Source organism: Rhinopithecus bieti, unplaced genomic scaffold, assembly GCF_001698545.2.
Source record: "Rhinopithecus bieti isolate Rb0 unplaced genomic scaffold, ASM169854v2 scaffold_42532, whole genome shotgun sequence".
Lineage (NCBI taxonomy): Eukaryota > Metazoa > Chordata > Mammalia > Primates > Cercopithecidae > Rhinopithecus > Rhinopithecus bieti.
Window position 1 is genome coordinate 2,999,582 of NW_016818301.1, and position 69,351 is coordinate 3,068,932.

Consider the following 69,351-nt stretch of genomic DNA (forward strand, 5'->3'; position numbering starts at 1 on the left):
AAAAAAAAAAAAAAAATATATATATATATATATATTATTCACCCACCACATAAGAGAATCAAGGAGCAAAACTATATGATCATCTCAACAGATGTGGGAAAATAATTTGATACAATTCAAGACCTATTCATGAATTTAAATTAAACACACGTGCACATACCCACACACCTCTTAGTATACTGGGAATAAAAGTGATGTCTTTCATTTAATAAAGGCTGTCTTCAAGAAAACCTGCAGCAAACATCATTCTAACATTTAGTAGGAGCACATTCGAATACAGCAGCAGTTCCTTTACATGGTAGAAAGGTAAGAATGTCCATCATCACTCATCTATGGACATTGGAGGCCCCAGCCACCCAGCATGGCATTAAGAAGAAATAAAAGCATAAGAATTGGAAGGCAAAAGCATATCCGTCATTATTCACATTTGCTATAATTGTCTACATTGAAAACCCAATAGAATGGATAGGCAAATCATTCACTGTGATAATAGAGCTTCACTATGTGGCTGATTATGCTAATACTGAAGATTGATTGTCTTTCTATACAACAACAATAAATAATTTGAAAAGAATTCTTGAAAGAGATGCCATTTACGACATCAATACAACCTTAAGGTACTTGGAAATAAATCTAACTAAAGGTATGCAACACCTGTATGTATAAAATGTTAAAACTTAACTGAAATATTCAAGAAAACTGAAATAAATGGAGAGACTACCCATGTTCATGAATAGGAGGCTAATATTGTACAGCTGCCAGTTCTCCCAACAGATCTGTAGCTATCCATAGGTTTGATGCAAATAGAAAAACATCCCAACAATTTATTTCTTCTTTTTGTTTTACTTTGTTTTTGTATATAATTTCATAAACTTATTCTAACCTTTATATAGAAGAGCAAAGGACTTGAAATAGCCAAGTTACTCCTGGAGATGTATAAAGTGATGGGAGATGACCTCTAGAATAGTAAGAATTATTATAAAGCAACGGAAATGAAAACAATGTAATATTGTCCCAGGGACTGATAATTCAACAATGGAACAGAATAGAGAGCCCAGAAATACTTGATATGTAATAGAAGTAGATTTGGCTGGGCACAGTGGTTCACCCCTGTAAACCCAGAACTTTGGCAGGCTGAGGCGGGCAGATCATAAGGTCAAGAGTTTGAGACCAGCCTGACCAACATGGTGAAACCCAGTGTCTATTAAAAATATAAAAATTAGTCAGGTGTGGTGGCATGCACCTGTAATCCCAGCTACTCAAGAGGCTGAGGCAGGAGAATCGCTTGAATCCAGAAGGTAGAGGTTGCAGTGAACCCAAATCATGCCACTGCACTCAAACCTGGGTGACAGAGCGAGACTCTGTCTCAAAAAAAAAAAAAAAAAAAAAAGATAGATTTGCAGATTAGTGGGGGGAAGAGAAGTAAAATCAAATAATGGTGCTTGGGCAATTGCTAGACCATATGGAACACAAAACAAATGAGATTGGATCCCTAACTTAAACCATTCCGAAAGGCAATGTTATGCATTAAACTGTAAGAGGGAAAAGTAATACTTTGAAAAGATATATATGATGCTATCTACCAAATATTGGGGTAGAGAAGAACTTCATAAATAAAACAAACAAAAAAAGAAATATTAATAAATTTGACTACATTAAGATGTTCTCATCAAAAGACACAAGAGAAGAGGCATTGTGGCTCAGCCTATAATCCCAGCACTTGAGAAGGCCCAGGTAGGAGGATTGCTTGAAGCCAGAAGTTTGCAACCAACCTGGGGAACAAAGCTAGACCTTGTCTCTATAAAAGAAATTTAAAAATTAGCTGATGTGCCTGTAGTCCCAGCTACTCATGAAGCTGAGCCAGAGGAATCACTTGAGCCCAGGAGCTCGAGGTGGCAGTGAGCTACGACTGCACCACGGCTTTCTAGCCTGGGCAACAGAGATCCTGTTAAAAAAAAAAAAAAAAAAAACAAAGAAAACAAACAAAACAAAAGAAAACACAAGGAAGAGAAAAGATAAGCCAAAAACTAGAAGATATTTGCAAGACGTGTAACTGACAAAAGACTAGTATCTAGAATATATCAGGAATTCCCACATATTAATAAGAAAATACAGACAATAATATAAAAGTGGGCAAAGTCATGATTAGATATTCCACTAAAGAGGAAAAAAAAATGGTCAATAACTATACAAAAAGATATTCAGTAGTCATAAGGGGAGTGCAAATTGGTTCAATCTCTGGAAGACAGTTTGCAATTATTTTGTAAAGTTGAACATTCCCATATCTTATGACTCAGCAACGAACCTTGCACGGGACCCTGGGACATAAGCAAGAACATTCATGACAGCTCTCTTCCTAATAGCTCCCAACAAATGTAAGCAACCCAAACATCTGTCCAGAGAAGAGTAGGTTCTGACAGTGATTATAGCACAATGACAACATGAATGATTCTTAGAAATGTAATTGAAGGAAAAATCAACTATCAGAAGATAGGTTTCTATTTTTTAAAGCTCAAGAACTATAAACAGAAATAGCAGACACAAAACTCAAGATAGTGGTTGTTTCTGGGAGGGAGGTAGCAAAGGCATAGGAGAGGAAGATATAGGTAGGTATCAGTAACAGTTACTGAAATTTGTCGAAATACTTGGGGTTGAGTGGGTGGGGGAGTGGGTTCATAGCTGTTTATTATATTTATGGCTTACAAATATGTTACACATAATCTTTTGTATGTATCAAATATGACATTAAAGGTAACATATAGTTTACAAGTTTAAAAATCGGTTTCCATAAAAGATTCTTATTCTCCACTTTTCAGAGCCTTGACTTCATTTTGTATAAATTAATTATTTTGATCTGTTATGCCAGGAGAGCACTGCTGGTCACGTGGTAGGAGCGGGGTTTTCCTGAAAGACAGGGTGGGATGAGGCTGTGGTGAGCCTCCCCTTGGAGAGGAAAGGGTGAGGCAGGAGTCCAAGCCTAGCATCGCCGGCTGGAGGGACCTGGAGCTCTCTTCCCGAGCTGAAAACTTTGGGACTTTCCACTTTTGAAGTTCTGGTTAATATTCTGTTTCCCTGCAAACAAGTGCAGGGAATAACCTTACAATAACCATGGGCTGGAGGTTTGTCTTTAGGGGGAATGAGGAATGGGACGAAGGAGAGGAAGGACAGGTTCAGTTGAGCATGGGAGTGGGGGTGGAGAGGGGGCAGTTCATGCTAAAAAAGAAAGGCAGACAGCCACCCACTTAGAGGCTGCTAGGAAGATGCTGCAAGAAAGCAGGGGAGACCATGAGGCCCTAGAGGTAAAAACATGGGTTCTGGCTCCACTACTTCCTAGCTGGATAACTTGGGTAAGAGACTGTCTTCCCATCTGTAAAATGGTCTAATAATAATGACAGCACTCCTCGTAATAGGTCTCAACAAATGTAAACAACCCAAACACCTGCCCAGAGAACAGTAGGTTTATACAGTGATTATAGCACAATGATGACATAGATGATTCTTAGAAACATAATTGGATGAAAAAGTCAAGTATCAGGAGATAAGATTCCTTATCTTTATACCTCCCTTTGTTGCACGCTTTTTGTGACAATAGGAAATATATTTTGTATATTGCCTGCCACACAGCACCCATCAATAATACAGACTAAAATGAAAATAAGACCGCCTAAAAAGATGCTTTAACAAGAAACTAAGCAATTTGAAATGGCAGCCATGGCATAGTAAAGGCCAGCTGGAATCTGGAGGAAACATGGAAACCTCCAGCATACTCTCTTGTTTCTGCTGTGCCACTATAACAATGTTTTCAAGGAATATAACTGCCCCTAGAAACAGTAAACCATCCAGCAACTGTGTATGAGACAGGCTTATGGCTGTTAAGTAGACTTTTACAAGTTGTATTCTCTTCCTGTAGTGCGATGAAAATTCATCAACAGGTTTCCTGTAGAGTAGGATGGACTTGTTCACACATTTGATATTTCAATAATGTACACTTGGGCCCAAATAACTCAAGCTGGGATGGTTGGTGATTTGGGCCTAGGGCTTGTGCACTTCCTGCTTGAAAAGCAGAACCCTTGAGCAGCAACATTAACTCTTGCTGATTCTAACGTTTTACAACTTTCAAAACAGGGTAATTAGAATCTTAGAATGCCCGTGACTGAATCACAGAACCTCTAAAGATCAGTGTGTGTGTGTGTGTGTGTGTACGTGTGTGTGTGTGTGTGTGTGTGTTGGAAGAAGGGGTTGGGGCAAAGAATACCAAAGCAACAAAAGTAATATGGGATGAATGAGTTCAAAGTCTTGCAAAAGGGACAAGATGTTTCTGAAGCCTCAAGCACGGAGACGCAGAGATGGCTCATCAGTGATGCTACACGCCTGTTTGATTAAACTTTTTTTTTAACGCGTATTGGCCCTTTGCATTTCTTCCTTTGTGAATTATTGTTAATTAGTATGTTCATACTTTTCTTATTTAGTTATAATATCTCTGTTGCTATGGTGGTTGGTCTATCTTTGCATTGCATGACTATACAGTTTAGCTCCTGGAGTGAGGGCCTGTCTTCTAAATTCTGGGAGGATGTCACTCAGTGGCTGTCAAAGTGCTCATAAACAGAGAAAACTAGGGAATTTCCTGATAAATGTGGCCACAAGAACTCATCATTTTGTTAGATAACCCAATCCCTTCCCAACCCACTCTCAGCCCATTTCCTTATTTTATGCCCATATAAAAAACCCTGCCTATGCCAGTTATTAAGTTATTGTCTCTCAGCTCCAAACTCATCCCTCTGTACTTTGCTTTGTTGTGATGCTGGAATTGGTACTTCCCAACCACAGTGATGTCAGCTGGTTCCTGGTACCCTCTGTCAACTTCAGTGCTAGATGGAAGCTGTGAGCTGTGAGGTTGGAGGGAGAGAGGACTTGCACCTTCCTGTCTGCTTGCTGCTCCAGTGAGCCTCCCTGCAGGAATACTTCTTCACCCTTCACCCTAGCAGCAGCAATTACTTCCTGTGGCAGTAGTTGAATCCATTTTGCAGCTTCTCCAACCCTGGCAGAACCAGTTTTGATGAGAAACTCCCCTTTTCCCCTGGTCCCCGCACAAAACACCAGCATCAGCTGATATTGTGTGGGTGTTCCTCCCCTCCAAATCTCATGTGGAAATGTGATTCTCAGTGTTGGAGGTGGGGTCTGGTGGGAAGTGAGTGGATCATGGGGCCAGATCCCTCATGAGTGGCCTAGCACCATCTCCTTGGTGATAAGCGAGTTCTCATTCAGTTCACACAAGAGCAGGTTGTTTAAGAGTCTGGGACCTCCCCCTTCTCTCTCTCTCTCACTCCTTCTCTCCCCATGTAATGCTTCTCCTTTGCCTTCTGCCATGAGCAAAAGGTCCCTGAGGACTCACCAGAAGCTAAGCAGATTCTGGCACCACACTTCCTGTGCAGCCTGCAGAACCATGAGCCAATGAAACCTCTTTTCTTCATAAATTACCCAGTTTAAGGTATTTCTTTATAGAAACACAAGAATGGACTAACATAAAAAAAATTGGTACCAAAGAGTAGGGCATTGCTATAAAGATATCTGCAGATGTGGAAGTGGTTTCAGAACTGGGTAATGGGCAGAGGGTGAAAGAATCTAGAGGGCTCAGAAGAAAACAGGAATATGAGGGAAAGTTTGGAATTTCTTGGAGACTGGTTAAATGTTTGTGACCAAAATGCTGATAGAGATATGAATAGTGAAGTCCATGCTGACGGAATTTTCAGATGAAAATGAGGAAGTTATTGAGAACTGGAGTAAGGTTCACCTCTGCTTCTCCCTAGCACAAAACTTGGCTGCATTGGTGCATGACCTAGGGATCTGTGGAAGTTTGAATTTAAGAGTGATGACCCAGGGTACCTAGCAGAAGAAATTTCTAAGTGGCAAAGCATTCAAGACATGACCTGGCTGCTTCTGATAGTCTACACTCAGATACAGGAGCAAAGAAATGACCTAAAGTTGGAATTATATTTAAAAGAGAAGCAGAGTGTAAAAGTTTGAAAAGTTTGTAACCTAGCTATGTGACAGAGAAAGAAATAGCATTTTCAGGAGAGAAATATGTTTAAAAGAGTCTTGTGGAGTAGCCACTTGCTGAAGAGATTAGCATGACTAAAAGGGAATGAGTACTACTGTCCAAGACAATGGGGAAAATGTCTGGAAGGCATGGAAGACCTTGAAGTCATTTTCAAGATTTTCCTTGAATGCAAATCTTCACAGCTGCTCCCATCACAGACCCAAAGGCCTAAGAAGAACCAATGCTTTCAGGGGCCAGGCTGGGGTACCACTGCATTGTGTAGTCTCAGGATGCTGTTCCCTGCATCCCTGCTTCTCTGGTTCCAGTCTCAGGTTAAAGAGCTCCTGATACAGTCAGGCTGCCACTCCAGAGGGTGTAAGCAGTGAGCCTTGGCAGTTTTCATGTGGTATTAAGCCTGCAGGTGCACAGAATGCAAGAATGAAGGAGGCTTGGCATCTCACACATAGATTCCAGAGGATGTATGGGAAAGCCTGAGTGTCCAGGCAGAAGCCTGCTGCAGGAGTGGAGCCCCCACAGAGAAACTCTACTAGGGCAGTGACAAGGGGAAATGTGGGGTTGGAACCCCCACACAGAGTCACCACCAGGGCACTGCCTAGTGGGGCTGTGGAAAGGGAGCTGCTGCCCTCCAGAATCAAGAATGGTAGAATCGGCCAGGTGCGGTGGCTCATACCTGTAATCCCAGCGCTTTGAGAGGCTGAGGAGGACAAATCACGAGGTCAGGAGATGCAGACCATCCTAGCCAACATGGTGAAACCCTATCTCTACTAAAAATACAAAAATTAGCTAGGTGTGGTGGCACGTGCCTGTAATCCCAGCTACTTGGGAGGCTGAGGAATGAGAATCGCTTGAACCCAGGAGGCAGAGGTTGCAGTGAGCCAAGATTGTGCCACTACACTCCAGCCTGGCAACAGAGTGAGACTCCGTCTCAAAAAAAAAAAAAAAAAAAAAAAAAAAAAGAATGGTAGAATCACTGACTGGCAGCTTGCAACCTCAATGTAGAAAAGCTGCAGGCACTCAACTCCAACCCATGAGAGCAGCCACAGGGCTGCACCCTTCAAAGCTACAGGAGTGGAACTGCCCAAGGCCTTGGGATGCAGGGCATGCATCTCCTCACCCCAGGATGCAGGGCATGGAGTCAAAGAGATTGTTTTGGAGCTTTAAGATTTAGTGACTTCCCTGTCGGGTTTCAAACTTGTGTGGGGCTGATTGCTCCTTTCTTTTGGCTGATTTCTCTTTTTTGGAATGGGAATATTTACCCAGTGGAGGTACCACCATTGTGTCTTAGGAGTAAATAACTTGTTTTTGATGTCACAGGCTTACAGGCAGAAGGACCTCATCTCCAGATGAGACTTTGGACTTGGGATTTGGAGCTTGGGACTTTTGCATTAAGGATGGAATGAGTTAAGACTTCGGGGGACTATTGCAAAGGTATTTTAAAATGTAAGAGAGACACGAGATTCGGAGTGCCAGGAGAGGAGTGATAGAGTTTGAATGCTTATCTCCTTCAAATCTCATATTGAAATGTGATTCCCAGTGTTGAAGGTGGGGCCTAATGGAAAGCATTGGATCGTGGGGGTGTGGAGGGAACCTCATGGTTTAGTTCCATCCCCGTGGTGATGAGCGAGTTCTCATTCAGTTAGTTCAACAACCACATGAGAGCTGGTTGTTTAAAAGAGCCTAGGACCTCCCCCTTCTCTCTCTCTTGCTCTATCTCTTGCCATGTGACATGCCTGCTCCCACTTTACCTTCCTCCATGAGTAAAAGCTCCCTGAGGCCTCCCCAGAAACTGAGTGGACATGGCACCTTCCTTCCTGTGCAGCCTGCAGAACCATGAGAAAATTAAACATCTTTTCTTTATAAAGTGCTCAGTTTCAGATATTTATTTATAGCAGCACAAGAACACACTGACACACCAGCTGAAGAGTGGCCCTTCCTCCGAGAGCTCAGGTTCATCTTCCTCCTCTTTGTTTCTCAGTTTTTATAATTTTAACCTCTTCCCTTTTGCGAGGGGTGAAAGCTGCTTCCTGCAGTTGTTACCACCATGATACTTTACAGTTCTCTCTCTTTTTCTGTCTCTCTCTCTCTCTCTCTCTGGCTTGCTCTCTTAATCTTTTAGTTACCTAGTTAACAACTCTATACTTAATTAGCAAATCTTTATGTTAAGTTCTCCCTGATCAGATAACTGGTATGATTTCTGTCTATGGACTGGACCCTGACTGACACAATAAATATAAATTAATCATATTTATTTTATGTCATTGTCTGGGACTTAGAAAGTCTGTATTTCAGACCTCATTTTGCCACTTTAAAGTAATCAAGGAAACAGTCCCCTGGACTGCCCTCTCTCTAACTCTACTCCCATCCTCTTGTGTTACAAAGTTTCACCTGCTAGAATGCTCTTATTTCCAGGAAATAATAACAGCATTTTTTATTTGTATATGCTATTTATAATAGCATTTTCAGAGTTTATGTGCCACATAGATCCTTATTTGGATTTTCTTATTTAGTCCTCATAACAACACCATGAAGTAAATACTATTGTTAGTATTATTCCTATTTCATGGACAAAGACATTAATACCCAAAGAGATGAAAAGACTTGCCCAGGGACACACAGCCATAGCTGGCAGGGCCGGAAATCAACCCCAAGTAGGCTAACACCAGGGCCAGTGTTCTTCACCTATTGGTTGCTGCCGGTGCGGAAAGAAACTAGCTCTGAATTCCAGTTCTGCCACTAATGAGGTGAATGACCAAGAGGTCGAGGTATTGGCTGGTTGGCTCTCGGGAGATGGCAACCTGAGGAAGTGGAGGGAAGGAGACCAAGAGCTGGTTGCTGACGTCATCAGGATTGGTGGGCGCTGACCAGATCATTGGTAGATGCCAGCAACACAGAATGAGCTGCAAATGAGCTGGGATTTCTAGAAGACAGGAATGAGGGAGAAAATCAGCCTCCAATGGAGAGGGCTGCAAGGATGCAGTGTGCTCAGGGAGGACGGGTTTGAGTTGGCACAAGAGGGTTGCATGAGTGTCCTAGGGCTGCCAGAACAAAGTACCATATGGGTGGCTTCAACAACAGATATATGTTGTCTTCATCCTGGAGGCTGGAAGTCTGAAATCAAGGTGGCTCCAGAATGGTTCTTTCCAAGGGCTGTGAGGGAAGGACCTGTTCCAGGTCCCTCTTCTTGCTTGCACATGGCATGTTCATGTTGACATGGTGCTCTCTCTGAATGTGTACCTGTCTCAACATTTCTTTTTACAAGGACACCAGCCATATTGGATCTGGGATCATTCTAATGACCCCATTTCAGTTTGATTATCTCTGTAAAGACCCTGTCTTCAAATCAGTTCATATTCTGAGGTATTGGGGTTAGGACTTCAACATATGGATTTTTGGGTAACACAATCCAGCCCATAACAGGAATAAAGAGAACAGTCAGAGAAAAGGAGCAGGGGATGTTGCTAGACCATGAGTTCCCACAGGTACAAGGAAGGGCTTGGAAAGGCTGAGTGGTCAGACAGGAGATGCTATTAGGAGGACTTATGTATGGAGGACTTGGGAATGAAGTCTTGGGTCTTGAAGGATGTCCTGGGAGCCTGGGTTTCTGGCAGTGACTAGGGAGAGCCAGAGAGTTGATGTGCTGGACCTGACCATGATGGTCACCTTGGGGAAGGTGGTGACCAGTTCCAACTGGCCTGGGGCCACTGGACAGCTGGCCTTTCTTCCACTCTTGGTAATTTGGTGCCAAGTGGGGAGTAAAGGCCTCCTCGAGGCCCACACCCTTAGGCAGCATTGAGAGTGGGGGTTCATCCTCCTGGAAATAAAGGGACAGGAGGTCTCCTCCAGGGCCATGAAAACACAGTTGGTATCACTGAGTGTCACTGACCCCTCTGTGCACGGTAAGGGCAGGGGATACAGTTTTGGAACCTTTTTGACTCATATCAATCAATCAGATTTTCTACCTCTGTCAAGTTTCCTCTTGTAGTCAGTAAGAAAATAAAGATCCTAAGAATATGGAAGGCCCTCCTGGCTGGTGTGAGGAGCCCTGCTGCAGGGGAGCAGGAACCCTTCAGGCTACAGGGGCTGGGGCCTTTGAGAAGAGGCACGGCCTAGAAGCTCAAGGTGGAGACTGCCTTGCCCTTCTCCATCCCAGTTCCCCTCCTACCCTTGCACCTGGAGCCCAGCTCCCTGTTGACAGCTGGCCCCTCAGAACAACCCTGCTTTTCCCATCGCTGTAATCAGCCTGCTGTGGGGACACCCCTCTCTTTGGGCAGCTTCTACCTGCCAGTAGTAATGGCCTGAAGTCCCTCAGCCCTGAAGCTCCTACCTGGAGACCTTGAAAAAAAGCCCCATATCTAAGAAGGAAGCACTGCTTCTTATGAAAGGGTTTTCCTGCAACTTCTCACTTGAGAGCAGTTGTTGTATCTGCCTCTGCAGTAGATCAGACGCTGATGGCTCTTATCTTTCTCATGACTCTAAACCACACAGTTCGGTTCCTGGTATCTCCTTTACCATCTTGGCCTGCCCCTGAAGACCAGAACGTGGTTTCGGGACATGGAGGTTTGGGTTCCCTGTCTTCGGCTCAGGATGGTCCTGCTGATGAGATGTGTGTTGGGCACTTCTCTGGCCTTGGAAGAGCTAAAGGTCCAGGGCAAAGTCACTGAGATGGTGCAGGGATGACGGGGAGGTGGAGAAGACAAAGAAGGCCTTCACGAAGGGGAACAGAATATACAGCATATTAGTGGGTACAGCAGAGTGCTGTCAACTGCAAGCAACTGAAAAACCACTGAAAGTAGCCAAGGAACAAGGGGTTTGTCATTGCTCAGATACAGAATCTGGAGACACAACAGTACCATGCAGGGCCATGTAGGGTCTCAACCTCTTCAAGAACCCAGGTGCTTGCCCTCTTTCCGCTCTGACAGTTCAGAATGGGAGTGATGACGGCTGAGGGGACTCCAGGTACCACATGCAAAGGGCGATGCCCAGAGGTAGAAACAACATCTTCCCTTGTCTCACTGGCCAGGTTGAGATCACATGACCCTTCCTAAGCCAATCACAGGAAAGAAGAGAATTACTGTAACTTCAACTAATCAAGTTCTACCTTCTTGGGACAGGGGACAGGAAGGTATTTTATATCCAAGATCTGATTTTTCCAAGCTCTTTGGTTCTTGAAAGTCTATATGCTTGTATTTTATATCCAAGATGTGATTTTTCCCAAGATCTTTGTTTCTTGGAGGTCTATGTGTATTGTTGGTTGTTTCTGCTGACTCTCACCCATGGTGGCTTGGTGATTGTTAATATGGGCTCCTACATGGGAGCATGTGACTATGTGGAAAGTCAGCGTGGTTCAGTGAAAAGAAATGGTGTCTTCTACTATCAACCAGAACCTTGTGCCTGAGTGACATCCGGGATCCAGCTGTTTCATTGCTCCTCCATTGACTGGCCAAGTTGGTGTTTGTACTAAGTCACGTGGTTGCACATCCATATTGTCATGCCTGTTCCCTGTCATCACGGCCACCTGGAGGGGAACTATGGGAAGCAGGAGCCAGGAGCAGGCAGACGAGTTTATTCTCTCTCCTACGCCCTGCCTTTTACCCTCCACTGCCTTCTACCTGCTCTCACAGGACCCCCACTCCTTCCCAGTTCCTGAGATTTCGTTACATAGAGGATGTCAGTGGCAGGAGGGCAAGGTCTTTTCCTTTCATAAACAGAAAGGAGACCTTTGATGTATCCAGGGGTTACAGCGAGAAACGGAGATGTGAGTTTCACAGTGAGTGTGTGGATGAAATTCTCTACGGGAAACGCAGCTTGAGATGAGCTGAGAGCACTTATGAGGCCTTGGAAACACCGTTAGCTGAGGAATGGGCAAAGAAAGAGGAAATGACAACAGGGAGTGCCAAAGATCCAACAGAATGAGCTTGTCCAACCCGTGGCCTGCAGGCCACATGCAGCACAGGATGGCTTTAAATGCAGCCCAACACAAATTCATAAAAATATTATGAGACATTTTCTGCAATTTTTTTAGTTCATTGGCTATCATTAGTGTTAGTGTATTTTATATGTGGCCCAGGACAATTCTTCTTTTTCCAATGTGGCCCAGAGAAGCCAAAAGATTGGACACCCCTGAGCTAGAGAAAGGGAAGAAAATAGGAAAGTGTGGTGTCCTGGAGGCCAAGGCACAAACAGATGTCCAGAAGTGAAGGCTCCACAGTGCCAAATTCTGCTGCAACAGAGTAGGAGGTAGCTCTAGAACTGGACAAAAGGAGGGTTCCTGTGGACAAAGCAGCATTTGTGGAGCAGGTTTCACTGAGCTGGGGAATAAGTGAGAGGGAAGAAATGCCGACAGTGAGTGTAGATGGACCCTTTAGGAATGCTGAGTACCTCCTCTGCCTGAGCAGGTGTACCCTGACCATCCCAGTTAATGCTGGAATCTGCCTTGCCATCGCCCATCCAGTCCCCTAATGGCTCCACTTCTTTGTTCCACTGCACTGACACTCACAGTCCAAAGTGCCATTTGCCTTGTATATTTTTACTAACGTAGTATGTTCATTGCGGATTGTGTATCTCCCTTGCAAGATTATAACAGTCTCAAAGGCCTTTATCTCTTTTGGTCATCAATACGTTCTAAGTGCCCAGAGCAAGGGCTTGGCTCCCAGTAGGTGTTTAGAAGAGTTGGTCAAATGGAATGACTGAATGGGGAGAAGGACAGGGTTTGGGAAGAAGCCTGGGACCAAAAAAAAAAAAAAAAAAAAAAAAGGGGTTTCTGCTTTTAGAGCTGGGTGCAGTCTGCTTGTTTATGGCTGAGAGAAAACAACTTGGTTTGAAAACATAGAAGAGAGAAGTGGGAATTCGTGATGCAAGGTCTTAGGGGAGATGAGTTTCAGAGCAGGCTTGGGGGAAATGACCTGGTTCAGGGAAGCTGGGAGGGGTCAAGGTACACACGGCTGGAAGGTAGGCTTCTGGACTGTCTTAAGTAACTGAGGGGCTTAGAGTCAAGGCCCTGGGTATTGGGAATTCCCTGGGTGATGGGATTTTTGTTGTTGTTGTTGTTGTTGTTTGTTTGTTCGTTTGTTTTTTGAGACAGAGTCGCACTGTTGCCCAGGTTGGAGTGCAGTAGTGCAATCTCGGTTCGCTGTCACCTCCGCCTCCAGGGTTCAAAGGATTCTCCTGTCTCAGCCTCCAGAATAGCTGGGATTAGAGGTGTGTGCCACCAAGCCCAGCTAATTTTGTGTTTTTAGTAGAGAGGGGGTTTCACCATGATAACCAGGCTGGTCTCGATCTCCTGACCTCAAGCGGGTTTTTTTGAGCAAGGGAGCAACACATCACTATGGTGACCACTCAGGGTCATTGTGTTGTACAACTCAGGAGACACTATTTGCAATTCCATAGAACACAACGGGAATGGTGCCCCTTGGAGGTGTGCAACATGGCAGCCCTGTGAGGAAGGGTTAGCGCTAAGAGGAGTGTGAGGCAGGACCCTCTGGTGGGAAACTCTTGGAGACTTAATTAAGGTCTGACTAGGGGGTTGCAGGAGGGACAGCAGAATGATCACAAATGCAGTCTGACAGCAGGTGGGAAGGTAAGAGGACTGGAGGGCCTGAGTATAACTTGTTTATGGAGGACCTTCAGGACATGGGGCTGGCTGCACCAGGGAGATAATAAATTGAGGTTTTGATAGTTGCCGTTGCTCAAGAACAAAGAAGGAAGTCCACTTAGATGTGGTAACGTTGAAAAATATATATGATGGCAGATAAATTCCCAGGTAAGACCCACAGAGGGAATTTAGAACTTACCCCAGAAAACGTTATTGGAAGAATCTGAAACTTTTGAGATTGATGTAGGGAGGCCACACATGTCCTACTGAAATCATCTTTTAGTGTCTTTCCTACTTGATCTAATTGCATCCTGTCTGCTCCATTCAGTTCAACTATATCCTAGTCCATTCAATAAACATTAATTGAGCATTTACAAGTCCTCAGAATTAGAGATAAAAAATAAACGGTATAATCCCTGTTCCTAATTGGCTGTCAGGCTAGCAAGAGAAACAGAAGCGTGAGCAGCTACAACAGAATATGGAAGATGCTCAACTAGGGGTTCTGCAGAGGAACAGGGGAGGGCAGAGGCAGGATCTCACCTAATTTCCTGTGTATGTGGGGCAACATTGAGCCTCCCTTGGTCATCTTTCTTCCCAAAGTCCCAGGAGCTGGAGCATATGGGCGAAGAAAGAGCAGAAAGCTCAGACCCCACATTTGCTCCTGTATTCCTCACTGAGGCTGTAAGAGGTAGTGCTGGCCTTAACTCAGCTGCTGAGTGGCTGTGACCTTGGGGTGCCACTTGCTACCTGTGAGCCTGGAAATAGGTCTTGGGCCAGTCCTATTGGAGGGTCCCTTGACTGCATGGTGTTCTCAAAGTTACATAGTTTGCCAGGTCAGAGAGTGGATCCCAACGATGATGAGTTGGAGGGCAAAAGCCACCACCTCCAAGAAGGCAGCCAGATACACCTTTTGCTCTGCCTGGCAAGACACTCCACAGAGTCCAAGGTCTAGCTCCGGGGATGCCTCCTCTGTGGATCCTCCTCTGACCCCCTCAGAGATGAGTCTCTGGCTTCCACATGATTCTACTCTGAGTGAGGGGTTCTCCTCCTTCTGGTGCATAGGACAGAGAGGACCCCCAACTCAGAGGAGAAGCATGCCCTCTCTAAGTTGTAAACTCGATGATGTCATTTCCATATTTCATTGCCTGGTACACAGTAGGTATTCAGTGCGCATTGAATGGATGAATACATTAACAAATGTCAAAATCTTATATCCTCCACAACCCAGTGCCTGTGTCACTGCCCCTGGAAGTCTTCCCGTGCCTCCCTTACTAACAGTCATCTCTCTTTTCCCCATACTCCAATAGGATGCTGTTTGAATGCCTACACTGGAACAGAGCTGGCAAACTTTCTCTGTTAGGGACCAGATAGTAAACATGGCTTTGCCAGCCACAAAGTGTCTGCTTTAATGACTTCACTTTGTCATTGCGGCACAAAAACATCGTGCAGCCACAGAGAACAGAAATGAATGAGTGTAGCTGTATTCCAATAAAACTATTTGCAGGCTGGGTGTGGTAGCTCATGCCTGTAATCCGAGCACTTTGGGAGGCCAAGGCAGGCGGATCACTCGAAGTCAGGAGTTCAGTACCAGCCTGGTCAACATGGTGAAACCCCATCTCTACTAAAAATACAAAAATTAGTTGGGCATGGTGGCAGGTGTCTGCAATCTCAGCTGCTCGGGAGGCTGAGGCACAAGAATTGCTTGAACCCAGGAGGCAGAAGTTGCAGTGAGTCAAGATCACAGCATTGCACTCCAGTTGGGGTGACAGAGCGAGACTGTCTCAAAAAAACATTATTTATGGACACTGAAGTTTGAATTTAATGTAATTTCCACATCACAAAATATTATTCCTATTTTGCTATTTTTAAAACCATTAAAATTAAAAAAAAAAAAACAATTTTAGCTCCTGGGCTGAGCTAAAACAGGCTGCAGTCTATGTTTGTTGCGTAGACCAGAGTGCACCAACACCTGCTTGAGAGCTTACTAAGATCGGCTTGCTAATAGGTTTATTTTGGTCTTGCCTATTAGCCTATAAAAAGAAGAGTTAGGAACACAGCCTTTGGATGCAGATGGGTCTGTATTAATATTCTGATTCCAGACTCCCTCTCTCTTTTTCTTCCTTTTCGGTCAAAGTCACTGGGCAGGCCTGCTAAGGGAAGGAAGGCAGTCCAAGGGTAGCCAGGACTCAAACAAGGAGGGTGTGTCAGTTTCCTCGGGCTGTCATAACAGAAACTGGGTGGCTTAGAACAATAACAATGTCTTGTCTCACTTTTCTGGAGGCTAGAAGTCCAAAGTCAAGGTGCTGGCATGGCCATGCCCTCTGATGCCTCTAGGGAGAATTCTTCCTGCCTTCTTCCAGCTTCCGGTGGTTGCTGGCAATCTCTGGTGATCCCTTTTTTTTTTTTTTTTGAGACGGAGTCTTGCTCTATCGCCCAGGCTGGAGTGCAGTGGTGTGATCTCTGCTCACTACAACCTCTGCCTCCCGGGCTCAAGCAATTCTCCTGCCTCGGCCTCCCGAGTGGCTGGGATTACAGGTATGTGCCACTATGCCCAGCTAATTTTTGTATTCTTAGTAGAGACGGGTTTCACCATGTTGGCCAGGCTGGTCTTAAACTCTTGACCTCGTGATCAGCCCACCTCAGCCTCCCAAAGTGCTGGGAACCACCATGCCCAGCCCCCTTGGTCATCCTTAACTTGTGGGATCCCTCCAGTCACATGACTTTCTTCTCCCTGGGTGTCTTCATTTGTTTTATCTCTAGGGCTGTCTCCATGTCCACACTTTCCCCATTTTATAAGGACATCGGTCATATTGGATTACCGCCCACCCATAAGACCTCATTTTAGTTTGATTACCTCTGTAAAGACCCTATTTCTAAATAAGGTCATATTCTGAGGTACTGGGGATTAGAACTTCTGCATATATTTTTGGGAGACACAAGCCAATCTCATAACAGAGGGTGTCAGTACAGGGCAGGACCCAGCCCAGCTTGGAAGTGGGCTACGTTCAGTGGGGCAGGGGGAGGGGAGCAACTATGTAAATACACTGACAACGATAGTGTAGTTTGGCACAGCCAAGGAGGGAGCCACAGATACAGACAGAGAGAAAGCTAGAAAGAACCCTGTGGTGTTGGATTGGAATTGGCAGTATAAGTGTGAACTCATGGTTTTCAAAATGATAAATATAGAAATAAATATAGCTGGTCGGACATGGCGGCTTACGTCTGTAATCCCAGCACTTTGGGAGGCCGAGGCAGGTGGATCACTTGAAGTCAGGAGTTCAAGACCAGCCTGACCAACGTGGTGAAATCCCATCTCTACTAAAAAAAAGAAAAAAAGAAAAAACAAATTAGGGGGACGTGATGGTGCACACCTGTAATCCCAGCTACTTGGAAGGCTGAGGCAGGAGAATCACTTGACCAGGAGGTGGAAGTTGCAGTGAGCCAAGATCATGCCAGTGCACTCCAGCCTGAGCAACAAGAGCAACACTCTGTCTCAAAAAAATGGAAAAAAAAAAAAAAAAAAGAAAATATAGCTGTAAATACAATACATGCATTTGTTCATTCCTTCTCTGGCTCTGTCCAATGAGAGACCTGAGGGCAGTGACACCTAAGCAGCAGGGAACAAGGTCACTTTGTGCGTGTATCTTGGCTCTAAATACCATTCTCTACTATGAGGGACCCAAACCCGTTGGAGAAAATTCCCAAGTCCAAGCCCAGGGGCAAAGCAAGTAGGAGAGGGGATGAGCATTTCATGCTGCCTGAAAGGCAGGGAGGTCTTAAAGAATGATGGGGATCATCAGAAAGGACACAGGAGCCCATTTGAAGGAGCTGTCACTGGCCAAAGTTGGCATGATTTGAGCATTAAAATAAATCATGATAGGAACTGACTATAAGCCATTTAATAAAATAGAAATCCGTGAGTCCACACCGATTAAATAAGTGAAAAAAGAAAACAAGAAGGAAAACAAGCTCTTCCTTAGGTAGAATGCCAACTATTAAATACAAAAGGAATGGTGACATTTTATTTATTTAATAAAGGCAACTTTTATTTTAAATTCAAGGGTTATACGTGCAGGTTTGTTATGTGAGTATATCTCATGATAATTCATGTCCCAAACCACATGGTAAGTGTAGTACCTGGTAGTTAATTTTTCAATCCTTGCCTCTCTCCCTCACCCCTCTAAGTAGTTTCCTGTGTCTTTTGTTGCCATCTTTATGTCCATTAGCACCCACTGTTTAGCTCCCACTTATAAGTGAAAATATACAGTATTTGTTCCTGCATTAATTTGCTTAGGATAATGGCTTCCAGCCGCATCTATGCTGCTTCAAAGGACGTATTTCATTCTTTTTATGGCTGTGTAGTATTTCATGGGTGTATATGTACCACATTTCCTTTGTCCAGTCCACTGTTAATGGGCAACTGGGTAGATTCCATGTCTTTGCTATTGTGAATAGTGCTGCAATGAACATAGGAGCACGGGTGTCTTTTTGGATATAAACCCAGTAATTGGACTGCTGGGTCAAATGGTCGTTCTGTTTTAAGTTTTTTGAGAAATCTCCAAACTGCTTTCCACAATGTCTGAACTAATTTACATTCTTATCAATAGCATATAAGCATCTTCTTTTCTTAGCAGCCTCACCAGCCTCTATTGTTTTTTGACTTTTTAATAACAGTCATTCTGATTGGCGTGAGATAGTATCTCATTGTGGTTTTGATTTGCATCTCTCTGATGATTAGTGATATTGAGCATTTTTCATATCTGTTGACTGCTTGTATGTCTTCTTTGGAGAAGTGTCTGTTCATTTCTTTTGCCCACTTTTTATTGGGATTATTTTATTATTATTATTATTATTATTTGCGTGCGGAATTGTTTAAGCTCTGTACAAATTCTGGATATTAGACCTTTGTTGCTTGCATAGTTTGTGAGTATTTTCTCCCATTCTGTAGGTTGTCTGTTTACTCTGTTGATAGTTTCCTTTGTTGTGCAGAAGCTTTTTAGTTTAATTAGGACCTGCTTGTCAATTTTTGTTTTTATTGGAAATGCTTTTAGGAACTTAGTCATAAATTTTTCCCCAAGACTAATGTCTAGAATGGTGTTTCTCAGGTTTTCTTCTAGGATTCTTATAATTTGAGATCTTACATTTAAACTTTTAATCCATCTTGAGTTAATTTTTGCATATAGTGAAAGGTAAGGGTCCAGTTTCATTCTTTTGTGTGTGGCTGGGCAGCTATCATGGCACCATTTATTGAATAGGGAGTGTTTCCCCCATTGCTTATTTCCGTCAGCTTTGTTGAAGATCAGATGGCCGTGGGTACTCAGCTTTATTTCTGTGTTCCACTGGTCTATGTGTCTGTTTTTGTACCAGTGCCGTGCTGTTTTGATTACTGTAGCCTTAGTATAGTTTGAATTTGGGTAATGTGATGCCTCAGGCTTTGTTCTTTTGGCTCAGGATTGCTTTGGCTATTTGAGCTTTTTTTTGTTTTTGGTTCCATATGAATTTTAGAATAGTTTTTCTAATTCTGTGAACATGACAGTGGTAGTTTGACAGGAATAGCATTGAGTCTGTGGATTGCTTTGGGTAGTATGGCCATTGTAATGATACTGATTCTTCCAATCCATGAGCATGGAATGTTTTTCCAATTGTTTGTGCCATCTGTGGTGTCTTTCAGCAGTGCTTTGTGGTTCTTCTTGTAGAGATCTTTTATGACCTTGCTTAGCTAGGCATTCCTAAGTATGTTGTTTGTGTGTGTGTGTGTGACTATCACAAATGAGATTGCATTCTTGATTTGGCTCTCAGCTTGAACTTTACGGGTGTACAGAAATACTACGGATTTGTGCACATTGATTTTGCTTCCAACTTTACAGAAGTTGTTAATCAGTTCCAGGGGACTTTTGGTGGAGTCTTTAGGGTTTTCTAGGTACAAAATCATATCATCAAAGAAGAGACAAAGTTTGACTTCTTCTTTTCCCGTTTGGATGTCTTTTATTCCTTTCTCTTGTCAGATTGCTCTGGCTAAGACTTCTAAATGACAGAATTTTTAAAAATCACCATTTGGCAATGATCACCACGATAATGTTTAATTAAATTAAGGAACATCATTGCATATTGAAATTATACAGGTGTGGGAGTGGGATGAGAAAGCTTAAAAGTATCTCCCTACCAAATGCTTATAAATTACGATGTGGAAGGGGAAGTGACTTTACAACAGAGAAACTTGACTGAGGTCAAGTTAATCAAATGATCAGAGTGAACAACATTAGTGATGGGACAGATTGACAATGAAAGCTGATAGGACTCATCAAGAATAATCCAGCATCACTTCTATGTTATTTTGGCCAAAAAAGCAGAACCTCGGTCTAATCATCAGACAGAGCCAAATGGAGGGACATTATTCAAAACAACTAGCCTGGAGTCTTCGAGATGTCGAGGAAAAAAACAAGGCATCTGTTTCAAACTGGAGACCTGAAAGACATGGTAACTAAGAGCCATGCACGGTCCCAGATGGATCCTTTGCTAGAAAATACATTTATTGAGACACTTAGTGAAACTCAAAGGGGGTTTCCACATGAAGGGTATGTGAGAGTTCTTTGTACCGTTCCTTTAACACTCTGTATTTTGAAATAGTTTCAGAATAAAAATGGAAATGGAAAAAAAATGCAATGTTAACATATATGAGTTACTACTTTCGACAAGTTAGCTTCCTTTTCATGCCTCAATTTCTTCACCTGTACGGTGAAGACAGTAACAGCTACATAAAGGTTACTGGGAAGAGATGGAGAGGCACCGAGCCCAGGGTCTGCTCACAGCATAAATGCTCAAGCCCTGGTCATTATGAGTTCTATGTTCTTGCCAACTTTTTCTTGGGTGTCTTAGTCTCTAAAAGATTGTCATTTGCAAGAAACGGTATTTTACATACCAACCACTGAGGGAGAAAACAAACAAACAAACAAAAACATTCGATGAATTCCTGACAATGTGATTATTCTCGCTTAGAGCTTTTAATACTTATTGAGAGAACTCTGTTAGACTTACTCAAATGTAGATTTTTGTCCTTTGCTACTCTATGACAACTTTTAAAAGGAGAGGATCAGTCAAGTGAATTGGCTGAGGTGTTCCTAAGGCTCCTTCACATTTTGGGTCTGGTGTCCGGAGTCATTTTGAGTCAGAGTCTCGGGGTCTTCGTTTCTACACCAGACAGCATCCTCTGTGCTCCTGAGGGCATCCAGGCCTGCAGCCTGCCAGTCCCGCAGAGGAGCTCAGGAAAGACAGGCAGAGTGGGGACACCTGGGAGAAAAGAGAGGCTGGGATGTCGCTTTAATTCCATCCTCTCCAGCCCTGGAGAACCCCCTGCAGGGTTTTTCCACGCCAGGCAGAGACATCACACTGGCCGGATTGCCTGAGAGAACCACCCATGCCTTCCTCTACCCTGGGCTTTCTCTGCTAGGGTGAGGCCCTGCCAGCTCTTCCTGGCCAACCCTGCCCTTCCTGGTAGGAGGAAAGCAAAGAACAATCAAGCCAGAATTCCAGTGGCTTCGAGGCAGGTTCCCGCCCCTCCATTTCCTCCATTCCCGTCATTCTTGCCCTCCATTCCCCTCATTCCTATCTGTTGCTCTTTCCCCTGGGAGACAGCCCCATGTAGGAGAAATCTGACGTCATTTTGTTGTGTCTTGGCACTGTGACTCATCCTGTCTTTATTCAAACTTTTCATATTTGGTTCACCATGAATAGTTTCTGCATTAATTGGGATTTTTTTTAACCATATTGCATTAAAATATTACTTATATCAATTACTGAATTTTGAGATGCCTGTTTAAATTTTGAGCCCGAGAGAGTGCTTCACTCACCTGACCTTAATTCTGCCAGCCCTGCTATGCTCAGGGAGCCATTCATTCATTCATTCATTCACACACAGTCACTAAAGGTCTCCTCTGTACCAGGCCATGTGCTAGGTATTTGGGAGGGAAATGCAAGCCAGACACAAGCCAGCACTGAAGATAGCGTCGGAGGAAAGACATCCATGAACATGCATGACCATATGACACATGGTGGGGTGGGGCGGCAGGGCATAGAGGACATCGGGGAAATCAACATGCCACCAGCTACCACTTGTAGGGGGTTCTCCTCTGGCCAACTCTCAGCTAAGATCTTCCTGCACACAGTCTCACTGGATCCCCTCAACAGTCCTTCCAAGTTTATAGATGCTTCTGCAAAAGTAACAGACAGATGGATGTCCCGAGGCTTGGGGAAGTAACACGCAGATGATTTGCACAAGGACACACTTTAAGAAGCAGTGGACTCGGAAGTCCAACCCAGATCTGCCTGGCTCTGGGCTCAAACCAGCTGTGGTTATTGCAGCCATTTCCACCTGCATCGCTATCGAGGAGTCAGGGAAGGCTGCATGGAGGAGGCCCTGTGTCAGCTGAGGCTTGAAGGAGGCCTAGAAGTTTGTAAGAAGATAAGTTGGAGTAGAAGGCCTTCTGGAAGTAAGAAAAGTCACGTGCACTATTAGCAAAGTAGGCCTGGGCTGGCACTGCTTCCTCTTTCTGCTTCTCTGTTTCCTGATGACGTCAACATGAATAGGAAGTGTAGGAGGCTCACACTGCCTAGAGGCTCCAGAAGAAGGCTGGACTCTCCGACCGCATAGAGGTATGTTCCGGCATCCAGGAGCAGTGCTGAGGGGTGGGGTCAGAGCAGCGGGGAATGTGGGGAGTCCAGGATGGAAAAGGACAGGGGGAGCCTGGGGGGCGTCCTGTGGGCAGCTGTGCTCTGGGGACTTGGAGGACTTAGGGCTTGGCCTCTTGGGATGACCTGAGCCCAGACTCCTGGGGCAGCCAGTGGGTAGGGAGGCAGCCAGAGGTGCCAAGCTGCTTTGGTGTTGTACCATAGCTTTGGGGAGGACTCAGCCTCGCCAGTGGGATCTGGTTGGTCCTGGTGGGAAGGATGCCTAGTGGGGTGGAGAGAGCTCAGGGCTGGGAGTCAAGCAGCTATGGTCTGTCTTCACTTTGTCACTAAGATGCTGGTGGTAGTGAGAGCACCCCCTGTCCACCCTGGGCTTCTGTCTCCTCATTTGTGGAATGGGGAGCATAGATAGTCTCTGACATCTCGATTTAGAAACAGAGAGAATGCATGCTCGTGTGTTTGCCTGTGTGGGCATTTGTGTGTGTGCCTCTGTGTGTATGTGCATGTGCGGAGACACTAAGAGGCAGAGGGTGAAACCTGGAACCTTGCTGTGCTGAGGCCCAGAGCTGGGTGCGATGTGGCTTCGGAAGCTCACTTTGAACTTGAGAAAGAGCCCAGCCCTTTGCCCAGAGACATACCAGGCACAATCCAGCAATCTCTCTCTTTCTCTCTTGCTCTCTCTGTCTTTTTAGTTATGACACTCTGCCCTGCTTATTTGGGTTGCTGATGTGTGTTGGTGCCCAGGTGTGTGTGTTCTGTAACCAAGTATGTTGGCTGGGTGGGTAGGTATCTGGGGTGTCTGCTTTAGGGTGTGTGCAGGCGTGCGTACTGGCCCTGAGAATGAAAGGGCAGGTGTTTTACTGGGACCTTGTCAGACCGGTGCTAGTGACGAGCTGCATATGTGCAATTTTTAGTCTTCAAAAACCCTGCTGTTATATTTTGTATAGCCAAATTCTAAATTTTTTCTACTATCTTTCCTGCTTTTTAATCATTTTATAATGAGTGAACATTTCCAATTAGCTTTTGGTCACTCTTTTTCTCATCCTGCAGTTTTATTTATACTGTTCCAGTGTACAGATACACCAACACCACAATTTAGTTCATAAGCTGTATAAGGAATGTATTTAATGCTAAACAAGCAACTATGCAGAAACCTGCCTTCATGAAAATTAGAATAATCTAGAAGTATGTAGCACAAGAGACAAAGTCCCCAGCAATTTCTTGTCTGTAGTTCCATAGCTTACTCTTCTCACCACATGTATTCTTCCAGAACATTTTCTAAGCATGATACAAGCATGTAGTTTTTCTTTCCTTTTCTTTTCTTGTTTGTTTTTTGTTTTGTTTTGTTTTTGTGATGGAATTTTACTCTTGTCGCCCAGGCTGGAATGCAGTGGCACAATCTCGGCTCACTGCAACCACCTCCTCCCGGGTTCAGGTGATTCTCCAGCCTCAGCCTCCTGAGCAGCTGGGATTACAGCCCCCAACCGCCACCAGGCCTGGCTAATTTTTGTATTTTTAGTAGAGATGGGGTTTTACCATGTTGGTCAGGCTGGTCTTGAGCTCCTGACCTCAGGTGTTCCACCTGTCTCAGCCACCCAAAATGCTGGGATTACAGGCTTGAGCCACCATGCCCGGCTGGTAGCTTTCTTTTTTACAGAAATGGGATTATTTATGTATTATTTTATATATATTATTTATATATATATTTCTTTTTTTTAACTTAATATTATATTTTGGAATATTTCAAAATTTCTACAATGATACATATAGATCTAACTTGTTAAGTAACCCTAAGAAATACGTGGCATTTATTAGGATGGGTACACCGCAATGCATCTAATCTCATGTTGATTGACACCTGGATTGTTTCTAATTTTTCCACAGCTACGGAACTGTTTCTGTAGACTAAATTACCAAATGCAGAATTACCATGCAAGAGGTTGTGCGTTAGAAATTTAATAGGTATTGTTAAATCAGTCTCAAAGCAGTTGAGCTAAGCTGACATTCCCACGTAGTGCCTAAAAGGGCCAATTTACCTTTAGAGAAATTAATCAATCTTCTAATTTTTGTCCAATATTATGTACAGAAATTCTCAATGTTGCTTCATTTTTTTCTTCCCCTGATTATGAGTGAAGTTGTACATTTTCTATATGTAGATTGGCCATCTGGATTTCATTTATGATGAACATGGAGAAATTTTTGTTCATCTCCTGTTGAATTCTCTTTTACATCTTAACTTTTGGAGTGACTCGTTTATTATGTATATTAATAATCCATTTATATATGTTGAAAATATATTCTCCCAAGTTATCACTTAGCTTTTTCTTTACCATGTTTAAGATGTCTCATGTCATATAAAATGTTTTCATTGTTAAGTCAAACCTGTCATTACTTTTATATGGTTTCTGGTTTTGGTGTCTTGTAAACCTCTGAGATTACCGGCGTCTTGTAAACCTCTTTTCACTTTATGATTTCTGGTTTGGTGTCTTGTAAACCTCCAAGATTACAGAAAGAGTTTTAATAATTTTACTATTTTGGTTTTGACTTTCAGATTTTTAGCCCACCTAGAATTTAGAGAGGTGAATAATGTGTAAAGTAACTTTTAAAAATAATTACCATCTAATTGTCTTAACATTGCTAATTATGAGTGTGCGGTTTCTCCTCTCTTCAATGATTCGAAGTGCTCCTATTACGTCCTAGGATTCTATACATACTTTATTATTTTCCTTATTGTTTTCTGTTCCATTTGGCTACCACTACATTCCTTATTATTTTTCCAGGGAATGGAGCAAGTCTCTCACCTCCGGTTTGTTATAATTTAGAATCAGTTTGCCAAGGCCGGGCGCAGTGGCTCATTCCTGTAATCCCAGCACTTTGGGAGGCTGAGGCAGGCAGATCCCTTGAGGTCAGGAGTTCAAGACCAGCCTGGCCAACATGGTGAAATCCCATGTCTACTAAAAATACAAAAAATTAGCCAGGCTTGGTGGCGTGCACCTGTAATCCCAGCTACTTGGGAGGCTGAAGTGGGAGAATCGCTTGAAACCGGGAGGCAAAGGTTGCACTGAGCCGAGAGCACACCACTGCACTCTAGCCGGGGCAACAAAGTGAGACTCTGTCTCAAAAAAAAAAAAAAAAAAAAAAAAAGGGGGGGGGGGGGGGGGGGGGGGGGGGCTCACACCTGTAATCCCAGCACTTTGGGAAGCCAATGCAGGCAGATCACGAGGTCAGGAGATCGAGACCATCCTGGCTAACACAGTGAAACCCCGTCTCTACTAAAAATACAAAAAATTAACCAGGTGTGGTGGCAGGTGGCTGTAGTCCCACCTACTTGGGAGTCTGAGGCAGGAGAATGGCATGAACCTGGGAGGCAGAGCTTGCAGTGGAACCGAGATCGCAGCCACTGCACTCCAGCCCTGGCGCGACAGAGCCAAGACTCCGTCTCAAAAAAAAAAAAAAAAAAAAAAAAAAAAAATCAGTTGTGCCAAGTCCATGAAGTATCTTTTTGGAATTTTCATGTTGATTGCATTGAATTTAGAGATTATCTGAGGGACATTGGCCACTGGAAGTAAAGACAATAGTGAGAGCCTCTTGTGTGAGGCTTTTATGGGAGGACACTAACGTGCCCCCTTGGCTCTGACATCGCCTTTGGTTTCTGGCAGACATTCAGTGATGCCAACGTTTCCTCCAATGCCTCCTTTGCAGGGTTTGTTTGTTCATTTAACCAGAAAAGTCTTGTTTATTATTAAATATTTAGGAGCATCTTTCAAGATCAACTTATCCTTTTTTCCGTTTTAATCTGTTCGCCTGTTTGTTTCAATCATAAATAGATTTCTCGAGGGTTCTCCTACAATGTATGGAGTGCCCTCTACTTGGCCATGATGTCTTCTTTTAAAAGTCTTTGTCAGGTTGACCTATGAAATTGTTTGTTTCTGGAGTGAATTTGTATTTTGCTTTTTTCCCCCTAGTTTTTATTCCTACCATTCAATTTCTTCATAAGCTTGGGAATGTTTTATGTGTGTGTTTATTTTAAGTAAGAAGGTGTTTGGTTTTTCTCTTCTCTTTTCTCTCTCTTCCTTTCTCTGTCCCTCCCACCCCTTCTCTGTCATCCTCCTGTCCCCATGCTTACTGTGCATTCTTAGTGATTTTTAATCTTTACATTTTTAAGGATTTAAAATGTACTGAACTTATATTTTCTGGGTTGGGCACAGTGGTTCACGCCTGTAATCCCAGCATTTTGGGAGGCCAAGGTGGGCAGATCTCTTGAGGCCAGGAGTTTGAGAACAGCCTGGCCAACATGGTGAAAACCGATCTCTACTAAAGATACAAAAACTAGCCAGGCGTGGTGGTGCATGCCTGTAGTCCCAGCTACTCAGGAGGCTAAGTCACAAGAATCGCTTGAACCCAGGAGGCAGAGATTGCAGTGAGCCGAGATCATGCCATTGCACTCCAGCCTGGGTGATGGAGTGAGATTCTGTCTCAAAAAATATATACATATTTTTTTAAAGAAACCGTATTTGCTACCAGCATTTGGGTTTATTTAGCACATATATGCTCTTCCAAAACAAGAGGAGATCTTTAGCAAGTTTTCAGTTCTCCTCCACTCTCCACCCCAGCCTCACAGCCAACTCCCATGTTAAAATCATCTGAGTTTTGGTTCAATATTCTTCTTTACTTATCTATAAGTGTGACTGGTTTCTTTGCCTCAGTATTTCAGCCTCTCTTGGATTTTTTTTTCCTGAAATATAACCTAGAGTAATTTTTTTCAGAAAAGATTTGAAAAACTTTCTTTGTCCTTACATATCCAAAATTTTTTGTGTCCTTTAAATGTCAAAGAAAACTTGGCATTTTGTGGTTCTAGGTTTAAGCATAATTTTTCCTTGGTATTTTCAAGACATCTATTTAAAGTTCAGAGTCTCTCACGTGAAATCTCTAGCCAATCTGGCCCTTGTCGCATTCAAAGTATCCTATTTGTTTTCTTCTGGAAGCATTTCTAGGATTATCCTCATATTCTTGCAAGATGTAAAGTTTACCAGTGAGAACTGGGTTTGATTCTATTAAAAGGAATCTTGGGAGTTAACTCTGATGTCTGTCCCCTACTATAAAACCCCATTGTAGTAGCCCCCACCCCTTGAATACAGATTCCTTACTGTCTTTAAAAAATATTTTACAAAGGAATCTTGTTCTTTATTGAGTGGCCTGTTGTCTCCTTGAAAGCCCTGAGAAGCTTTCCCCATTTGCTGTTGTATCTGTTTGGTTGCACATGGAAAATCCCTAAGCAACAGTGGCTTGACAACATAGAAGTTTCGTTTTCCCAGCATATAAAAGAGGCCCAGGGGTAGCAGTTTCAGGTTAGTATGGTTGCTCCAGAGTGAGACTGGGAATCCAACTTCTTCTCTTTCTGTTGCATCATCTTCACATATGACTCCCATCCTCAAGGTAACCTCATGGTCCAAAACAGCTGCTGAAGCTTCAGCTATCGCCTCCAAGTTGCAGGTTGGAAGAAGGAAGAAAGACAGAGGGACAAAAATGAACCTCTCCCACCTGAGTCAACTGCCATCGAGCAGCCTTTTTTGGAAGACATACACAATGTATCTACTCTCACCTCCTTGGATCACATTTAGTCACTTGACGGCACCTACCAGCAAGGGAGTAGAGGAAATAAAAACTTTTTTTCTGTGTAGCAATCAACTCAGCTGAAACCTTGGCTTCTGCTGCCAGGAGGAAAGGGACACGGTCTTCCACTGTCTTTCAGACTAGGTGGCTGACACTGTCTGCCATACCTGCTCTTAATTCTCTCCACCCCCTGCTTCTGGATGCTGGAATTTTTGAATTTCTTTCCCAGGTCTAAACTTTTCTCTAAGACTTTTCATCTCCTTGACTATTTGCTCTATTTTATATATCTATCCTTTTCATTTGTGGTATCCCTTCTGTGGTCTGACCCATTATTGATAGTTTGTTGTTTTGTTTTTTTGTTTGTTTGTTTTTTTTGAGACAGAGTCTCAGGTTGGAGTGCCATGGCAACTGTCTCAGCTCACTGCAACCTCTGCCTCCCAGGTTCAAGCAATTCTCCTGCCTCAGTCTCCAGAATAGTTGGGATTACAGGCGTGCGCCACCATGGCCAGCTATATATATATATAATATAAATATTATATTTTTAGTAGAGACAGGGTTTCACCGTGTTGGCCAGGCCAGGTTGGTCTCAAACTCCTGACCTCGAGTGATCTGTCTGACTCGGCCTCCCAAAGTGCTGGGATTACAGGCATGAGCCACCACGCCCAGCCTTTGATTGATTTTTTTTTTAATTATGGATCTCACATCTTCAAATTCCAAGAACTCTGTTATTTGCATAGAAGTGCCTTCTTTTAAATGGCTATGATTTCTTAAATCTCCCTGAGGATGCTGATTTAAATGTCGTAATGTACTCTTTTATTTTTGCTGTATCTGTGCCTGTCTGTAGAAGCGTCTGCTGGGTTAGTGTATGTCAGAATAGATGTGCGCTGTTTTGACATTTGGGAAATGGAATCACTATTGGCATAGAGGTCAGGGACAGAGTCTAGAGGTAACTCACCGTGGGCTTGAATCCCAACCTGTTCCTTACCAACCATGTGACTATCGACCAATTATATAACATCCCACCCGTTTTCTCATCTACAAAGTGGAGATTCTAGTGGTAACCTACATATGGACGTATTCATATCCATGAAGCCTTTTGAATAATGCCTGGTTCAAGGAAAACACTGCAATATTGTCAGCCACTATCATGAATTCTCTCTGTATAGGTGAATGTTGTTTGTACTCTTTAATGATATTGATTTGTTTTCACCTTTTACACTAACCTGTGCTCCATAATTCTAGTTGCTATGGTCTATATGTTGAAGTGCTCCCAACTTTATGTTGCAACCTAATTCCCAATGTGAGAATATCTGGTGGTAGTGCCTGTGGCACCCTATAGAATACCCCAGCAGGTACCCTTGCTCCTTCCGCCACGTGAGATTACAGGGAGAAGACTGTGAGGAACAGGCCCTCACCAGATATTGAATCTTGAACTTCCCAGCGTCCAGAATTATGAGAAATAAACTTTGTTACTTGTAAGCCACTCCATCTGTGGTATGTTGTTAGAGTAGCCCTAAGGGATGAGTACGTTGGTGCAAAGATTTTCTGTTTGCACTCTGTCCTTTGCTTTTATGGTTCAGTCAGTTTGATAAATTACAGAAGATTTCACTTTTATGTACTTCTGCCAGCCTTTGTCTCTGTGATGTCTCCTATGCTTTTAAACTTAAAGAGTTCAAAGGCATTCACTCCTCTGGTTTGCAGGTTTCATAGGATGTAACATTTTACATTGAAATTTGTAATTAACTTGTTATTTGGGGATTGGTGTGAAATGGGGTTTTAGATAGGCATTTTTATGTTGTTATTCAATAATGTTAGCATTTTTTAAATTGAATATTTCATCACTTCACATTGATTCCTGATTCCTCCTTCATCATGTATTAGTACATTCTGGGGTCAAATAGAGTTTGTTTCCAGCCAGCATGTCCATTGATAGATTCTGTGTGTGTGTATGTGTGTCTGTGCATGTATCTGTAGGTATGTGTGTATGTCTGTGTGTAGATGGTATATGCGAGTGTGTACGTGTATGTGTGTGTGTTGTGCATGTGTATGTGTGTGCCTGTGTGTGAATTTGTGTGTATATGTGTAAATGTGTGTGCATGTTTGTGTGCATATGTGTATACATGTGTGTATACATGTATGTATCTGTGTTGTTCGTGTATGTGTATGTGTGTCTGTGTCTCTCTGTGTGTGTTTGTGTGTATGTGTGCGTGCATGTTTGCATGTGTATATGCATGTATATAGTATATATCTGTGTGTGTGTCTGTGCCGCAGACTGGAGTCATCGGTGTGCTCTCTTGTCTCTATGTTGTCTCGTGCGCATTTGCTATCTTGGCTTGCCTGTCAACCTCCCGAATTAATTTTTCTTAAATGCCACGTTCTCTCATCCTTTATTAGATATGCAAATAGCACTCTCTGGCCTATTTTGCAAGAGCCAATACATCCACATCTTCAGTAAGCTGCTCACTTTCTTTGGAGCGTATCGTATTTTTGTCTCAGAGCATTGTATGTAGTTCATGCCTGCAAGCTCACAAATCACCCACCTTAAGTCTTCCTCTGTCTGCACTGCTTAATTCAGTCTCTATATAAGGGAGTGTTGCCTCAACGTGGGCGATGCCCTTGCCGGAGCAAGAGCTGCACTTTGCAGCTTTGTTTAATTAGTGCCACTAAAGGCGAGGTTAATATACCACATACAAATAACAAAATGTATTGTGTGCAGTATATAGAGAGATGTCGTGCCACAGTTATTGTATATGTAGCGTTGCTGTAATGGTCGTAGATGTAAACTATCTATATGTATCTAGTGTGTGTGTGTGTGTTTGTGTGTGTGTGTGTTTGCATGGGCATGTTGAGTGAAGCTTCCAGCAATCTTCCAGAAGAAAAGGAGCCACAGTTGTCTGTTCTGCTCTCTTGGGTACTTCCCAGACCAGTGAAATGAAAGGGAGGAAACCCCCGGCCTCCGAGGAGAAAAGGGAACTGGCAAGCAGAGGGTGGGGGGATGACGGTAAATGGAGCAGGGGTGGGGAGAGCACAGGCCCTGTGGAAGCGAGGACATGTGTGTGTACGTGTGTTCATGTCCAGGGGATGACACTGTGGCATCCAACAGCCGTGGACCCGCAGCCCACGGGGAGCTTAGTAGGAGTCAAGTCCCAGGCCTCCCTCTCGGTCGCTCTGCTGTCTAGCGCATTGCGCAGTGGTAGTGTCAGTGACTCAAGTGGGGGCCCAGTGCCTCAGGCCACGCAGTGCATGTCCATTGCCTTCATGTTGCAGGACACTGAGGGGTCATGCATGAGGGCCATTTCTCTGGGTTGTCCCCACAACATGGGTGGTGTCCCTGGGACACGTGGAAGGGGAGGGGCAGCTCACTGCTGACATCTCCTTCTGCAGGCCTGGAGGAGGCAGAGGCCAGGAGGGAGAGGTCCCAAGAACCTGTGAAATGGATCTGGCCTGGCTCCCAGCTGGGCAGGAACACAGGGCTTCAGGACACTGAGGACCCTGCCACGCCCATGGCCAGCACCCACCAGTGCTGGCACCTGCCTGTCCAGAGCTGACCAGGGAGATGGCACTGGCCCAGAGGCTGCTCTCCATGGCCCTGCTGGCCCTGTGCTGGGGGCGCAGACTGGCAGGGGCAGAAGGTGAGTCCCGTGGCTCCCACCCCTTCCCTGTCCCCTCCTCACTGCTGCATCCTGGGGAGGGCCGCAGCGTACCCCCAGGACCCTGCCCACCAGCCCTCCTCCTGCTCCTCTCCCTCCGTCTCTCCCCCTGGCCTTCCCTGGGCCTCCCTCGCTTCCCTCTTCCTGCACATTCCTGCTCATCCTGTCCTGGAAAGTCCAGCTGAGCGTGTCTGGCTTCCTGGCCCACATTTCTCAGCACGGCACTCCTGGCCCCCAGCCTCCAGGATGGCTGCTCTGGCCGTTTCCCTGTCCCTCCTTTCCCAGCAAACACTCTCTGCACCTCAGTGGTTCCCACCTCCGGGACTTTGCTCCTGCAGGTCCTCGGCCGGGGTTCTCTCCCTGCTTCAGCCGCTAGCACCCTCCTTGTGCCTGAAGGCCATGCTGGGATGCTCCTGGGTTCTTGAGGTGAAATGGCCCCTCCCAAGGGCTCCCAGACTCCCAAGGGCTTCTGTGACAATGCTGGGACCACAGTCCCCTTAACAAATACCAGGCTCCCGAGGCTGGGGACTAGAGAGCAGGGGGGAGGGCGCAGGGTAGGACTCTGCCACACTGCATCCCAGGGCTGAGTGTGTGCCCCCTCCCAGGCTGCACAATGGGTTCAGGGGCCAGGCCTGTGCTTGATGCATGTCCCTGTCCTGAAGGTGGGGGAGGGGACCGTGCCCAGGAACAGCACACAGCAGAGGCCCAGAAAGTGTGCTGAGAACCAACAGAATATTGCGCTTCTGTCGGGAGAGGAGGGTCTGCAACCAGGAGCCCCCCATCGGGCAGACCCCCTTCCCAACTCAGGGCACCTCTGCCTCGCCACCTGGTGCCTCTGCAGGGACCTGGGAGACCCCTCCCCAGAGCTGGGCATCCCAGAGCAGCTGGGGGTGATGGTGACAAGGGTCCCCACAGGAAAGAGAGGTCACCCCCGCCTACCCCTCTTGTCAGAGACCATCCCGCTGTGGACCCTGCGCTGCTACAATGACTACACCAGCCACATCACCTGCAGGTGGGCGGACACCCAGGATGCCCAGCAGCTTGTCAACGTGACCCTCATTCGCCGGGTGAATGAGTGAGTGACGCTGGGTGCAGGGTCCACGGGCAGGGGCTACAGTGTCCCCTGTGCCTGGCGTGGGATGGTGGTGTAGAGAGGGACCTGTCAGGTCAGCCTCAGGGTGGAAGTGGACAGAGGACAGAGGAGAAGGGAGGCCCTCTTGGGAGCTCCTGCCCTGCCAGGCACCTGCCAGGCCGGGCGCTACTGTCTGACCTGGGGTTTCTGTGGAGTACCTTCTACACACACTCACGTTGTTGATGATGGTGGTGGTGACAATGGTGACAATCTTCTCTTATTTCGTCACAATTTAACACAATTGCCCCACATGTCCTGTCTTAGTTCCTCCTCACTGTGAGGTGGGCAGGGCCAGGCCATGATGCCCCAACTGTGCCACCGCCTGCCTGCCTGTCCAGAGCAGAGCAGGGCGAGGATGCTGGCCTGGGAGCTGGCCTGGGAGTTCACAGATGGGGAAACTGAGGCCCTGGAGGTGAAGTGCCAGTCCTGGCCACAAGGTAGGGAGTGGCAGAACAGGCTGTGGGAACGTGTCTGGGAGGGGGCTCCGCGCTCTCCCCGGGTCTCCCTCTGCATATGGGCTGCGACCTCTCTCACTCGAGCTCTCCTGGGCATGCGCCACACGGGAAGGGGACCAGCATCGCTCTGGGGTGTTGGCCAGGGTCTAAATCAGCCTTAAATGAAATAATTAAACAACTGGAACCAGAGAGGCAGGTGACAACCCATTGGAGGTCACGCCAGCATTGGGGGGTGGGACCGGCTTTGCCACCCCCCAACCCCTCCACCGCCTTCAGTTCTTCTGGGCACCTCTGTCGGACCTTCTCCATTCTCCCCAAAGACCATCCTGCCCCTCCCCGTGACCTGCTTCCTGCTGCTCTGACACAACAGGGGACCAGGGAGAAGCTCCCTCCCCACTCCACACTCACATTCCCCACTGCCCGCCGCCGGGGCGTGGGCCTGGACCAGGGCACCTATCTAAGGCCTAAGACCTGATGCTGTCTGGTCCTGTTGCTCAGGAACATCACGGCCCCCAAGTCCCTACTCTGCCCTGTGCCACCCACTGTACCCTCTCCCAGGATCTTTCCCAATCGCCTTGCAAACCTCAGATGCCCACAGGAGTGCAGCGCCTGGGCATCTCCTGACCTGGCAACCCTGCGGCCCCTCTTTCTCTGTTTCCTTTGACAGAAGCATTCCCTACAGAGTTGTCCACACTCACCACGTCCAGTGTCTTTCCAGCCATTTCCTCCTGGGCCCACTCCCCCAGGATGCTGCCCCCACCAGGCCACCCAAACTGCTCTGGTCCAAGTCAGCAAATGCCCCTGGGAACAGGATCTCATGGTTGGGCCTCCGCCTTCTTCCTACTTGACCAGGGGCAGCCCCTGACAAGGAGGACCACCACGGCCTCCCTGCAGTTCCTCCTGCACCTGGCTCTGCCCACAGCTCACCCAGCACCCCCAGGGCCCTGCCCACCCTCCTCTTTCTCCTTGTCTGCTGCCTCTTGGTTCTCTCGGCTGCCAAGGGTGAGACGCCCAGGCCTAGTCCATGAACCTACTCTGCTGTATCCACTCTGCAGACACACCCTCAGGCCCTGGGGGCATCTCCCAAAGTTCCACTTCCCCTAAGCTCCAGGCCTCCAGGCTCGCTAGCCCACACTTCCCCTAAGCTCCAGGCCTCCAGGCTCGCTAGCCTCTCCACCTGTCACTTAAACAACAGGCGTCTCCGACTCCAAATGTCCTCAGCCAAAGTCCCGCTCTCACCTGAGCTGCGTTGCTGCCTCCATCTTCCCCATTTCCCTTTCTAAATGGGAGCTCCTAGTGGCTCAGGCTAAACAACAGGGAGGATTTCGTTTTAAGTCTCTTTTGCCACCATTCCTTCCTGACTGCTACATCCCTCCACCAGCAAATGCTGCCAACCTTATCTCAAGCAGAATGTGAATCTCACCCACACCAGCCTGACTAGCCTGGTGCACGCCACTTCCTGTCACCTGGATATTCCAGAAGCCTCCTAACTGGGTCCCCTGCTTCCAACGTTGCCACATTCCCACCTCAGTCTATTCACAACTGAGGACCCTCAGGAATCCTTTCAAAGCATTCCTCAAAATCTACAACACCTTTCCTCAGAACTGTTTCCCACTCACTCGCAGTGAGATCCAATCCCGTCACGTTGACGGATGGGTCTCCTAGACCTCCCTGTCACATGCTCTACTCCCTGCGCACTGGTTTGAGGCCAAACCACGCAACACACCAAACTCTGCCTGCCCCAGGGTCTTTGCACATGCTGTTCCCGTTTCCTGAAATCCTCACAATTTGCACAGTCCCTTCCTCAATGCCTTTAACATTCTGCCCCCAGGTCACCTCCTTAGAGAGGCCTGCTTGTCCCATATTTCAAATCGCCTCCCCAGCCCAGCCCTTACTCCCTCCTCACCTGCTTCTTGCTTTATTTATCCACATGAAGTTCTCTCCACTGCTCACGCTACACGCTTTGTTCCATGCGGGTCTCCTTCTCCCAGGATGGCAGCTCTGGGGGCAGGATTTGTGTGTGTTTTGTCACTGCCTGGCCCCTGATTCTGGACAGAGCCAGGCACGTGGTGAGCACTTAGTGAACCTTTGATGAGTGAGTGATCCCCATACACCCTGGGCTAAGCCATGTCCTCTCCCAGCAGGGACCTTCCAGAGCCAGTGTCCTGTGACCTCAGTGAAGACATGCCCTGGTCAGCCTGCCCCTATCCCCGCTGCATGCCCAGGAGATGTATCATTCCTTACCAGAATTTTGTCGTCACGGACGTTGACTACTACTCATTCCAACCAGACAGGCCTCTGGGCACCCAGCTCACCGTCACTCTGACCCAGCATGGTGAGGGGCTGGGGACCCCGCCTGGGGCTTGGTTTCCTGTGTGGACAGGGGGGCACCAGGGGTGGCCCAGGGAGTCTTCAAGGCAGGAGACCGTGGCTTGGGGTTGGGTGAGGGTTTCTTGAGGGATGAGGGTGTGGTGTGGTTACGTGGAGGCTTCAGAGCAGGGACTGTATGAGGGGCCCCTGACAAAGGCTTCTTCTATGCCCCTGGCTGCTACCACCTCCCACTAAGCCATGGGCTTCCAGCACTGCAGGCTTCCCTTGAAGAAAACCGTTCTCACCACTCACTTAGAAACCTACCCAGTTAAAAAACTCTGTCCGCTTAGTTGTTTCATCTCATCTCTGAAGCAACCCGTTTCCTGGATGTGGCCCTTGAGGACCAGGAGGTCAGATGCCTCCTCTGAAGTCCGCCCGCTGAGCAGTAATGACAGAGATGGGTCAGCCTTCCCAGGGGCTTCCTGCACGGTAGACAGGGAGCTTCTCTCCTCCCTGCCCTGGAGGAGGGACCCCGTGTGGGCTGCAATCCCACAGTGGTCCATGAAGCCATCTGTGGTCTAGGGTGGGATAGATGATCATTTTATATAGTTAGGTTTTATTTGCCTCTATAGTAGAAAGAAATATAACCCGCAGTTCGAGGTCCTGGATTCAAGGAAATGGTTGCTTAGAGTGAAGCTAAACCTAAAAAGGAACATGTTTTATGAAAGTTTTCGTTGACGTCGCAAAAACCCACGCCAGTGGCAGGCTGGTAGGAGGAACTGCAGGCTGTCATTGGAGTCTCAGAACCACGGCAGGCTTGGTGCTGTTACTGGTGCCTTTGGCTGCTGCTGAAACGGAGACAGAGGGAGGTGACTAGTCCAGGGCCTCTCTGCTGCTGCTGGCAGAGCTGAGATCCAGCGCAGGATGGTCTGGGTCCTTGGTCCTAACCACCAGCCCAACTGGTGCTCTTTGCAAGGGTCACACGGAAGGAGCTCTGACCATGGCTTCCTGCCCCTTTTTTTGTCACAGCATCATTAAGCCACTGCCAGAGGAGGGGATGGGTTAGGCCACCAGGAATCCATCAGAAGCAATGTTTCCACACATGGGTTTGATGGACACAAGAGTCCCTTCCTTCCCAAGAGCAGCTCAGGGTGCCCAGGCTGGAGAGAGGAGAAATACTATATGTCGTCCACCGTGAGAACTTACTGACAGCGGCGGGTGGGTACCTCATGCAGGGGATAAAGGGCAGGGTCCCTGGAAGATCAGCACAGGCTTCCCAGAAGGAAGAGCTTTGCAACTCAGATCTGAAGGGTGGACAGGAGAGGAGGGCAGGAGGAGCCTCTCTGGCAGGATAACAGCTGTGCAGAGGCTGGGGGATTGGAAGGGCACGGGCGGCTGGGGAACCTGCTCTCCATTGTGCCTAGGAAGCGTCAACTTCAAAGGCTGGGCGGTGGTGGGAAGAAGCAGGAGACACAGGCAGGGACCTGGCCCCGGAGAGGCTTCTGTCTCCTGCAGTCTCAGGGTAGAGGGGACCCTCTAGGCATGGAAAGCACTGAGGGGAAATGCCATGATCAGATGTGGGTGTGAGAATGCTGGGGACAGGGGACTTACAGGGTAGATTGGAGGAGCAGGAGTTGGGAAAGAAGTTGAAGCCCAGGATGTGACCTCAAGCACTCATTCCTAGAAATGACGAGGACACAGCTGGCTAGGAGATGGGGACATGAGGGCAGGCAAATCAGAGTTCGGATATACACACAATTCATTCATTCAACTCTCTTTCCTTGAGCACCTACGTATACCAACAAAGCTGTCAACAAACCAGCCAGCAACCCTGCCCTTGGAGCTTACAGCCTGGAAACCAGGAAGGTTTCTAGGATGATGGAGACAACTCAGATATAGGGAGAGAAGTGTGGCCCTTGGCCTCCTGGAGCCTGTGTTGAGCGGTGAGGTAGGGTCCAGCCTAATGCAGACTAGCAATGAATCAAGGAAGCTGGGGGGTACTGGGCAGGTGACAGGCCTGCCTCTGATCTGCTCTGAGGCTCTGTCTGGAGACCTTGGACATTTCACTTCCTCTATGAGTTTCTCCATCTGTGAAATGAGCTGGTGGACTAAACCTCTTGAGTTGGTTGAGCAGGTTTCTGATGGGGCTGCCAGTCTGTGCAGTTTGTGGTAGCTTCCAAGAGGGCTCTGCCGGGAAGGACTCCCCCTCCATGACAGCCTCGGGGGTTGGGAGTGCAATGACCCATGAGGGACGCTGTTCCTGGCTGTGGGTGGGGAGGGGCGGTTCCTCTGCTGTGTGTCTGCCGTTCTGGGTTGATGATTCCTGACATGCTCTAACATACCATAGCCCATGTCCAGCAGAGAGCACTTACCTCCTATGTGTGAGGGTATTTTTGTTTGAAAGTCATCCCTCGGCAAGCAGACACAGAAATGCCAGAAACCAGGTGCCATGTCTTCATTCTGCATTTTCTTGAACAACCCAGAGTTCCCAGGAGATGGGTGCTTGCCTTGTGGCTGCAAGGATTTCATGAGAAGCCCCAAGGTTGCCTACGTGTATCCGTTCATTCATTCACTCATTCACCTTGCCCTGTAATTCACTAAGCAGCCGCATCTCAGCCTGGAGATAGGGAAGGGGGTCAGGACCAACCCCACCCACCCCCATCTCCTCACCCCTTAGGGAAGGCAGACACAGAAACACAGGAATCCCTCGGCTGTGGTAAGACCTGGTGGAGAGAATTCCACTGAGCTATGGTGGCAATGAGAGAAAAAATAAGGGATTCTGCCTGGAGATGCGAATCCGAGGACGTTCCTAGAGCCAGAGGCATTTGCCCCGAGCATTGACAGCAGGAGGGACCCTGGGCAGGAGGAAGGGAGCTTGGACAGCAGGAGGGGGAGGCCTCTGAACCACAGGCCCCTCTGCTGGCAGGAGCCACCTAGGCCGCAGCATGGGCAGTGGGGAGCCTCAGGACAGAGGAGGCTCCATTGAGAGTTTCCTCGCCAGCGCCTTTTAGGGAGCTCGGGTCATATGGGCGTTGCAATCGGCCCGGCTTTCCATTGCTTTCATGTTGAAACGCTACAGTTTTGCAGATGAAGGGCTGAGGCCCACAGAGGAAATGGGTCTTGCTCAAGGTCCCTCAGCTGCTGGGGGCAGGGGTGGCCTGGAACCCCCCTGTGTCCACACAAAAGGCCACGCAGGCCCTGACTGCCCCCGAGCGGTCCAGCCCTTAGGTGCCCTTCACTTCCCCCCTCCAGTCCAGCCTCCTGCGCCCAAGGACCTGTGGATCAGCACCGACCAGGACCACTTCCTGCTGACCTGGAGTGTGGCCCCTGGGAGGCCCCAGAGCCACTGGTTGTCCCTGCGGGATCTGGAGTTTGAGGTGGTCTACAAGCGGCTCCAGGACTCTTGGGAGGTAGGAACCACAGCCAGCTCTGCCCCAGCCCAAAGGGATGGGCGGCACCCCTCCTTCAGCACCCACTGTCTCCTGACAGGATGCAGCCACCCTCCTCTCCAACACCTCCCAGGCCACCCTGGGGCCAGAGCACCTCATGCCCAGCAGCACCTATGTAGCCCGAGTGCGGGCCCGCCTGGCCTCAGGCTCTCGGCTCTCCGGACGTCCCAGCGAGTGGAGCCCAGAGGTTCGCTGGGACTCCCAGCCAGGTAACGGAGCCAGAGCCCAGGAAATGCCCCGTGGTGGGAGGGTGGGCTCATCAGGAGCTCCTGGCACAGCAGGGTTCCTGGGCTCCACCTGGGGGCTTCCCAGATCTCCTGCTGCCATCTTTCCAGGAGCCTCCCTGGGCTGTCCCACCTGTACTGTGATTGCTGCCCAGTAGGACACTGCATCTGTTCACTTTGGGCTTCCCGTTTCTGCATGCTCTCTGCCACCGGCAATTACAGTAGTAACAACAATAGCACTATTAGCAGCCGTGTGTTAATGGAGGCTACAGGATGTGCAGGGCTTACCCACGTTTTTCTGTTCAATCCCCAAACACTGAAACTTAGATACTGTTTCCATTCTCTGGGAGGGTGTGCAGGTGCACGGAACTCTCTCTCTCGGAGCTGTTGGACACCCAGCTGGCAGGTTCAGGCTGAAGTTTCAGTCCTGGTCTTTTGACCCCAGAGCTCGTGACCTCTGTGATGAATCACACGGAGGGCACCTACCGAGAACTATGGGAGGGATGAAGGAGGGAGTGCATGAGGACCTGTCTCCCTCCCAGGGGACGAGGCCCAGCCCCAGAACCTGCAGTGCTTCTTTGACGGGGCCGCCGTGCTCAGCTGCTCCTGGGAGGTGAGGCAGGAAGTGACCAGCTCAGTCTCCTTTGGCCTCTTCTACAAGCCCAGCCCAGATGCAAGGTGAGCATCTTTTTTCTCCGTCTCCTCCCCTCCTCTTGGCCTTGCTCTCTCCACGCTTCCTTCTGTCCCTGGGGCCCCAGCAGAAGCCACAGCCCACCCCAAGCTCTCCTCCCTCCCGTGTGCCCTCCCTCCCCCTGACCTCAGCTCTGCTGTGCTCCTCAGGGAGGAAGAGTGCTCCCCAGTGCTGAGGGAGGGGCTCGGCAGCCTCTACACCAGGCACCACTGCCAGATTCCCGTGCCCGACCCTGGGACCCACAGCCAATACATCGTCTCCGTTCAGCCAAGGAGGGCAGAGAAACGCATAAAGAGCTCAGAAAACAGTGAGTTTGCTCCCAGCCCGCTGTGGGGATGGTCTGGGACTAGCCCACCCTCACTGTGTAACCCAGATCAGCTCAGGGTTCCTCCTGGCCAAGTCTTCATGTTTGTCACTTTCAAAGTGATGCAGTCCAGTGACCAAAAGTGAACAGAGATGCAATGAAACCACGATGGCAGTGGCCGAAAACAGGAGCAGATCTTTTAAACTTCTGATCTCTTGTCCTTTTCTTCTGCTTCCCTCTCCTATCCTGCAGCTCTCCAAATCTCCACCGCTAGCCACACTCTCCTGGTCCTGTCACCAAAACCCTCCCTTTCATTCCTCGTTGGATTTTCCTCTTTCTGATTTCCAAAGTTCCCCGCCGACTGATATTCTTCCTTTAATGTAATTGATCTATGATGTACTTTTCAGCTGGGGTCTGTGGTGTGTACAAATAGTGTTGATCCTTGGAGTTTAATATGCTTCATTTCTGTGATGTAACAAAGACCCCAGTGCAGTGGGAAACTCTCACATTGTTTCAGGATGACCAAGTTCTTCCATCCAGTCTTTAGCATGTGTGAAGGGCAGAGGCCAATTTGTCTTAGTTACCTAGGTATGAATTTATCATTAACTCTCTTGGGATCCTCACTGGAAAAAGGAATTCTGATTGTTCAAACGCACAGGATATATTAAGGGCCTCATATAATGCCTGGCACATAAGAGGCCTCAACAAATTACAGGCATTCATATTATGTTTATACTGTGAAGGCATCGAGGTTATAAGCATTCTCTTTTTTCTTTTTTCTTTTTTTTTTTTTTTTTTTTTTTTTTTTTTTTTTTTTGAGATGGAGTCTCACTCTGTCACCCAGGCTGGAGTGCAGTGGCCGGTTCTCAGCTCACTGCAAGCTCCGCCTCCCGGGTTCACGCCATTCTTCTGCCTCAGCCTCCCGAGTAGCTGGGACTACAGGTGCCCGCCACCTCGCCCGGCTAGTTTTTTTTTTGTGTGTGGTTTTAAGTAGAGACGGGGTTTCACCGTGTTAGCCAGGATGGTCTTGATCTCCTGACCTCGTGATCCGCCCGTCTCGGCCTCCCAAAGTGCTGGGATTACAGGCTTGAGCCACCGCGCACGGCCCTCTTTTTTCTTTTGGGTAGACTGAAGCTCAGAGAGGTTGAGTGAGTTACTTAAAGTTGCACAGCTATTAGTAGGCCAATCAAGATTAGAGTTCAGAACTTCTGAGTCCCTGCCCAGTTTCTGCTTTCTTTACCCTTTGCCTCTTTCAACTTGTGGGTCTGCCGGCCAGGTGGGAGGTGCTGTCTGCAAAGGGCTTTCCCCTTCTCTTTGGCCACTATCTCGTTGGGGAGAGGCCTCACCTAGATGTTGTTGAAGGCCTGCTACAGCTGCTGTATTGGGGATTTTCTGGTGATGAGAACGTGTGAATGGTCCTGGCCTTCAGCCATCTCCCTACAACACCTCTGGGACTGTCAGACAAGAGAGCCCATCACACTGGTGGGGTCGCAATCTTTGTTCTACCACTGCTTACCTGCCTTTCCTCAGGGCAAGTTACTTAATGGTTCTGTGCCTCAGTTTCCCTGTCTGTGAAAAGTGAAGGTTAATAGCACCCACCACATAGGGCTGTTAGAATTGAGTGGAATAATTCATGTGGAATAAGTATGTATAACAGTGCCTAAAACATAGTCAGGCTGGGCACAGTGGCTCACACTTGTATTCCCAGCACTTTGCGAGGCCAAGGCAGGTGGATCACAAGAGGTCAGGAATTCAAGACCAGCCTGGCCAACATGGCGAAACCCCATCTTCACTGAAAATACAAAAATTAGCTGGGCATGGTGGCAGGTGCCTGTAATCCCAGCTACCTGGGAGACTGAAGCAGGAGAATCGCTTGAATCCGGGAGGCAGAGGTTGCAGTGAGCCAAGGTTGCACCACTGCACTCCAGCCTGGGTGACAGAGTGAGACTCCGTCTCAAAAAAAAAAAAAAAAAAAAAAAAAAAGCCGGTTGCCTAAAAAAAAACCAACCCATGGTTTTTTTTTTTTTGCAAAAAAAAAAAAAAAAAAAAATAGGAGTGATGCAAGCACTGGGCCACATCGCTACAAAACAAGTGTATCTCAGCATCTCCCAAGAGGATACCACTCAGGTCAAAACATGATATAGTGAAGTGGGGATGAAAAGGATGAACCATGGACAGAACCTCGGGTCTTGTGCCAATGGAGATGGCCCCAGTGTCTAGCATGAGACACGGGGAATGTTCTGTTGGAGGGTGGGTGTGATGACTCTCCTAAAAGTGTCCCTCCCTCCAGTCCAGATGGCCCCTCCATCCCTCAACGTGACCAGGGATGGAGACAGCTACAGTCTGCGCTGGGAAACAATGAAAATGCAATATGAACACATAGACCACACATTTGAGATCCAGTACATGAAAGACACGGCCACGTGGAAGGTGAGGGCCTTTGCCCGGGGAGGGGAGAAACACTAGGGAGGGCAAGAGAGGAGAAAGCAACCAGAGGTGTTCCACCTGCAAGGCATCAGGCCCTTGGCAGGTGACCAGTGAGAGGTAGCCACTGGGACGTGGTGATCACTAGGCTGTGTGGTCAGCAGGTCACTGTCCCATCTCTTGGTGAAGTAACTGAGGTTCGGAAAAGTGGCGTGGCTTGGCCAACATGAATAGCTGACCCTGAGTTCCCAGGCAACAGAGGACCCTCTGGGCAGGGAGGGGTTGAAAGGCCCCTGGGAAGAAGGTTTTCAAAAGTCGTGAAAGTTTGGGGCTATTTCCTCAGAGGAATCTCATCTGGACACACATGGGGGCTCAGACAGAGCTGCTTCTGATGAGTCGGGGGTGGGCCCAGGCCAGGGCTCAGTCCCTGCCTCCAGAGCCCAGAACAGAAACCACAGAACCAACCCCAGACCTTCAGACTAGAAATGAGGCAACTGAGGCTAGGAGGGAGGTGAACCAGTGGTGGAGCCAGTAGCAGGCCCTGGGGTCCTGAACTCCCATTCTCAGGGTCCAGAGTCCAGTCAGCCTGCACTGCATTCCTGGAAAGGCCACAATGTGGGTGTGCTGAGAAGGCTCAAAGGATGGTGGGACAGGTGGCTTCAGGGTTCCGGGCCTCAGTGTTGTCAATGTCAGGGGCTGCACTGAGAGGCGGAGTCCCTGGTGCCATCCGAAGTGCTTTCCCTGGGTGGGCCCTTAGGGAGGATCCACGGTGGTGAGAGAGAAGCCACAGCAGGCCTGGGGCAAGGCAGAAGCTGGGAGCCAGAGAAGCTGAGGGTCCAGGTGGGAGGGATTTGCAGCTGCTCCCACAGGCACCGGGCCAGGCCTCACCCTCAGCGCCAACCCACAGGACAGCAAGACCGAGACCCTCCAGAACGCCCACAGCATGGCCCTGCCAGCCCTGGAGCCCTCCACCAGATACTGGGCCAGGGTGAGGGTCAGGACCTCCCGCACCGGCTACAATGGAATCTGGAGCGACTGGAGTGAGGTGTGCTCCTGGGACACCGAGTCTGGTAGGTGAAGCCTGGAGTCCAGAGCTTCTGGCCAGGACCAGCTCGTAGTTTCTCACTGCCATATAATCCCCAATGCAGTAGCTGTAGTAGGCCTGCAACAACTTGTTGGTGAGCCCTCTCCCCAATTAGATGGTGGTCAAATAGAAAGGGAAGGCCTTTGCAGACAGCACCTCCCACCTGGTCGGCAGACCCGCAAGTTGAAAGAGGCAAAGGGTAAAGCAGGCAGAAACTGGACATGGAATCAGAAGTTCTCCATCCACTCTTCATGAGACAGTGCAGCTGGGCAGAGAGTGCAGGCTGTGTGGGCACAGAGATGTGGGGCTCCAGACCCCACCCCATTCAGGCCTCCTTCCCTCCCTTGGGCCGCTAGTCATTGGAAAGTGACACCTGGTGTGCAATACAGACTGCAAGTGAGGACTTGAAGGAGCAGAGGAGAGCAGATCTCATGATCACTCCTCCTTTAAACAGGGACTTAGACCTCTGTTAATATGGCCCTTGATTTCTTAGCTTTTGGGACTACCAAGTTTTTGTGGTTGCTCTGCCAGAGTTTCCTGTTACCATGGAAGCAAGAAAATCTAGAGCCGCAGACTGGGTCCTTGGACTGCAAGGTTTTGCTGTGATTCCTTCATCTTCCCACCTATCTGCACTTGCCTCGTGCACTGACCCCTCACCTTTCACCATAGTGACCACCAGGGGACTCCTGTAGAACAAGACAAGTCCAAGGGGTGGTTTCAGAGACAGTAAGGATACAGGAGATATTGGGAGCAACCCAAGTGCACAGTCAGGCTTGGTAGTGGCAGGGGCCCAGGGAGAGGGCCACAACCAGGTAGAAAGGAGGCCGGACCAATGGGCCCAAGAGAGGAGCAAGAGGGGAGTCCTGGAGGAACCTGGCCTGGGAACTCAGGGCTGGGCAGCAGGAGGGATCAGGGGTCTCCAGAAGGGCCTTTGCACCTACTGGTGTCTCTGCCAGCATGCCTTTCCCCATCTCCACCTCTCTAATCCTTCCTATTACTAGAGGCCCAGCTAATATGCCACCTCCTTCAGGAAGTCCCCTGTGATTGCCATGAACTGTGTGGTACTTGCCCTCCCTGTAGCACCTCCTGTGCTGTAGATCCCGGACAGGATCTGACCCTCCTGTGTCCTCCCAGCACTTTGAACACTGTAGGGGGTTCAGACCAATGCCCTTCTCAGCATGGATCTGGCCTCTCTCTGCTAATCCCCCAAAGCAGTAAGTTTCAGAGCCCTAGGCCTGCACAGAGCAGGGTCTTAGGGAATACTGCGCCAACCCCACTCTCTGCCCTGAGGTCGATTTCCCTCCCCGATGCTGACACTCCTCTTCCTCCCCGGCTGCTGGAAGTGCTGCCCATGTGGGTGCTGGCTCTGGTCGTGATCTTCCTCACCATCGCTGTGCTCCTGGCCCTCCGCTTCTGTGGCATCTACGGGTACAGGTGAGGGGACTCTGTGGGGCTGGAGGTGGTAGCCGAGACCCCAGAGGGCACCAGGGAATCCCACCCAGCTCCCTCCAGGTCCTGCCCTGCCACTCACTTCCTGGGCTTCAGTTTCCCCTCTGGACATGAGCATGGGAGCAACTGGCCCTGAGTTCTCTGATGGCTGTCACCTCCCTGGTGTCTTCCAGGCTGCGTAGAAAGTGGGAGGAGAGGATCCCCAACCCCAGCAAGAGCTACCTGTTCCAGGTAGGAACTGGCTGCGAGGGGTGGGGTGGGGGCTTCTCTGTTCCTGCCTTTCTTGTCTCTGTCCCCACCTCCTCCTTCCCTTCCAGTGGGTTTTGGGTGGTAGGGATGTAGGTGGATTGGAGAGGGGCTTTGGGAGCTTTGGGAGCGGGGCCAGCACTTGGAAATTCATTCCTGGGATTCCCTGGAGTGCCCATGCCTGGCCCTGCCTGCCAGAGCTCTGCATGGAGCCCAGTGGAGAGAACTGAGTGTGGGGCTGCCCGGGACAGGGTGGGCTCACAGGGGGGGTTCCTGCCACCACGATGGATGGGGTGTCAGGAGGCAGAAGGGCTCCCCGAGGACAAGACACCTGGGCTGAGCTGTGAGGGTCCGAGTGGTGCCAGGTGGCAAAAGTTGCTCAGTCAGGGCATCTCAGGCTCAGGGCATCTTGAGGGTGGAGACGGAAACCCTTCAGGAAGGGAGCTGAGGGCATGGGACAGGAGGCTGGGGGCTATGTCGGGAGGCTGAGGTGACCATAGGGAAGACACCAGCATGTGGGTGATGGGAGCCCTTTAGTCAGGCAGGCGGGGCCAGGGATCTCTCTTGGCTGGTGTGGAGGAGAAAGGTGGGCGAGCATGGAGACAGGCACCCCAGGTTAGAAAAATCACAGGAAAAGGACCCTGTCCTCAGGTGTCAGGGACATGCGGGAAGTCCCAGCCCCTATCTGGGCCTCACTTTGCTGGTGTCAAAAGGCCATGGCCAGTCCTGAAGAAGTGGAGATGCTTCTCTTGTCTGGGGGCTCCTTGAATCCCCCTGCACCCCATCCCCTCTGCCTTGCCCCACCTCGGGGGCCTCCTGATGCCCACAGGCCCAAATGTCTCCGCCCTTGCAGAACGGGAGCTCAGAGCTTTGGACCCCAGGCAGCATGTTGGCCTTCACCAGCGGGAGCCCCCCACACCAGGGGCCGTGGGACAGCCAGTTCCCTGAGCTGGAGGGGTGAGTGTCTGGGCTCATGGATCACTCCTGACCTCTGGGGAGCATACGGGGAGCTGACCCCATTATGCAAATCGGGACTCAGGTGAGGTTGTTTGTGGCTCACTGTGAAGGGATCCAAGGGGGCAGGTTTGCACTAAAGCAGGAGGCACCTGGGGTGGATGTGAGGAAGAACTTCCTCTTTCCAGGCTAAGGAGGGCCAGACAAAGGAAGTGACCAGAAGTGAAAGAGGGAAACAGATGGCCTTCTCCCCTCCCCTGTTGGCTCAGAGGCGTCAGACTGCAGAGGTCTCACGGGATAGCTGGGGCTGTAAACTCCCGGGAACTCAGCGCCTGAGCCGGCAGCTCACCACCGACTCGGCAGGGAGAAGGGGGTGGCACGGTTGATAGAATGATGGAAGGGTGGCCCGGTGCACAGGCTGGGCATGAGCCTGGTGCTGAAGGAGGATGCACTTTAAAGTCAAAAGGGAGAGGGCTCCAGCCTTGCAGAGGAAGACCTTGAGCTCAGCATGGAGGATGGAGCTCCTGAGCCACAGAGAGACTGAATTCATGTCCCGTGTTCTTCTCTGGGGCCCCTGCTCCCTCAACCCTGCCCCGCTCAGGTTCTCACTGTGAGCTCTGGGGGACATCAGGGCTTCCAGAGAACCATCTCCACCCCACCAAGACCCTTGTGCCTGAGCCGAATCATCTGCGCAAGGTGGTCCCAACTCTTTGGCCCATGTTCTTCCCACAGGGTGTTCCCTGTAGGATTCGGGGACAGCGAGGTGTCACCTCTCACCATAGAGGACCTCAGGCATGTCTGTGATCCACCATCTGGGCCTGACGCGACTCCAGCTGCCTCAGATCTGCCCACAGAGCAGCCCCCCAGCCCCCAGCCAGGCCCGCCTGCCTCCTCCCACACGCCTGAGAAGCAGGTTTCCAGCTTTGACTTCAATGGGCCCTACCTGGGGCCGCCCCACAGCCGCTCCCTGCCTGACATCCTGGGCCAGCCAGAGCCCCCACAGGCGTGTGGGACCCAGAAGTCCCCACCTCCAGGGTCCCTGGAGTACCTGTGTCTGCCTGCTGGGGGGCAGGTGCAGCTGGTCCCTCTGGCCCAGGCGATGGGACATGGCCAGGCCATGGACGTGGAGAGGAGGCCGAGCCAGGAGGCTGCAGGGAGTTCCTCCCTGGAGTCCAGGGGAGACACTGCCCCTCCTGCTCTTGGGCCAAGGGTGGGAGGACAGGGCCCAAAGGACAGCCCTGTGGCTGTACCCACAAACTCTGGGGTTCCTGAGGACCCTGGAGTGGCCTCTGGTTACGTCTCCTCTGCAGACCTGGTATTCCCCCCACACTCAGGGGCCTCGGCGGTCTCCCTGGTTCCCTCTCTGGGCATCCCCTCAGACCAGACCCCCAGCTTCTGTCCTGGGCTGGCCAGTGGACCCCCTGGAGCCCCAGGCCCTGTGAAGTCAGGGTTTGAGGGCTATGTGGAGCTCCCTCCAACTGAGGGCCAGTCCCCCAGGTCCCCAGTGAACAATCTTGTCCCCCCTGAGGTCAGAAGCCCTGTCCTGAATCCAGGGGAACGCCGGGCAGATGTGTCCCCAACATTCCCACAGCCCGAGGGCCTCCTTGTCCTGCAGCAGGTGGGCGACTATTGCTTCCTCCCAGGCCTGAGCCCTGGCCCTCTCTCACCACGGAGTAAACCCTCTTCCCCGGGACCCTGTCCTGAGATCAGGGATCTAGACCAGGCTTTTCAAGTCAAGAAGCCCCCAGGCCAGGCTGTGCCCCAGGTGCCCGTCATTCAACTTTTCAAAGTCCTGAAGCAGCAGGACTACCTGTCTCTGCCCCCTTGGGAGGTCAACAAGCCTGGGGAGGTGTGTTGAGACGCTCAGACCTAGACAGGCAAGGGGATGGAGAGAACTTACCTTCCCTCCCACCTGACCTTCCTCAGTCATTTCTGCAAAGCCAAGGGGCAGCCTCCTGTCGAGGTAGCTGGAGGCCTGGGAAAGGAGTTAGCCTTGCTCCAGAGCCCTTGACCTTCGGCAAATCACTTCTCTCCCTGCGCTCACACACACACACATGTACGTGTACACATTTTTCCCCTCAAGTTAACTTATTTGTAGGTTCTGAATTATTAGAACTTTCTAGACATACTCATTCCATCTCCCCCTCATTTTTTTAAATCAGGTTTCCTTGCTTTTGCCATTTTTCTTCCTTCTTTTTCCACTGATTTATTATGAGAGTGAGGCTGAGGTCTGAGCAGAGCCTTGTCAGACTGAGACGCGTCTGGTTGTGTTTAGGATTTGTGTGGGCTGCCTGTCCCCGGCAGGTGCTGATGCATATGACATGATTCTCATCTGGGTGCAGAGGCGGGAGGCACCAGGTGGGCACAGTGGGAGTTGGGGCTTGGAAGAGTGGGAGTGGCACAGGATTGGGCATGCTCAGTGAGGCTCAGGGAATTCAGACTAGCCTTGATTGCCATTCTGAGAATGGGCATGGTAATGCGGGTGGCGGGGTGCAAGGGACGTACATGAGAGACTGAGAGCTTCTGGGGAGCCCTGCTGGTGATGTCTGCGGGACCTCCAGTCCCCTGACACCCCATGTCATGTAGAGAAGTTAACGGCCCAAGTGATGGGCCGGCTGGTGGGACCTGGGAAACATCAGGAGAGGAGTCCAGAACCCACGTCTACTGCAGAAAAGTCGGGGGAAACTGCCTAACAAAGGAGAATGCCCCAAAGACATATATGCTTTAGGGCCTTTGGTCCAAATGGCCCAGCTGGCCACTCTTCCAGATAGACCGGGCAACTCTCACTCCCACCGGCCACAGATGAAGGGCTGCTGGTCAATGCCTGGGCCTACACCAAGGATTACGTTTCCTTTAAATCTTTGCCTTTCAGATACATGAAAAATAATGGCATTAAATTGCTTTAATTTGCATTATTTTTGTTATCCAGTTTGCACATTTTTTATAGGCATCTTAGGCATTGATTGGTGTTTTTTAACTGGGCCAAGCACATTAAGGTTTTTCTTCTGTTGGGTGCTATCATTTTCTGATTAAGTTTTTTCAACTATTAACATATGGTCTTTCATGGATGATGGAGTGTTTTTTCCCCAAATCTGTAGTTTGTCTTATAATGTTGTATTTGAGGTTTTATGGTGTATAAATGTGAATGCTTCTGTAATGTCAAACTGATCCCTAGTAAACTCCTTCTTCACTTTTACTGTCAAATTTACAAAGGTCTTCCCACTGCAAAGCAGCGTTTGTCCTAATTTATATAATTTTTTCTCGTTCATTTTGTGTTTCCAACTTTTCATGTAAAATTTTAATTGTTTTTGAATGTATGGATGTGAGATGGAGGTGCCTTTTGGTATTGAAATTCTTTTTCCATGTATCTGAAGTGTTACTTTTGTGATATAGGAAGTTCTTGTATATGTACTTCATCGGCCCCTAGGCTTCCTCTTTTGTTACCTCATTCTCTCTATGGCATCCACCATTTTGATTGTTCTACTTGTATATGTTTTCATAAGTGGTTAAGCAAGTGTTCTCGTTGCTTTTGCTCTTAAATCCCTGTTCATTACAGCAATGTTGGTGGTCAAAGAAAATGATAGATGACTTAAATGTTCAATGGTCCTGAAATTCATAACAACATTTTAGCACATTGTAAAGTAGAATCCTCTGTTCATAATGAACAAGATGAACCAATGTGGATTAGAAAGAAGTCCGAGATATTAATTCCAAAATATCCAGACACTGTTAAAGGGGAAAAGTTGCAATAAAATATCTGTAACATAAAACAAAGTGAAACCCTGAATTTGTGTGTGCATGTTGGTGTAGCTGGAGGAAGGGGTTGCTCTTTGAAACCTCAATTGCTATTGTAAGTGATACAGCTCCAGTGACTGAAGGAACACCAGGATCCTTAGTCTTGCGCCGATTTAAATGAAATGACACGGAAACACATGGAGTGGTTTTAAGGAGTGGAGAGCTTAATAGGCAAGAAAGAAGGAAGAAGGGACAGAGGGAGGGGGGCTCCAAAGATGAGAGAGGAAACCGAGTGCCACGGAAATTAGCCAGTTATATGAGGATGCTAGAGAAGGCGGTATCTGATTTGCATAGGGCTCAGGGGATTGGTTTGACCAGGCATGTCATTCTTGTAACCCCTGAAAAACCTGGCCCTTTCACCCTAGCATTTTAATATGCAAATACAGGGTGCCATGACGCTCTACACAGGTGGGGCTATGTGGGGGCGGCCATATTGCCAGGCAAACCTAGGGGCAAGGAAAAGATTGGTGGGAATTCCCATGTTTGGGTGGACTCGGTTTCTAATGGTCCACATTTGCATACCAAAGGTTGCCAGCCTGACTCTAAGAGCCGGGGCTTTCCTGCTAGACAAGAAACGTTTTTTTGAGCTGCTTTTAAGACAGAAATGAAAACTTCCCAAGGACCCCTTTTCCTCTCTATCTGCCTCAAATAATTTTTAAATAATTCCTATAACATAAGGAAATGAATTCTACTAAACAGAAGGGCCTTTGGTCTTTGGGGCACTGCAGTGGGTACATGATGGCGTGTGGAACACCACGCAATGGAGGGAGATGCAGGGCGCTTCTGGGAAAATCCAGGAGGGCAGAGGGAAGAGGAAAGACAGAGAGGGAAAGGAGGATAAAGAACACACTTTTAAAAAATCGTTCATTATTATCTGAAATTCCAACATAACTGAACATCCTGTATTTGATCTCTAGCCATGAGAGTGAAAAACTAAATAGAGACCGAATTCCCCATAAAAATAACTGAGAGTGATCGAGAGCTTATTCCTGGCAGGCCCCGTTTGAGTGACCTATAAGATCAATTCATTTAGATACTATGGAAGTGGAAGATACTACCTTTATCATTTTCGTCACTGAGGAAACTAAGGCACAGAGATGTCACACAACTTGCCCCAGGTCTGCCAGCAGGTAAGGGGCAGAGCCAGGATTTGAACTGTAGTCCTGTGACTCAGAGCCTGCCCTCAAAAGGTAAGTCTGTCACCTAAAGATCCATACGTGGTTGTAAGATGATCCATGTTGGTTGGCAAAACAGAAAAATCCATAAACCAAATAAATTGATTTGGTGGCGGGGGAGATTGAATCAGAGGTGACCCTGAAAAATGTCTGTTTATCTGGGAGCTGAACAATGAAGGTGTGGTTCTCACCCATTGGAGTCCTGAGAGACCTTTCCTGGAGGACTGCAGCTCCCTCATCTGTCTTCCCCTGAGAACCCAGCCCAGAGCCATGCATGTAGTAGGTGATCACTGAGGTGAGCAAGGCCTGTAGGAGGCTGTCCCTGAGATGGAGGGGGACGAAAAACTTACTAGGGGGATGAGAGGGAGGACAGGAAGCAGAAGTGGGCCGGGGAAGCCATTGGCCATCCAGAGTTGACATTTGTCCCCCCATGGGGAACTTGGGGGCATGAATTGCCTGTTGGAACAGCCCGTGTTGGGTGGAAACAGCTAGGCCCAGAGCCCTTCTTGGTGGGGAGCCCTGAGAACCTACTACATAAGGAAGGAGTAGGGCTGGAGACCATCAGTAGCTTGGGCCTCACAAGCATTTCACATGTTTAATTGATCACATAGAACCCTTGCACCAAGACAGTCATTTGCTCCTAGAGGGAGCCTTTCCTTCTTTTGAAAACAATCCTTTCCGAACTCCAACAAGGCGACCTGCACCCAGGGTGCTCAATCAATAAAAGTTGGGCAGCCCAGCTCCGGGGACAGTGTCCCCAAAGCATTGAAATGCAGTGATTTGGGCCATGGGTCATGCTGGGTGTCCTGAGCAGGGGTAACTTCATCTGCCCAGTGACGCAGGTAGCAACTCTCTGGGTCTGATGGCACAGGAGGTAAAGGAATTTACCAAGCCAGTTGTAGGTAAAGAAAGGCAGATTTATTAGACAAGATATGAAAATACATTGCAAGGTTGCAATTACAATGAGCAGAGAAGGGGCTGTCTGCAAAGAGGCAGGCGCTGGAGGAAAGTTTCATAGGGTCACGTTGAAGAGGGCTACATGCAGAACAAGCAGAACGACGTCGTTGTGCCCAGTTGCTTGTGATTAGCTGTCTCTCAGAACAGTTACTCATTTTTCTCCCAACTTGGGCCCCTCCCCAACCTGGGGTTTCTTCCTCATTATTGCTCATTTATCAGGACTCCACACCAGGGACCCTGAGTCACCCAACAAGTCCTAACTCAAGTGTGGGTTCCTCTTAGAACACAGCCCCTCCAGCTTCCTTGGAAATCCCCATGTCTGCCCAAACGATGTAGGACTTTTCCTCTTGGTCACTTTGCAAGCCAGGGCCCCCAGCCAGGGATGCCTTGCCTTGCCCAGGTCTCACTCGGCCTCGCTGTTGCACCCCAGCTTGCCTGTATTATAACTTGTACCCATGTTCCGTGGTTCCTAAGCTCTTGTACCTCGCCCAAGAAGAATGAAGATATACTGGACATTGGAGGGTGAGGAGGGCTGAGAAGAATTTTATTGAGTGATAAAAACGGCTTTCCATGGAAAGGAAACTCGGGAGTGGGAGGTGGGGTGTAGGGGGAGGTTTTGCCATGTGGCTGGGTCTGGGGCCCTTTATGGATTCAAAATGAGGAGTGTGTGCTGATTGGTTTGTGAGTATGCAAAAAAGGTTAAAGGGACAACACCACTCAAAGGTGGGCACAACGGTGTAGGAAAACCAATCAGGAAAGGGTAGGGAGGTATATGTAAAATAGGTGAATGGTGAAGACCAATCAGAGGTAAGCATGCCAAATAGGAAGACAAGTTATCAAACCAGTCCAGTCGGAGGCTTTAACTTGTAGCTTGGCTTTCAGGTTTTAAGCTGTCTTTGGCTTGGAGGTGGGGTTTCACCGAGGACCTGCCCCTATCTGCCTAGGCATTTGTCCACCTCCTACTTCTATCACAAACAGAGCATGTCTCAGCCTGTCTGTCCCACCACTCAACTTTGTCCCCCTGCCTTTATTACCCGTCTTGTAATTCCTGACTCACAGCTTTGTGTTCCAACTAGACTGAGAGCTCCCTGAGCCCGGCTACCGCCAGGCTCACTTCAGGCTTCAATGCCCAGCTCGGAGCCAGTGCATCTGCTAGTGTGGTGTGTGTGTGTGTGTGTGTGTGTGTGTGTGTGTGTGTGTGTTAAAAGTGTTTCTTGCTGGCTGGTTCTGGAAATTTGTCATTCCCTGTCCTCTATCTCCCTGTTAAAAACTTCAGCTGAATTAAATTTGAAGGAGTTTAATTGAGCAATAAACAATTTGTGAATTGGGCAGTCCCCAGAATCACAGCAGATTCAGAAAGACTCCAGGGGTGCCTTGTGGGCAGAACAAATTCATAGACAAAAAAAGTAAAATGACATACAGAAATCAGAACTGAGGTACAGAAACAGCTGGATTGGTTACAGATTGGCAGTTGCCTTATTTGAACACAGTTTGAACACTCAGCAGTGTATGAGCGGTTGAAGTATAACTGCTGGGATTGGCCAAGACTCAGTGATTGTTACAGGCACATACTCCTAAGTTGGGTTTTCAGTCCTGTCTACCTACTAAGTTAGGTTGCAGTTCATCCACAAGGACTCAAATATGGAAGTACCGAGTCCTTCTCAGGCCATATTTAGTTTGATTTGACATCCCCATTGAGATGACTCAACTATTCGGCTAAGGGCTGTAGACAGGGAAAAAATGTGACTAATTGCTGGATACTGCAGTATATTGAGTGTGCGAGAGCATTATATCTAAAAAACAATGTACGTACTGCAATTTAAAATGTTTTGCTGCTAAAAATAAATGCTAACAGTCATGTGAGCCTTCAGCAAGTTGTCATCTTTTTGCTGCTGGGGGCTCTTGCCATGATGTTGATAGCTGCCGACTGAGTAGAGTGGTGGTTGTTGAAGGTTGGGGTTGTGTTGAAGGCTGTGGCAATTTTGTAGTGGCCACCAATGGTGTTTGCTGCATCGATGGACTCATCTTTTCATGAAGTATTTATTGGTAGCATGCAATGTTACTTGATAGCATTTCTTTCCAAATTGTCGTTAATCTTATCAAACCCTGCTGCTGCTTTATCAGCTAAGTTTATTTGATATTCTTCATCCTTCATTGCTATTTCAACATGTTCACAGCATCTTCACCAGGAGTAGATTCCATCTCAAGAAACCACTTTCTTTGCTCATCCATAAGAAGCACCTCCTCACCCGTTCAAGTTTTATCATGAGATTGTAGCAATTCAGCCACATCTTCAGGCTGTACTTCTAATTCTACTTTTCTTTGTATTTCCACTATACCTGCAGTTCCTTCCTCCCCTGAAGTCTTGAATTCCTCAAAGTCATCCATAAGAGTTGGAATCGACATCTTCCAAACCCTGTTTCCATGAATTGCAAATGTTCTGAATAACATCTAGAGTGGTGAATTCTTTTCTAGAAGATTTTCAATTTACTTGGCCCAGATCCATCAGAAGAATCACTGTCTATGACAGCTATAGCCTTAAGAAATGTGTTTTTTAAATAACAAGTCTTGAAAGTAGGAATTTCTCCTTAATCCAAGGGCTGTATAATAAATATTATGTTCGCAGACATGAAAACAACATTAATCTCCTTGTGCATCTTCATCAGAGCTCTTGGGTGACCAGGTACATTGGCAAAAAGCAGTAATATATTCAAAGAAATATTTTTTCTGAGAATCATATCTCAACAATGAACTTAAAATATTCCTAAACCATGCTGTAAACAGATGTGCTGACATCCGGGCTTTACTGTTTCATTTCCAAAGCACAGGCAGAATAGATTTAGCATCATTCTTGTATTAGTCTGTTTTCATGCTGCTGATAAAGACATACCCAAGACTGGGCGATTTACAAAAGAAAGAAGTTTAATTGGACTTGCAGTTCCATGTGGCTGGGGACGCCTCACAATCATGGCAGAGGGCAAGGAGGAGCAAGTCACATCTTACAGGGATGGCAGCAGGCAAAGAGAGAATGAGGAAGATGCAAAAGCAGAAACCCCTGATAAAACCATCAGATCTCGTGAGACTTATTCACTACCATGAGAACAGTACGGGGGAAACCGTCCCATGATTCAACTATCTCCCACTGGGTCCCTCCCACAATACGTGGGAATTATGGGAGTACAATTCAAGATGAGACTTGGGTGGGGACACAGAGCCAAACTGTATCAATTCTTTTTTTTTTTTTTTTTTTTTTTTTGAGACGGAGTCTCACTCTGTCACCCAATGGTGTGATCTCGGCTCACTGCAAGCTCCGCCTCCCGGATTCATGCCATTCTCCTGCCTCAGCCTCCCAAGTAGCTGGGACTACAGATGCCCACCACCACGCCCGGCTAATTTTTTGTATTTTTAATAGAGAGAGGGTTTCACCGTGTTAGCCAGGATGGGCTCGATCTCCTGACCTCATGATCCACCCGCCTCAACCTCCCAAAGTGCTGGGATGACAGGCGTGAGCCACAGCACCTGGGCAACTGTATCAATTCTTAAGGGCCTTAGGGTTCTTTGGAACTGTGAATAAGCATTGGTTTCAACTGAAAGTTATCAGTGGCATTAGCCCTTAACAAGAGATTCTGCCTGTCCTTTGAAGCACTGAAGCTTCCAATAAAAAGCATCTTCTTCCAATAAAAGGCTATTTTGTCTACATTGAATATCTGTGTTTAGTGCAGCCACCTTCATTAATCATCCTGGCTGGATCTCCTGGATGACTTTGTGTACCTTCTCCATCAGCACTTGCTGCTTCACTTTGTTCTTTTATGTTAAAGAGATGGTTTCTTTCCTTAAACCTCATGAACGAATCTCTGCTAGCTTCCAACTTTTCTTCTGCAGCTTCCTCACCTCTCTCAGCCTTCGGAGAACTAAGGAGCATTAAGGCCTTGCTCTGGATGAAGCTTTGGCTTAAGGGAATGTTGTGGCTGGCTTGGTCTTCTATCCAAACCAATAAAACTTTCTCCATATCAGCAATAAGGCTGTTTTCCTTTCTCATTCATGAGTTCACTGAAGTAGTACTTTTAATTTCCTGCAAGAACTTTTCTTTTGCATTCATAACTTGGCTAACTATTTTCCCAAGAGGCCTAGTTTTCAGTCTATCTAGACTTTCAATGAAGCTTAATCATTTATAGCTTTTGATTTAAAGTAGGAGATGTGTGCAACTTTTCTTTTTACTTGAAAGCTTAGAGGCCATTGCAGGGTTATTAATCGGCCTAATTTACCTATTGTTGGGTCTCTGGGAATAGGGAGGCTAGATTTGGTATCTAGTTAGGGCCTACTTCCTCATAGATGAAGCCTTCTCACTGTAGGGCGAGAGATAAGAGAACGGCCAGTTGGTGGAGCAGTCAGAACACACAGAACATTTATTCAGTTTACTGTCTTCTATGACAGATCATGGCATCCCAAAACAATTGCAGTAATAACATCACTCATCTCAGACCACCATAACAGAAGCAATAATAATGAAAAAGTTTGAAATATTGCAAGAATTACCAAAAGGTGACAGAGATTAAACTGCCCCTATAAACTTTATGAAATTAATCAGGGAAGAAGGAAGGGGGAGAAACAAAAATCACCCACGCTGGCAGCACATTTGGCCTCCATCATGAGGTTGGCCTGCTCTCCAGCCTGCGTGCTCATGGCTATTTGGTGCCTACTGTACTAAAATCACATAGACCCTGTTACGAGATCACAGCTCCCCTTAACTGCTCCGTAGATAACAACGTGAACATTATAAAATGTTAAGTTTTCCCTGTGAGACAGTCCTTCAGGTCCGATATACCGATGAAACTACTGACCCAGCCGGTCTAAAGGACCCCACAATGGGCTGAATCACCAAAGAATGCAGTTTCCATATTGTGATGATTTCATTCTCCCTTCCTCCAACCAATCAGCAACCCCAATTTTCCAATTACGGAGGGAGTCTCTCACCCTCTGTAATCCCCTTAAAAGCCCCAGCCCAAAGCTCTTTGGTGAGATAAATGGGAGGGTCTCCTCCCATCTTCTCGATCAGCACTCTGCAATCATTAAACTTCCTCTTCTGCAAACCCTGCTGTCACTATGTAATGGGTCTGTTACCGCACGATGGGCATATGAACCCATCGGTCCTATAACAAAGACATGCTGTTGGAAAAATGGTGACGGTAGACTTACCAAAACATGGCTGCCACAAACCTTCAATTTGGAAAAACACGATATCTGCAAAGCACAATAAAGCAAAGTGCAATAAGACGAGGTGTGGCTGTATATTCAAATTAAAATGAGATGTAGTTCTTTTACTCACCATATTGGTAAATATTACTGGTAAAATGACTGATAATACCCAGAATGGGAAGTGTGTGGGGGTACAGGTACTCTTGTACTATAAAATACTAGTCTATTTTTTTTTAAATAGACTTTACTTTTTAGAACAGTTTTAGCTTCACAGCAAAATTGAGTGGGCAGTTCAGAATGCCCATATATTCCCCGCCCCACATATGCACAGCCTCCCCAACTATTAACAGCCCGCACTACAATCGTCTTAGCCCATTGGGCGGCTATAACCAAAATAACATAGACCAGTGGCTTATAAACAACAGCATTTATTTCTCACAGTTCTGGAGGCTGGGAAGTTCAAGATCAACATGCTGGCAGATTTGGTGTCTGGTTAGGGCCTGCTTCCTGAGGAAGACTTCTCACTGTAACCTCGTATGGCCAAAGGCGCAAGGGAGTCTCTCTGGTATCTTTTGTAAAAACACTAATCTCCTTCCTGAGGCCTCTGCCCTCATGAACTAATCACCTCCAAAAGGCCCATCTCCTAATCCATCACCTTGTGGGGTAGGATTTCAACATAGACCATTTTGTAATTCATGGACGTGATGATTGGATGTTCCTATGCATGTGTGAGATGTGCCACCTTTGAACCTTGTTACTGTAAGAGTTAAAGAAAGAGGAAAGAAACCAGAAAAGGGGCTTAACAGTCAAAAACAGGTTTATTTTGGAGAATAAACCTGAAAGGGGCTTCCGGCCAATTTCGGTCAGATTATTCTGTCTTACAACTATCAACAGCCTGCACTACAATCGTCTTAGCCCATTGGGCTGCTATAACCAAAATAACAGACGGGTGGCTTATAAACAGCAAGAGTATTTATTGGTTTTAGAGTGAGAGAGCTTTATCACAGGCTTGGAATGGTTTTGTGTCGGGGTTGGAATGTCTCTGGCTGGAGGGGAGGCTGACGTCTCTCTGCCAGAGGGGAAGTTATCTCCGGGCTGGCATGTCTCTGTTCAGGGAGGGATTTATCTTAAGGTTGGAATGTTTCTGGTTGGAGATGTCATTTGTGGTTTGTGGTCATGCTGACCTTAGTCACTAGGTTGATGCCCTTTGAATTTAGGCAAGTTTTGATCAAGGGGAACTTGAGAACGGCAGTGCTTGTCCAAGACGGCGATCCTTCTGCTCTGTCAGTTACCGTGTGGGCATATTACCCATCTGACATGAACTTAGAGAAAAAGAAGTTAAGAAAAAAGCAAAAAGGATTTCAATGCACTGATTTGGAAGGATATAAACATTCAATCCATGGCAACAGTGGTATATTTGTTACAATTGATAAACCTATATTGATACATAATTATCACTCAAGCTCTATAGTTTATGTAAATACATCTTGACAGGTATCCAGCATTATAACATGGCACAGAATGGTTTCACTGCCCTAAAAACCCCCTGTGCTCCACTTTTCATCCCTCCCTCGCTCTAACTTCTGGCAACCACTGATGCTTTTTCTCTCTCTATTGTTTTGCCTTTTCCAGAATGTCATATAGTTGAAATCACACAGTATGTAGCCTATTCAGAGTCACTGTTTTTGCTTAGCAATATGCAGCTAAGTTTCCTCTGTGTCCTTTCACAGCTTGCTAGCTCATTTCTTTTCAGTGCTACATAGTATTCCATTGTCTGGGTGTATCACAATTTATTTATCCATTCTCCTACTGAAGGACATCTTTTTTTGCTTCCAAGTTTTGTCAGTTAATGTTGCTATAAGCATCTATGTGCAGGCTTTTGTGTGAACATGTTTTCCACTCATACGAGTAAATACCAAGGAGTACAACTGCTGATCATATGGTTAAAGTGTGTTTAGTTTTATAAGAAACTGCAAAAGTGTCTTCCAAGGTGGCTGCACCATTTGGCATTCCCACCAGCAATAAATGAGAGTTCCTGCTGCTCCACATCCTGGCCAGCATTTGGTACTGTCCCTGTTCTGGATTTTGGCCATTCTAACCGGTGTGTAGCAGTATCTTGTTGTTGTTTTAATTTGCAATTCCCTAATGACGCATGATGCTGAGCACCTTTTCATACGGTCTTTTCACATCTGTATGTCTTCTTTGATGAAGTGTCTACTCTGGTCCTTAATTGGATTATTCATTTTCTCGTTTTTGTTTTTGTTTTTTTTAATTTTGTAGAGATGGGGTCTCGATTCAGGTGATCATCCCACCTAAGCCTCCCAAAGTGCTGGGATTACAGGCATGAGCCACTGCGCCTGGCCCTGATCATTGAGTTTTAAGAGTTCTTTGAATAATTTGGATAATAGTCCTTTATCCGAAAGATACGTCTTTTGCAACATTTTCTCCCACTCTTTGTCTTGACTTCTCATTCTCTTGACCAGGCACTCTTACATCACTTTAGTGGGAAGTTGTTTCTTGGACAATATCTAGCAAAATGAAAAACGTACACCTTTTGACTTTATTGTTATGCTTCTAGAAATATTCAGACCCATACCCAAAACCATAGGTACATAAATATTTGTTGTAACATTGTTTCCTTCTAGAAATAGAAACCACATGGAGGGCCGTTCACACGAGACCTGCCCCAGTCAGGGCCCCCAGTTCCTCACCATGCTAGGTCAGAGTGACGGTGAGCTGGGCGCCCAGAGCCCTGTCTGGCTGGAATGAGAAGTAGTCAATATCACTGATGACAAAACTGTGCTAGGTAATGACACATCTCCTGGGCACACAGCAAGGACGGGGCAGACTGACCAGAGCATGTCATCACTGAGCTAGCAGGACACGGGCTCCAGAGGGTCCCTGCTGGGAGAGGACACAGCTTAGCCCACTGTGCATGAGGATCACTCACTCTTCAAAGGTTCGTTGAGTGCTCACCACTCAATGAAGAAGCCTTTGGGTCTTGGATCGGGATTGGATCTCACTGTGAGTGACTGGGAAACAGTTATGAGCAAAGGTATTGCAGACTTTGATGAATGCTTTGAAAGGATTCCTGAGGGTCCTCAGTTGTGAATAGACTGAGGTGGGAATGTGGCAACGTTGGAAGCAGGGAGCCCTGTTAGGAGGCTTCTGGAATATCCAGGTGGCAGGAAGTGGTGTGCACCAGGGTGGTGGGGCTGGAGTGGATGAGATTCATGTTCTGCTTGAGATAAGGTTGGCGGCATTTGCTGGTGGATCGGATGCTGCAGTTGGAAAGGAATGGTGGCAAAAAGAGACTTAAAAACAAAACAAAATCCTCCCTGTTGTTTAGCTTGAGCCACTAGGAGCTCTCATTTAGTGAAGGGAGATGGGGAAGACGGAGGAAGCAGAGCTGCTTCAGTGAGAGTGGGACTTTGTTTGTTTGTTTGTTTGTTTGAGACTGAGTTTCACTCCTCACACTCAGGCTGGAGTGCAATGGCATGATCTCGGCTCACTGCAACCTCCACCTCTTGGGTTCAAACGATTCTCCTCCCTCAGCCTCCCGAGTAGCTGGGATTACAGGCATGTGCCACCATGCCCGGCTAATTTTGTAATTTAAGTAGAGGCAGGGTTTCACCATGTTTGTCAGGCTGGTTTCGAACTCCTGACCTCAGGTGATCCGCCAGCCTCAGCCTCCCAAAGTGCTGGGATTATAGGCATGAGCCACCGCGCCCGGCTCTTTTTTTAATTTATTATTATCTTTTTTTTTTTTTTTTTTTTTTTGAGATGGGAGAGCGGGACTTTGGTTGAGGATGTTTGGAGTCAGAGACGCCTGTTGTCTAACTGACAGGTGGAGAGGCCAGTGCACCTGAAGGCCTGGAGCTTAGGGCAAGCTCAAGGTCGCCTTTGGGAGACGCTCTCATGGCCTGAGGGGGTCTCTGCAGAGTGAATACAGCAGAGAGGAGGCCCGTGAACTGGGCCTGGGCATCTCAGCCTTGGCAGCTGAGAGAACCAAGAGGCAGCAGACAAGGAGAAACAGGAGGGTGGGCAGGGCCCTGGGGGTACTGAGTGAGCTGTGGGCAGAGCCAGGTGCAGGAGGAACTGCAGAGAGGCCGCGGTGGTCCTCCTTGTCAGGGGCTGCCCCTGGTCAAGTAGGAAGAAGGTGGAGGCCCAACCATAAGATCCTGTTCCTGGGATGTTTGCTGACTTGGACCAGAGCAGTTTGGGTGGCCTGATGGGGGCCACTGGTGGGGAAGTGGGCTCAGGAAGAAATGGCTGGAAAGACCCCGGACACAATAAGTGTGGACAACTCTTTATGGGGGGGCTGCTGTCGAGGGAAGCAGAGAAAGGGAGGCCACAGGGTTGTGAGCTCAGGAGATGTCCAGGCGCTGCACTCTGGTGGGCATCTGAGAGGGGGTCGGGGCAGGTTTGCAAGGCGATTGAGAAAGATCCTGAGAGAGAGCATGGTGGGTGGCACAGGGCAGAGTGGAGACTTGGGGGCCGTGATGTTCCTGAGGCCATGATGTCCTCCTCTCTCCTGTGTCCACTCTGCAGAGACCACCTCAGGCCATGACAGCATCTCCCAAAGGTGACCTTGAACTCACACTTCCCCTGAGCAACAGGACCATACAGCATCAGGTCTCAAGCCTTAGACAGGAGCTCCAGCCCAGAACCAGGCCCAGGCCCAGGCCCCGGTCGTAGGCAGGGGGAGTGGGGAGTGTAAGTGTGGGTTGGGTAAGAAGCTTCTCCCTAGTCCCCTGTTGTATCAGAGCAGCAGGAAGCAGGTCAGAGGGAGTGGCAGGATGGTCTTTGAGGAGAATGGAGAAAGTGTAATGGAGGCCCCCAGGAGAACTTAAGGTGGTGGAGGGGTGGGGGGTGGCAGAGCCAAGCCCTCCTCCCCCTCTAGGTGGTGGAATCACCAATCAGTTGTCACCTGCCTCTCTGGATCCAGTGGCTTAATTATTTCATTTAAGGCTGATTCAGACCCTAGCCAACACTGTAGAGTGATGCTGGTCTCCTTCCCATGTGGTTCGTGCCCAGGAGAGCTCAGGTGGGAGAGGTGGCAGCCCGTACGCAGAGGGGGAGCCTGGGAGAGCATGGAGCCCCCTGTCAGACACGTCCACATGGCCTGTGTCTGTGGCCAGGGCTGGCGCCTCACCTCCAGGGCCTCAGTTTCCCCATCTGTGAACTGGACATCGTGGCCTGGCCCTGCCCACTTCACAGTGAGGAGGAACTAAGATAGATCATGTGGGGCAACTGTGTTAAACTGTGACAAAATAAGAAGATTGTCACCATTGTTACCACCACCATCATCAACGACACCAGTGTAGAAGGTGCTCCCCAGAAACCCCAGGTTAGACGGCAGTGCCTGGACTGGCAGGTGCCTGGCGGGGCAGGAACTCCCGGGAGGGCCTCCCTCCTTCTCTGTCCTCTGTCCACTCCCACCCCGAGGCTGACCTGACATGTCCCTCTCTACACCACCATCCCACACCAGGCACAGGGGACACCATAGCCCCTGCCCATGTTCCCTGCACCCAGCGTCATTCACTCATTCACCCGGCAAATGAGGGTCACATTGATGAGCCCCTGGGCAACCTGGGTGTCCGTCCACCTGCAAGTGATGTGACTGGTGTAGTCGCTGTAGAGCACAGGTTCCACAGCAGGACGGTTTCTGACAAGAGAGGCGGGAGGGGGTCACCTCTTTCCCCTGCAGGGTCCCTTATCACCACCACCCCCAACTGATCTGGGGCAGAGGTGCCCTGGTTTGGGAAGGGGTCTGCCGGGCTAAGTTTCTGCCTGTGGACCCTCCTCTCTTGACAGAAGCACCGTGCAATCCCTGCAGGATGGAGACATGCAGCAGCGGCAGGCCCTGCCCCCCAGACCCTCAAGCATCCTGGGATGAGGCACAAATCCAGCCCTGAGATGAAACCCAGGCCAGGACGCTACAGGAGCAAAGGTCTGGAGGTGGGAACCACTGAGGTGCAGCGAGTGTCTGCTGGGGAAGGAGGGGAAGGGAAATGGCCAGAGCAGCCACCCTGGAGCCTGGGGGCCTGGAGTGCTATGCTGAGAAATATGGGCTGGGAAGCCAGACATGCTCAGATGGAATTTCCAGGACAGGAGGAGCAGGAGTGTGCAGGAAAAGGGAAGTGAAGGAGGCCCAGGGAAGGCAGGGGGAGAGATGAAGCAAGGGGAGCAGGAGGGAGTTGGGTGGGTAAGGTCCCGGAGGTATGGTGCGGGCTTCCTCCAGGGTGCAGCAGTGAGGAGGGGGACAGGGAAGGGGTGGGAGGCATGGAACTCACCTTCTGCCCCTACCAGGCTAAGCTCCCAGCACAGAGCCAGCAGGGCCATGAGGAGCAGCTCCCAGGCCAGCACCATTCTCCTGGTCAGCTCTGGACAGGGAGGTGCTGGCACAGGTGGGTGCTGGCCATGGGCAGGGGTGGGGGTCCTCCATGCCCTGGAGTCCCGTGTTCCTGCCCAGCTGGGAGACAGGCCAAGCTGATCTCACCAGGTCTTGTTATTCCTCCATCCATGAATTGCCATCCTACCCCAGGTCCTGAGAAAGGAGATGTGGGCCAGGATAAGGCCCATCCACCCCTCTCGTCTCCCCAGGGATACGGCCAATGAGGAGGGAGAAGGCCATGTTGAGGGTACAGGGAGCCTGGGCCTGTGCCTTCTCCACCTGGTATGGATCTCCTTCTCTGCCGCTCTCACCCATCCCTGCAGTGCTGGTGTAGATTCTATGTGTTCATATTGGGTGCTACTGGGTTGATGCCCAAGTGAGCTGCGTTAAGCTCTTCAAGTGATTTTGGTGGATAAGCTTTGTGGATCCACCCACCACAGATGGAGCCTTTCTCCTCCCAGTTCTTGAGGATGCACAGACACCCTTTGGGCCACCTCACTCAACACCAAACACTCCACCATCCTTCCTCACCTGCCCCAAGCTATTACTGCCCATCCCTCCTTCTCTGCAGGAGCCTGAGGCATTTCTTAGTTTCTTGCCCTTTGTGATGTCACAAGAAAAGTCAGATGTCTTCTTTTCTTCTTCCTCAACACTTCTGAAAACATGAAACATGCAAGCCTTCACCCACTCGCACACCCACATACACACCTACACATACCTGCACACACATGCTCGGACAACCCCGATGGGACCTGACCACCCTGTGAGGGTGCTGACAAAACCTTGAGGACGTTGGGAAGGAGCTAGGAAGGAGGACAGGATAGGGGTGGAGTTCCGGAGGAGGCAGAGGGGCTTCTCGGTACAGGAAATGGTGAACTGTCAGTCTTCCTGCCCTGCCCATGCTCAGCTGAACAAAACCACATCAGCTGGTCTAACTTAAATTCAGGATTACCATCGGAGGTGGGAGTGCAGGGGAGGCTCTTAATGCTGCCAGAACCCCAGATGACACTTCCCAGTAGCAAGGAGGAACTCTGCCCTTCCCACGAAGCTATTTCACACCTCTCCACTTCCGTCACACCTCTACTTCCCCTGCACCCCATTACCACACCCCACTTCCCCTGCACCCCATTCCCATGCCCCACCTCCACCTTAAGGACTCATGCACACCCAGCCACTATGTAGACACGCACACCCACAACCACATGCACAGACGCCAATGCAGGCACCCCTGACTTGCATCAAAGTCAACACCCAAATGGGCCAAATGGCTGCAAGTGGAGGAGGAGGGTCAAAAGACAGGCATGGGGGGAGGGAGGGGTTTCTCCTTCTGGCCATAATGGAGTAACTAGGACCAGATTTAGCCTTCTACTTTAGAAGTATAAAACTGAACAGACGATATTAAAAATCTGTTTTCAGCTGTTAGAAAAGAGGAGTCCTTCCATGTGATCTCTCAGGGAAGGAAAACAAACATGGTGGATCCTACGATCATCCTACCCTTCTTTTCTTTTTTTTTTTTTCTTTCTTTCTTTTTTTTTTTTTTTTTTTTTTCTGAGATGGAGTTTCGCTCTTGTTGCCCAGGCTGGACTGCAGTGGCGCAATCTCGGCTCACTGCAACCTCTGCCTCCCGGGTTCAAGCGATTCTCCAGCCTCAGCTTCCTGAGTGGCTGGGATTACAGGCACTCGCCACCACACCTGGCTAATTTTGTGTTTTTAGTAGAGACGGGGTTTCTTCATGTTGGTCAGGCTGGTCACGAACTCCTGACCTCAGGTGATCTGCCCAGCTCGGCTTCCCTAAGTGCTGGGATTACAAGCATAAGCTACCGTGCCTACCTTTCTACCTTTCTACTACTTTCTGGACTGTGATGTAGGGAGAAGAACTCCAACATGACCATGGAAGTCTTGCTGTGTTGGGTGATAGGGGTCTGAGTCTGAGGAGGCAAAAGAAGCTGGAATTTGGTGTAGAAAACAAGAGAAGAAAGAGCTACACAGAGAAAGAGACCCAGCAAATCTACACAGAGATCCCCTTGCATGTACTGCTGAACACTAAACCATGCATGTGTTGGGTGAAGCTCCACTAGGCTGCGTAAATAATACACAGAGAGATGTATCTGAACAATTTCCAGAACTCACCAAGGACTGGACATGTTCAAGTTCCAACCAGCCAGAATAGGAATTCTCCTGAGCACCTCACACATTCAGTAGAGAACCAAGAAGAAAAGCACCTTAGTGCCAGCACTAAACCAGCCCAGGAGAGGGTCATTCTAAAACTGCTCTAGGCCAGCACGGTGGCTCACGCCTGTAATCCCAGCACTTTGGGAGGTCAAGGCGGGTGGATCACTTAAGGTCAGGAGTTTGAGACCAGCCTGGCCAACATGGTGAAACCCCATCTCTACTAAAAATACAAAAGTTAGCCAGGCATGGTGGCAGGTGCCTCTAATCCCAGCTACCTGGGAGGCTGAGGCAGGAGAATTGCATGAATCCAGGAGGCGGAGGTTGCAGTAAGCAGAGATTGCACCACTGCACTCCAGCCTGGGCAACAAAGCAAGACTCCATCTCAAGTAATAATAAATAAATAAATAATAATAATAATAATAATAATAATAAAAAGTGCTCAAGGAAGCTTAAAAACAAACCTTAAAAGATCAAACTGATTGATATGGTTTGGATTTTTGTCCCCATCCAAATCTCATGTTGAAATGTAATCCCCAATGTTGAAGGTGGGGCCTGGTGGAGGTGTTTGGATCGTTTGGATCATGGTTGGGGGATCCTTCGTGAGTGGCTTGGGCCATCCCCTTGGGGATGAGTGAGCTCTCGCTCTGAGTTCACAGGAGATCTGGTCATTTAAACGTGTGTGGTATCTACCCCTACACTGATCTCTCTCTCTCTCTCTTTCTCTCTCATTCCTGCTTTCACTGTGACGTGCCTGCTCTCCCTTCACCTTCTGCCACAATTGGAAGCTTGCTGAGGCCTCTCCAAAAGCTGAGCAGATGCCAGCACCATGCTTCCTGTACAGCCTGCAGAACTGTGAACCAATTAAACCTCTTTTCTTTATAAATTACCTAGTCCTGGGTGTTTCTTTATAACAGTGTGAAAATGACCTAATACAGAAAATTGGCACTGAGAGTGGGATATTTTCCATATTAGGTCATTCTCACATTGCTTTAAATCAATAAATATCTTAGACTGGGTAATTTATAAAGCAAAGAGGTTTAATTAGCTTACAGCTCTGCAGGCTGTACAGGAAGCATGGCACTGGCATCTGCTTGGCTTCTTGGGGAGACCTCAGGAAGCTTACAATCACGGCAGAAGGTGAAGAGAGAAGACACGTCACACAGTGAAAGCGGAAACAAGTGAGGGAGAGAGATGGCATGAGTGCAGAGGCAACTGCCACACACTTTTACTTTAGTTTTATTTTTTATGTTTTTATTATTATTATTATTATTATTGAGACGGAGTCTTGCTCTGTTGCCAGGTTGGAGTGCAGTGGCACGATCTTGGCTCTCTGCAACCTCCACCTCCCCAGTTCAAGCTATTCTCCTGCCTCAGCCTCCTGAGTAGCTGGGATTACAGGCGCACACCACCACACCTGGCTAACATTTGTATTTTCAGTAGAGACGGGGTTTCACCATGTTGGCCAGGCTGGTCTCAAACTCCTAATCTCAAGTGATCTGCCTGCCTCCACTTCCCAAAGTGCTGGGATTACAGGCATGAGCCACCATGCTCGGCTGGTGCCACACTCTTTTAAATGACCGGATCTCCTATGAACTCAGAGTGAGAGTTCACTCATCACCAAGGGGATGGCCCAAGCCATTCAGGAGGGATCCTCCTGACCATGATCCAAATACCTCCCACCAGGCCCCACCTCCAACATTGGGGATTACATTTCAACATAAGACTTGGGTGGGGACAAATACCCAACCTATGTCACGGATCTGCAAGTAACTTAATGACTCATCAGAATAAACTCCAACACTTTTTGAAGAAAGACAACACCATTCAGCAGTCACCAACATAAAATAAACAACATTCAGCATCCAGACAAAAATTACTATATGTAGGCCAGGTGCAGTGGCTTACACCTGTAATCCCAGCACATTGGAAGACTGAGGTAGGAGGATGGCTTGAGCCCACGAGTCTGAGACCAACCTGCACAACATGTTGAGACCTTGTCTCTGCAAAATAATAATAATAATAATAAAATTTAAAATTAGGCAGGCATAGTGGTGTGCACCTGTAGTCCCAGGGACTCGGGAGGCTGAGGTGGGAGGATCACTTGGGTCTGGTAGGTGGAGGTTGTAGTGAGCTGAAATCATGCCCCTGCACTCCAATCTGGATGACAGAGTGGGACCCCATCTCAAAAAAAAAAAAAAAAAAAAAAAAAAAAAAAAAGAAATTACTACATGTAGAAAGAAGCAAGAAAATGTAACTCATAACAAGAGAAAAACCGGTCAAAGATAGAACCCCAAAATGATGCAGCTCATTGTGGAACTGGCGGACAAGGGCTTTGAAACAGTTATCGTGAATAGGTTGAATAATTTTTCAAAAACATGAACAGAAATGGAAGATGTCAAAATAAAAACAAAACTGCCACAGAGAAGAGTACAATGTAAGAAAATGTCATCGAATTGGCTTAATATTAGTAAATTTGAAAATATAGTAATTGAAACTATCTAAATTGAACACAGAGAGAATAAAACTGAAAAAAAAATTAATTACTATAAACTCCTATGCATCATTCAAGCCTCAGCTGATGCAGGGCCTCCTCCATGCAGCCTTCCCTGACTCCTCATGGGGATGCAGATGGGAGTGGCTCCAACAACCACAGCTGGTGTGAGCCCAGAGCCAGACAGACCCGGGTTGGACTCCCACCTCTAGTATTGCTAAGAGTGAGACCTCGTGCAATTTATCTGCATGTTACTTCTCCAAGCCCCAAAACTGTCATCTGTTACTTGGAGATGGTTATCTACAAACCCCAAAATGATTTTGAAGGAACCAAGTGAAATAATGCCTGTCACATGGTAACCTACAATCGGAGTCAGCTAAATCCCTTGTATTTTCCTTGGTTCCTATTTTGCCCTGTCCCTTCTTCCCACACAGTCCTGGAGTGCTCAGTGTTCATGCCCACCCCCAGCCCCCCACAAACACACCTGATTCATACCTCTCTCCCTGGTTATCTGCACATGTCCTGGCACAGAGGTAGCACTTCAAATTGTGTGTTGGAAAATTTGGGTATTGGAATGAACCCATGGATGGATGGATGGATGGATGGATGGATGGATGGATGGGTGGATGGATGGATGAGTGGGTGGATGGATGGATGGATGGATGGATGGATGGATGGATGGGATAGATGGATGGATGGATGGATGGATGGATGGATGGATGGATGGATGGATGGGTGAACAGGTGTTCTGTCACTACCTATAACCCCTAACACACTTGGTTAGTGCCTGCTAACAAAATGTAGCTGAGAACAACTTTTCCCAAGTGCCAATGCTATCTTTTCTCCCACTAT

At 48.0% G+C, this 69,351-nt stretch overlaps 1 protein-coding gene across 5 annotated transcripts; it reads left to right on the forward strand.

Annotated features, from left to right (window-relative positions):
• Window positions 1-22,205: 22,205 nt before the first annotated feature.
• CSF2RB (colony stimulating factor 2 receptor subunit beta) lies at window positions 22,206-50,103 on the forward strand. 5 transcript variants are annotated; one of them, XM_017856897.1, is made up of 14 exons: window positions 22,206-22,298; window positions 31,329-31,576; window positions 32,546-32,669; window positions 35,323-35,516; window positions 38,744-38,901; window positions 38,981-39,149; window positions 39,707-39,842; window positions 40,005-40,162; window positions 42,435-42,589; window positions 43,491-43,653; window positions 45,011-45,101; window positions 45,290-45,347; window positions 46,216-46,319; window positions 47,049-50,103. In XM_017856897.1, exons 2-14 carry the CDS (start codon window positions 31,501-31,503, stop codon window positions 48,172-48,174), a joined length of 2,712 nt encoding a protein of 903 aa, XP_017712386.1. In that variant the 5' UTR covers window positions 22,206-22,298; window positions 31,329-31,500; the 3' UTR covers window positions 48,175-50,103. The 5 variants fall into 5 exon arrangements, with proteins under 5 accessions (XP_017712386.1, XP_017712388.1, XP_017712387.1 ...); XM_017856899.1 differs by having other exon boundaries at window positions 42,450-42,589; XM_017856898.1 differs by having other exon boundaries at window positions 35,326-35,516.
• Window positions 50,104-69,351: the final 19,248 nt, after the last annotated feature.

Coding starts and splice junctions, on each gene's coding strand:
- CSF2RB (XM_017856897.1), top strand. CDS start 31,501: ATGGCACTGGCCCAGAGGCTGCTCTCCATGGCCCTGCTGGCCCTGTGC. Junction 35,517..38,743: donor CGTCACTCTGACCCAGCATG/GTGAGGGGCTGG, acceptor TCCCCCCTCCAG/TCCAGCCTCCTGCGCCCAAG. Junction 45,102..45,289: donor TGTGGCATCTACGGGTACAG/GTGAGGGGACTC, acceptor GGTGTCTTCCAG/GCTGCGTAGAAAGTGGGAGG.